Raw genomic sequence first — 72,089 nt, 5'->3', positions numbered from 1 at the left:
TCCATATTCATTAGAAAAAAGAGAGCATATATTATTATAACAGCATAAATACAATTTTAATATACCAAAATAGCCCTAAAATATTAAATGGAAGAATTCATAGGAAAAGGACATAACTGCAGTAACTTTCTTTTTTGGATTACAATACCTTCTATGCTAATTTTTAATAATTAAATTTTAAAATTAATAAAATTTTATCTATTAAATTCTTATAAAAAATATGTAGTAAGGTTTAATAAAATTAATTTCATAAAAAAACTCTGCATTGGCGATACATTACCACTCTACAACAACAACAACAACAACGACCCAGTATAATCCCACAAGTGGGGTCTGGGGAGGGTAATATGTACGCAGACCTTACCCCTACCCCGAAAGGTAGAGAGGTTGTTTCCAGGAGACCCTCGGCTCAATAAAGTATAATACCAAGAAAAAATAAAAGTAGTATTAAATGGACTTCATAAAGAGTTGAAATTGGAAAAAAAATACCTCCATGAAAATATATTTTTATATTATATTTAAACTATTTTTCTACTCAAATAATTTTTTTAGTCAATTTTTCGTGTAATATTAAACAATTATTAAACAACAACTAAGAAAATATTTAAGAATATAAATGTGTAAGAAAGAGAAAAAAATAGTTGATAAGAGTCAATATCACTAATGATTCTACAGACATAAAGATCTAAAAGTGAAATGTCATATCAATCTTTTAATCTTTGAAAATAAAATTTGTAGTGGATAAAATTATAATTAAGATCAAATATTTAAAACAAGAGATGAACTAATATTAAGATCTGAATCAACATAGAATAAAGTATTTTTATGTTAAAATTAAATAATTAAATCTTTTAATTAATTATTTAGCAAGAGAATCCTATTCAATTATTTTTTAAATTCATCATATGAGTAAAAATTTTATTCAAGTTTAAAAAAATCTTAGGGTACATAAATTTATTCCATAAAAAGAGCGTTTGAACACAAAGTAAAAAGGTTAGCATATTATTAAGAATCAAAATACTTGCAAGTGTTTGAGGAAGCACAATCAAAGCTAAATCATAAATAAGAACAAGCTTTCAACATTATATTATAAAGAGTCGATTATGCTATAACGAGATTATTCTTTGTAGATGCCTTCGGCGGAATCGAAATAATATTTCTATGTCATGCATTGCTTACAAATATCATATCAAGAGGAATGACACTATTAGCAATAAGAGCAAGTGGTATACCAATAACGATTTTATTGTGAGGCCACTCACTTTAGATTTGATATACATCTTTAAACAACTTAAAGAACCATCACAAATATATCAAAGTAGAGCAATGGTGCAAAATTTATAAGGAAAGCAAAATTGATAATATGATATGAAGCACTTATGGCTAAGTGTAAACAATCGAAATAATTGCTCGGAGTTCTAGAGATATATTAAATATTAATGAACTGTTTGGTGGAAAATTAATGGTTTGGGAGGTAATTTATGTCACGTACTACCAGTAGTTCCAAAATCGACAAAAGCATAGACTATAAAAGCTAGCTTGCCAAAGTTATACTCCCGGCCTCAAATAAAAAAGATTCAATTAACAAGAAATATAAAGTAAGAGCAGATCCAGTATACAATATTTTCTTGCTTTGCAACGAAGAAGAACATCCAATAAAAGATGATTTGTTTCTTCTTGAACACTTGGTTATCAATCCCAATGGTAATAGCAGTGCATTTAATAAGGAAAATTTTTCTATCATTAGATTAATACGTAATTTTTGTAAATCGCATGATAGAATTAAAAAAAATATCTTAGCTAGCAGAAATGAATATGTTGATCAACTAATAAAATGTTGATTACAAAATTTTATAGTCAAAACAAAATGTTTTTTTGTTTTTGACTCAGAAGAAAACGGTACCAATAATTATTACCAAGAAGAATGCTTAAATACTTTAATACCAAATGGCCTTCTACCATACATGTTTGTTGTCAAATATATTATTTCTTACGTATAGTGTCACCGAATATATAATAGACTAAGTTAAAAGTGATATTCCATTGTATATAGGTTGATTTTGAAGAAAATATGCCCGTCCTGTTACTAAAAAACTTAGACACGCCGAATAACTTATGTAATAGCACACAGATGGTATATAGAAGTTTTGACAATAACACCATACATGCAAAAATTATGATACTGGTCAATGTGCTTTTAAGTATTCTCACGACCCAATTTTTTCCCTCCGTTGGGTTTCGTGATGGCACCTAGTCTTAGGGACTAGGTAAGCTTAACAATTTCTGAATATCAACAATAAGGAGAATCCAATAGTCTCAATATAGAATCTTTACAGTTTTTCAAAACCGGTAGTACAAGTCATAAGTCTTTCTAGGAGTAGTTATACAAAATAAATATATCACTGTTCCGAAACAAAAGAAACATATGGAAATAAGTACAATTGAAGGTGACTCTGAGGCCTGCAAACGCTGCAACAGGTTTATCTTGAGTCTCCACCGCAACGATCCGTACAACCACTAACGATCAATTACCTGGATCTGTACAAAAAATGTACAGAAGAGTAGTATGAGCACACCACGGCGGTGCCCAGTAAGTATCAAGACTAACCTCGGTAGAGTAGTGACGAGGTACAATCAAGACACTTACTAGTCTAACAACCTATGCAACATGGCATACAAAAATAATAAGAAGCAGATAACAATGATGACAACAATAATCAACCAGTGATATAAACAGCAGGCAACAAGAACACCATAATATTTCTCGACGAATAATGAATACAAGTGCAATCAATTAATCAAGCCCTTCAAATATAAATCTTTCAACTAAGCATCTTTTGAATATAATTCTTTCAAGTAAAGATCACCTTGTGATACGTCATTTCATAATCATAAATAATGTAGGTCTCATCCCACTTTCATATTTTCACGGCATCTCGTGCCCATATTTCTATCATAGCCGCACGGACAACTCACGTGCCATTAAATAAAATCATAATATTTTTTCCAGCACCTTGTGCCCACATATTTTTGTCTCACATTTCGCAACAACATTCTCATATTACTCAGTTAAAAGAGCCTCATTTACCTAATATAAAGTAGAGTACAACTTCCAACCCAATTTGAAAATCAACAAGAAACGATGAAGTTATTTTTAGAAATTATTTGAATAAAGAAAATACCCTTTTCATTTAAAATACAATTGTTGAAAATTTAAGTATTGAAAGCTTTATATAAATGCGGCGAGGTTTTGAAACAATACGGATTACAACACAAGGGATCACAACAGTAAAGGGATCTAAACAGTTAATACACTTGAATTGTTAATAACAAATAAACACAGCAAACAGAAAGTGCACGGCATCACCCTTCGTGCTTTTGCTCTCGTTCTCACCATGCACGACATCATCCTTCGTGCTTTACACTCTTCCTCACCATGCACGACATCACCCTTCGTGCTTTACACTCTTTCTCACCCAAACAACATTCACAAAGCAATTCAGGCAAGGGATTCCAAAATATCAGGTATTAATATGAAACCACTAAAGGAATACAAAGAAAATCATAATTCAATTATCAATGAGAGTTAAGAATTCAATAACACGTGCACGGCACCACCCTTCGTGATTTTACTCTCATCCTCACCATAAAAATCAATAGAATTGGCACAGAATGGTACATCATGCGACACGGCATCACCCTTCGTGCTTTATCACTCTTTCCTCACCATATGAATAATATAAATGTGCACGGCATCAACCTTCGTGCTTTATCACTCTTTCCTCACCACATGAATAATATAAATGTGCACGGCATCACCCTTCATGCTTTATCACTTTCCCTCACCCAAGCAACAATCACAAAGCAATTTGGGCAAGGGAAGATCAATAATATCACAATTAAACTCCGGCAAGGGAAACAATATCAGGGACAAATAATGTCCCGACAAGGGAGAGAATATCAAAGCAACAACATCCCGGCAAGGGAGATAATATCATCAACCTATTCTCTTTTTCACATTTACTTCACAACTCAATTCTCAACTTGAGCCAATGCTCCACAATATTCAATAACCCAATTCTCAACTTGAGCCAATGCTCTACAATGTTTAGTTACCATTAACGCATTCACAAGCCTTGTTCAACAATAGAAATCATCATATAAAACATGAACAATATGAAACAGAGTCACATTAATCACAATATAAGACTCACGGAGAAACCAAGAAGTGCAATAACCTTAACAAAATAACAAGACATAAGCACATGATAACCACACCGACAATCACAACATTTTGGACACATAGCATATATACACAGGGTCATAGAGAAATTTCTAATTAAGAGATAACAAAACAATAAGGAGAACATTTACTTCAACTAAGGAAAATAAGGCCAAGTAACAGGAAAGAATTAGAGGAAGGCTAACAACATTATATGGAGAATATAGAGGTAAATTATGTAATTAGGTAACTCAATCATAACTGCATACTTCTCACATAATGAACATAAGGACCTAATAATCTTAAAGGGCAATTCTCCCACAAATAAAACCGAGCACATTCTCGTCACCTCGCGTGCACAGACTACAATTAGCATAGATGACTCAAATTCTAAGGGGTAGTCCCCCACACAAGGTTAGGCAAGATACTTACCTTTTTTTGAAGTTAGGACGACATTCCAAAATAGCCTTCTTGCTTGAATTGACCTTCGAACAATTCAAATCTAGCCAAATCATACAATGTAAATAACACTTCAAGAAACTGATTCCACAAATAAATTCTAACATAATATGTGAAATGAGGTAAAATGACCAAAATACCCTCCGGGCCCACATCTCGAAATCGGGTCAAAATTTACATTTTTCAGAATCCTCATACTCTCACGAGTCTAACCATACCAAAATTATCCAATTACAATACCATTTGGTCTTTCAAATCATCATTTTACATTTTTGAAAGATTTCACAATTTTCTTCCCAAATTCCATCCCAAATTATGAATTCAATGATAGATTCATGTATTCTAGACAAATCCGAGTTAGAATCACTTACCCCGATGAATTTCTTGAAAGACCTTCGAAAAATCGCCAAAATCCGAGCTCTCTAGGCTAAAATATGAAATAAAACCCTAAGCCTCATATTTATAGATCACCTCCCGGATTCCACCAATACTGATCGCACAAAATCGAGTGCGGTCTGCACTGGAGTAGTGCTATCCGCACAAAATCCATTGCCCTCGCGGTGGATTTTGACTGCAATGACATGCTTTGGTATTTTGGCCATAACTTTCGCTACAGATGTCCAAATGCCTATTATAAAGTTTCTGAAAACTAGATTCAAAGATCTACAACTTTCGTTTTTGAATCATCCCCAAATTCCTTGTAGATCAAAAGATATGAGCTTTCAAAGTCGGACCAACGATCCTACAGACCATTTTTGGTGTGCGGTACGCACTCCCCTTTTGTGCGGTCCTCACTGAGGTCCGCACAAAATGGTGTGCGGTACGCACTCCCCTCTGTGATATGCAAAATTTTAGTGCGGTCCGCACTCCCAAAAGTGCCAGAACCATCACAGAGTTCCGAAACGCCCGGACTCGCTCAAAATTCACTCTGACACTCATCCGAGGCCTCCGAGACCTCAACCAAATGTATCAACACATCCCATAACATCATAAAAATTTAGTGGAGTCTTCGAATTACTCAAAACAACACCAAAACACCAAATCTACCTCGAGTTCAAGCCTAAGAGCTTAGGAACTTTCAAATTCCACAAACAACGCCGAAACCAATCAAATCAAGTCCGATTGACCCCAAATTTTGCACACAAGTCATAAATGACATAATGGAGCTATTACAACTTCTTGAGTCGGATTTTGATCTCGATATCAAAAAGTCAACCTCTCGGTCAAACTTCCAAATTGTGACTTCTCGTTTTCGCCATTTCAAGCCTAATTAAACTACAAACTTCCAAATAATTTTCTAGACATGCTCCTAAATCCAAAATCGCCATACGGAGCTATTGGAATCATCAAAAATCCATTCCGTATTTGTTTACTTATATTTCACCTTCCGGTCAATTTAGTTCAACTTAAGCTCTCTTCTTGGAGACTAAGTGTCTCAATTCCTTTCAAAAACCTTTCCGAACCCGAACCAATTTTTCGGCAAGTTACATAAGAATTGTGAAGCATGAATTTAGCAATATATGGGGAAACGAGGTTGTACTTATTCAAAACGACCGGTCGGGTCGTTACAAGTATATTCTTATCCCTGAATTCAACTTTCATCTTCCGAAACTAAGGAATATCTTTTTAAATTTGTGTGAAAATAATTTTTAGTATTTTATATTTTACAAATATAATAAATAAAGCACAAGGACAAACATCCTAAATATTAGACTATATTTATCACAATATATTTTCTTGCACGAAAAACCGTATGTTGCACTTTCAAGAGGGATATTAAGATCGACAACAAGAGTTCTGGTTAAGGCAGAGCAACCAAAGCATTAGGAGAAAATATACACAAAAAAATATTGTCCACAAAGAAGTATTTGTTAAGATACCATCACATTAAATACTTTTAAACTAAAATACATAATTATTTAACTAACAAAACAAAATTGATAATTTGTGTAAGCTTTGATGATGTCTTTTGATTTTAAATTTATGTATTATGCTAATGTAATAATATTTTTCGGCAATTAGATGATTGTTGTATTATTATACATAAAATTTCTCTCACTAATTAAATTTTATTGTTCCTTCATATAAATAAATATTTAATCATCAGGTATCATTATTAACGTGCAACGCACGTTCATAGATACTAGTATATATATATATATATATATATATATTTGGAGATAGGAATTCTACAAATTTATTTATATAGAGGGAATTAAATCACCTGGCAATTTTTTTTATCCTCATGACTAATTCTTAACATTGATAAGCTTGTGATTCCTAATTTCTGATTCTCATAGAAATAAGCTTTCAATGTAAGCTGAGAGCCTGAGACTTCATCTTGCCCTATGTGGACTTATCTAGTTATTTGGAGTCAATAATTTAGCACAGATAGGGTCCATAGATTTTACAACTAAAGTTTATAATCTAGTGATATCAATGAAGTCTTCCCCATAGTAGGTGTGAATTCGATTTCATCACTTCGTTTCCTTTTTACCTAGGGGTGTACATGAGCTAGCTTGATTTGGTTTTTATCAAAATCAAACCAAACCAACTATAATTAAATCTTTTATAACAACCTCATTTGTTCTGATATTTTTTAGCTGCTATAGTGATGTATTGTTATAAAGGACATATATTATAACATAACATAAAAATCGGTTCCGAAAAAATTTGGCTTTTATAGTGAATGATTGTTATATAGAGATGCAGTTATAGAGAGGTCTGACTGTATATCGATTTTGGATTGGTTCGATTTTCTCGTTTTTTCGGAGTTTTTGAATTCTTTGGGTACATGAATATTATTTCAATCATACTTTGTTAAAATTATAAATAAAATTTTGATAAGTGAACATATATTTGGCAAAAATTGGAAAAAATTCCGACATATGATCTATTAAAATATTCTTATGGGAGAACTATTTTAGTAACACATGATTATTTTCTTAGTCGTCTAATAATAATTTTTCATTGATATACACTTTTAAGGTTAACCGAATTTAATAATTAAACATAAATTAATACTAAACCTAAATAATGATATGTTCTATTTAATTTTAAAATGAAATGCCATATCCTAGTCGAAAAAGATATAAGAGTTTAATAGATCAGAACAAAGAGATTAACACATTTCAATAACACTCGAAAAAATGTGATAATACAAATTAGGGCTGCTAATAAGTACATTTTACCAGATATTAACCACATAATTTCTGTCATAAAAATATATAAATTATCATGTTTCTTCCATATTCTTAACTTTATTTTGCAGAAATAATTATAGCAGAATTATTGTGCGCAACATGAAAAAAGAAAAATAAATATTCCAAAAAAATACAACAAAGAAGTGTAAGATTGAGCTATGATTCATTACTGTCGTGACAATGTACCAAGTCTTGATTTGCCATGATGATATCTAAACTTAGAATTGTAGAATTCTCATCTCTCCAATTTCAAAATCTAGATTTGCCATGATGAAATCGACGAAATTTAAACTTAGAATGACAAATTCTCATATCTGCAAATAGAAAATCTAGATTTGCCATGGAAATCTAGCACCAAATCGAGAAGTCATCATGAAAATTTCTTATATAAAGAGATGTTGCCCGATCAGAGGAGGAGGGGAGTAGAGAGAAAGCTTAGAGCTAGAAGTCTGATAAGTAGGATTTTAACATGTTTTATACCGATACTTGCTTGCGCTTTGAGTGTAATTTGCTACAAAATAGTCCCAAAATGCTTACAGATTGCGCTTGATTTCAGGTTTTGAGCTATAAAGTGACAAATCGTCAAAGATTGGCTCAAATCGGAGTGAAACCTGCTCAAGTGCCAAAGATCATTAAAGTAAGGACATTCAGAACTTGGTGCGGACCGCACCATCATGTCATGCGGCCGCACCATAGGAGTTCAGAGACTGTGAAACTACAAGTCAAACATCATGCGGCCGCATCCCACTTCATGCTGCCCGCGTCTCACTCATGCGGCCACACAATCTTGCTATGCGGTCGCGTCCAAGAAGTTCAGAGAGTGTCATATTCCAGAAGCAAACCACGCGGCCGCGTCCCACTTCATGCGGCCCGCGTCCCTCTCCATGCAGCCGCACTCTATGGTCACGCGGCCTGCGTCCAAGAAGTTTAGAGAAGCTGCCAAAACTATTCATGCGGCCGCACAACAACTTTATGCGGTCCGCGCCAGTCTTCATGCGGCCGCATTCCAACTTTGTGCGGTCCGCATCACCATCTTCAGAGAGCAAGATTCAGAGGTCAAGCAACCCAGTGCGGCCGCGTGCCAACTTTGTGCGGTCCGCACTAACCCCGCAGAGGCATTTTTGTTCAGTTTTTTCAGCCCACTATAAATAGAACATTTTACCATTTTTAGGTAAGTTTGGTACATCTGATAGCTGCTGCACTCGCGAGACTTATGTTTTGGCCTATTTTGGGCATTTATAGCTTGGTTTCATCATAGATTATTGTAGTTTGACATTAGTAATTAATTAATATGGTTGTTTCATCTTCTATTTCTTCAATTTCTTCTTTAATTATGTCTAGCTAAACCCATTAGGTAGGGTTGTGGATCAACCCTAATGTGGGTAATTAATGGGTTTATGGTTTAATTAAGGATTGATGGTTGCAAACATTGATTCTAGCTTAGTGGGTCTTGACTCTTCTTGAGAAAGAGAGTCTATGACCCCAAAATTGACCCAACAAGGAATTGGGGTGGACCCATGAGAAATGGTAGTCCCAATTAACGGGTTAAACCTCGAGAGAGTAATCACCCTACTTGAACCCATGTTGCTTGGTCTAATTGGCCTACCCAATTGGTCTCGAGAGAGCCAATTGGGAAAATTCCCTCTCCCTACCGAGAGGTGTGAGAGTGGGTATAATTGTGCAACGGTTATAACATTGATCCCAAATATGTCAATCTATTATTAGTAGTTTCTACCCGTTAGTTAACCACCTAGGTGATGCCACGACCCTAGTGCCTTTCTCTATATTAATCACAACTTAGAATATATCCCTTCAGCATAAATTAGCTTAAATTTGTAGTTGATAATAGTAGTTATTAAACAAAAACTCCAAAAACTTTTAGAAGTACAATTAGGAGCAAGCACGCATTTCTAGTCTGAACAAATACGCAACTCCATTCCAAGCTCCCTGTGGAAATTGACCCTGATACCACTATTCGGGTAAAAGTCTTAGCGCCCGCTCTTCCTACCGTTGTGTGAGGTTGAGTTTGCTGCGATCAAAGTCTGAATCCAAATTCTTAATAAGCTTCTCTATTTTATTTCTTTCACTAGTATCGAGTTATCTTTTCTTTTAAATCACAATAGTGGTTTAGTTGTTGTTACTAAATAAATTTCACTGTAGGAAATTACTCTAGTTCATGCTTTTAATTAAATAGGGGGAATTATTATTCTTGAATAATTCTTTCTATTTTCTTATTTAGTGGACAAGAATATTTCCATTGTAGTACTAATTCCAGTATGGAGTAACTTTTCTTGTGTTGGGAGAAAGACGGATCTTAATATTTCTATATAATAGTAGATATCATTCCTCAAATTCACCTGCTTGAGCTAGAATTTATTTAACTTTTATCTGCTTTTACAGTTAGACGTTATTTAATTTATTAACATCTATCTATCTTGTACTACATATTAACTGTTTATTAATTTTGTAATCGAGAGAGGCAGAAGAAATAATATAGTTAAGTGTAGTATTGATAAATGTTAATATTTATTCAGTAACATCTATCTCTTTTATGTTATAATTAATTTTACACTTATTTGTAATCGAGAGAGGCGAATAGTATAATAATCAGTTATAACAAGTAGGGTAACCGAAAGGGACTTACTAACAAGAGCGTGTTTTAGTTCAATCATATATTTCTGGTTCTTTAATATTACTAGTTTGAAGATTAATTTGTATAATCGAGAGGAGTGTAATTAATTATTCAACTTAAGTAATAATATATAATTGTAATCGTGAGAGGCATTTATACATTTTTGAGAAATAGAAATTGAAGAATAATAATTCTACTATATAATAGAAATATTAAGTGAAGTCAAGATCCCAACACCTTTTATTATATTTATGAAAAACAAAATATTTTCTACTGCTCTATTTATGCATTTTTAGTTAGTTAATTTACAACTCAACTCTTTCTGATTTTCTCAAATAGTAATTAAAACAAGAAACGTATGTAGAATAGATAAACCAATCTCTGTGGGTTCGACATCTTTCTATACTATAATTTGATAGAGTACGAGTTTAATTTATACACATGCTAGACACTCGTCAAATTTTTGGCGCCGTTACCGGGGATTGGCTAAAGTCTACTATAGATTAATTATTTTACTACTAATTTGAGAACTTTTTATTTAATTATTTTAACTTTTCTGCAGAAATTTCAAAAAGTGTATGACCCGTTCCTCTTCTAGAGAACTAGTCAAATACGATCCTGAAATTGAAAAATCCTTGCGATTGTTGCGAAAAGAACAAACCTCACAATCTCAAATTTTCACATCAGAGGAAATAGAGAACGAAGAACTCAATAAGCAACTTCCACCACATCAAGTAGAAGAACAATTTGATGAGGTGGCACCACGACGTGATAGAATACTCTGTGATTATGCAAGGCCAGATCATTTTGAAGGAGAATTAAGTGTGAGGAGACCACCAATTGCAGCAAACAACTTTGAAATCCACACAGGCTTGATTCAAACCATTCAACAGTCATGTCAGTTTACTGGTGATGCGAGTGAAGATCCTCATACCCATTTAATTAATTTTCTTGAATTAGTTGAAACTTGTAGGTATACTGGAGTCACAACAGATGCTATTAGGTTGTGGTTTTTTCCTTTTTCATTAAAAGGTGAAGCCAAAACATGGTTGTGAAGTCTACCAAGAGGTTCCATTACAACATGGGACCAAATGACCCAAAAATTTCTTAATAAATATTTTTCACCTGCAAAAACATTTAAAATGAAGCAAGAAATCAATAATTTTATGCAGACGGATTCTAAATCTGTATACCAAACATGGGAAAGATTAGTAGCAATGTTACGAAAATGCCCACATCATGATATCCAAGACCCTGATATTTTATATATTTTCTATCACGGTAAACCCTCTGCTAGAAATGTAATTGATGCAGCATCAGGAGGATCAATAATTGGAAAAACTACTGTAGAAGCAATGCAATTGCTTAATGAGATTTTGAAAAATGCTGTTCAATGGCCCTCAGATAGAATTATTATCAAGAAAACAGCAGGAGTAAATCAAGGTGAAGCTTTGAATTCATTGACACAACAAATTGCGACCTTAACACAAAAAGTTGAGGCTTTTCAGGTAGGTGCTCACTCATCATCCCAACTTGAGAATTGTGATGTTTGTCAAGGTAATCATCCAAATCATGAACGTCAAACTTCAACACAAATGAGGAACATGTAAATGTGATTAGTTATAGAAATAATTACTCATTCGGTAGTCCCATGGCACAAAAACATACAGGATTTCAATGGAGTAATCCTAATGGTGCTGAAAATCCTCAAAGATTTTTTAATCAAAAGCAGCAGGTACAAGGACCACCTGGTTTTCAAAATCAAAATAGAGGGCAACAAAATTTTCAACAATATCAGCAGCAGCCTCAAAGAGCTCATCAACAAAGTCTTGAAGACCTGATGTACAAATTCATTAAGGCTACTGACAAGAAGGTTGAAAGTCAACATTCACCTATCAAAAATTTGGAAATTCAGGTAAGCCAATTAGCAACCCTCATGTCTGGACAAATTCAAGGTGCTCTACCAAGCAACACTGAGAAAAATCCAAAAGAACACCTCAAAGTCATCTCTCTACGATCATGTAAATCTCTTGATGATCCATATGCATATAGAGTAGGAAAGCCACAAGAAGTGGAAAAGGTAAATGAAGGTGAGAATAAAATAGAATCTAAGTTTCCAAAAAAACAAAAGAATAAAGGAAAAAATGTACAAGAAAATAAATTGATAACAAATCCTCACTTTGTACCTCTCCCTTTTCCCCAAAAGATGAAAAGAGAAAAGCTTGACAAACAGTTTTCAAAGTTTTTAGATATTTTGAAGCAACTTTACATTAACATACCTTTCACAGATGCTTTGACACAAATGCCTTCATATGCTAAATTTCTCAAAGAAATTTTGTCAAGTAAAAGAAAATTGGAAGAAGTTTCAGTGGTTAAACTTACAGAAAAAGGTAGTGCTATACTTCAAAATAAACTTCCACAGAAACTTGGTGATCCGGAAAGTTTTACAATTCCTTGTACCGTGGGAGGTACTCACTTTGAAAAGGCATTATGTGATTCGGGTGCTTTAATAAATCTAATGCCTTTTTCAATTTTCAGGAAATTAGAACTTGGTGAAATGAAAGATACCGGTGTGTCTCTTCAATTAGATGATCAAAGTACTAAGAGACCAAAAGGAATTATTGAAAATATCCTTGTTAGAGTTGGTAAATTTGTATTTCCAGTAGATTTTATAGTGCTTGAAATGGAAGAAAATACTGAGGTACCATTAATTTTAGGTAGACCATTTCTCGCAACAGGGAGAGCAATTATTGATGTTCATCAAGGACAATTAATATTGCGAGTTGATGAGGAAAGAGTGATTTTTGACAAGCAAAAAATAATAAAATTTCCTGGGGATGAGTCATCATCATCTTGTTTTCAAATTGACTTACTAGATGACCTTGTAGACGAATACAAAGATAATCAGTTAATTACCGATTCATTGGAGAGATGTTTGGCTAGGTCAGGTACCATAAGTGATGATAGCCCCGTAATTAGAGAAGAAGTTGAAATTCTAGAAAAAGAGTCAGAAAATGAGAAAGTCTCACAAGAAGGAGTTCAATTAAAAATTGAACTCAAAGAACTTTCTTCTCATTTAAAATATGTGTTTCTTAAACCTGAATTATTTCCAGTAATCATTTCATCTTCTTTGACTATAGAACAGGAAAGCAAACTCATTGGAGTCCTGAGAAAATACAAAACTGCCTTAAGGTGGACTATAGCTGATAAAGGAATCAGTCCAGCTATTTGTATGCATAGGATTCTTATGGAGAATGATTATACGCCAATAGTCCAACCCCAAAGGAGACTAAACCCAGCAATGTAAGAAGTCGTCAAGAAGAAGTGGAGAAACTTCTAGCAGCAGGTATCATTTATCCAATATCTGACAGTCCATGGGTAAGTCCTGTACAAGTAGTTGTAACGATCCGACTGGTCATTTTGAGCTTTTGTACTTTGATCGCTAGTTCTCGGGCATGACTTGCCTCGTATGATGTATTATGACTGATGTAGATCGATGGTTTTGGTTTTCAGGAAAATCGGAAGGAATTTGAAAGAACAGTCTTAGATGAAAGCTTTCAATTTGAAAGGTTTGACCAAGAGTTGACTTATTTGTATATGATCTCGGATTAGAATTTTTATGATTTGGTTAGCTCTATTAGGTGATTTATGACTTAGGAGCGCGATCGGAATGCATTTTGGAAGTCCGTGGAAGGATTTGGCTCGAATTGGCAAAGTTAGTATTTTGGCGAATTCCGGTTGATAGGTGAGATTTTGATCCGAGGGTCGGAATGGAATTCCGAGAGTTGCTATAGCTTTGTTATGTCATTTTTGATGTGTGTGCAAAATTTCAGGTTATTCGGACATCGTTTGGTCGGGGTTTTGATCAAAAGTGTAGTTCGGAAGTTTTTGGAAACTTAGGCTTGAATTCTATGAGTTTTGGGTATTTTGATTTTGTTTGAGGTGTTTTGATGATTGGAACAGGTTTTAATGATGTTATAAATTATATTGGCAAGTTTGGTCGGGGTCCCATGAGGCTAGGATAAGTTTAGGAAGAGGTTTTGGAAGATTTTTGCCGTTTTGAGGATAAACATGTATGATTCAAAGGTCCATTTTTAGTTCTAGATATAGAAATTTGATTTTGAGACTTCCAAAATTTCAATAATGAATTATATGAGTGATCTGGAAAGTTTGGTCTAATTTCATCAAGTCGCGATTGAGTTTTTGACGCGAATCAAGAGTTAATTGTTTAACGAGCGAAATGGATATCGCACTGAGAAAACGAGCTCTAAATTGAGTTTCGATTGAAGGACTATGTTCGTATCATTATTTGTGACTCATAGGAACAAGAATCATCAAATTCTGAGTTCGTATGATGGAGTTAGAGCCTTTTTAGTGAAATTAAACATTGCTGGTGCAGTAGGATCTGGTGCGCATCTTTAGCGACCAGATTTGTTACTTTTAGCGATGGGAATGGCTCTTTTAGCGACCAAAATAGGTTTATTAAAGCTGTTGCATTTTTCTGCTCATTTTGACCTTTTTTTGGTGAAAGAACACGACTTGGGGCAATTTTTGAGCAAGAAATCATGGGAAATCTTGAGGTAAGTCACTTGTGATTATTTCTATTCTATAATATTGAATTATCATCGAATAATCCGACTAGAGTACATGTTTTTAAGGTGTAAATTAGGGATTTGGACCTAGAGATTTGAAAATAAGATTTGAAGATTTGAAGATTTGGAGGCCGAATTGTTAGCGGAATTTAGTAATTTTGGTATGGTTGGACTCGTGGTTGAATGAGTTGTCGGATTTTGTGAGTTAAATTGGATATTTTCGAGTGGGCTTAGCTCCCTTAGCATATTTTAATGATTATGTACTGATTGTGGTTAGATTTAGAGCATCCGGACGTTGATTCATGCGGGCGAGGCATTGCGGGCTAGATTTTGGACCGGATCGAGGTAAGTAATGATTGTAAATACTGTCCTGAGGATTTGAAACCCCGGATTATACATCGTTGTGTTACTTTGAGGTGACTTGCATGCTGGATGACGAGCGCGGGGTAGAGCACCGCTGGGGATTGTGACCTAGTCCATCCCAAACGAATATTTTAATGCGTATTTGATAGTTAATTGTTTGACATTATTATATTTTTGGGTTATATGCCATGTTTGGGGCTTTGTGCCGACTTGTTGAGACCATTAGGGTCATTTTTACTATCTTTCCTCACTCTATTTGTTTGAAAGCATATTCTCAGTCATGTTTTACCTGTTTACTGCTCAAATCTGGCTTTATCACTATATTCTTAAAATGTGGAAACTGTTTTGGGCTGAGTTCCCTGTTTTACTGAGATAGACCGAGCGTCTGATTGTGAGATTGATGACTGAGATAGACTGAGAGTCTGATGGTGAGGTTAATGACTGAGAGAGGCCGATGGCCTAGTTGTGAGGATTATATATCTATGAATCGGGCTGCACGCCACAACAATGTATATATATATGTATATGGATCGGGCTACACACCGCAGCGATACTTATATAGATCGGGCTGCGCGTCGCAACAATATAGCGCTTGGGCTGTAGAAGCCCTTCCAGAGTCTGCACACCCCAGTGAGCGCAGTCGACTATTTATATGGATCAGGCTGTGCACCACAGCGATGCATGGATCGGGCTGCACGCCGCATCAGTTACTTTGATTTTAGTTATTGTGAGAGATATACGGATCAGGCTGCACGCCGTAGCGGTTACTATATGGTACCAATTGTGCGTAAATGCTGAGTGCTAGTATTGATTGGTAAGAGTTGAGTCACGAGTGACAGAGAGGCTATCCCGAGGGGCGATAGATATATACATGCATATGAGTGGTGTTTTGCCTGAGAGGCCTGTTTATGGACTTATTGATTTCACTCCTCTTAAAATGAGTTTCTATCGAATATGTTGATTTATTGACTGTTTTCACTCATCTTTTTATTGAGCCTCTGTCGGAAAGTTGCACAAATGTTTTAAAACAACTTTTATTTAAACTGGGGTTTATGAGATGTTCAGAAATTAATCATTGATTTGACATTGGTTATTTCCACTGAGATTTTCAATTTATGAAGTGTTTGTTATTACTGTTTTGCCCGAGGGGCTGTTTTACGAACTATGCTTTGCCCGAGGGGCCGATTATGACTTTAATCTCTATTATTATTTTAAATGGTATTGAACCCCTACTGAAACTGTTGGAAGGTATTTCAAAGATGATTTTTACTAAAAGCTGGATTTTAAAAGGGAAGATTGACTCATATTATGATTTGAAAGCCTGTTGTGTTTATTGAACCCAGCGTAAATGTGGATTCATCGTTTCCTACTGCTCAGCCTTTATTTACTCTTATTACTTATTGGGTTGGAGTACTCACATTACTCCCTGCACCTTGTGTGCAGATTCAGGTATATCGGAACCCGGTAGCGGGTGTTGATAGCTCAACCGCGGAGTCATCAGAGTTAGCAAGGTGGCTGCATGACGTTCGCAGCACCACTTCCTTCCCCTCATTGTTGTTACTGTATTTAGTACATTTTTAGACTTTTGTTGTATTCAGACCTTGATAGTTGCTCATGACTAGTGACACACCGATGTCGGGCTGGTATTTTATTCCGCACTGTTATTCCAGGATTTTATTATGAAACATTATTTAATTTAAAGACTTAAAAATGACTCTTAATGCTTAAAGGGTTAAGGTGAGTGTTGTGTCGGCTGGCCTTATCTTCACGAGAGGCGCCATCACGACCGGGTCGGTTTGGGGTCGTGACAAGTACCAAAGAAATGATGTATGACAATAATAAAAAATAAAAATAATGAACTCATACCTACTAGAACAGTCACAGGATGGAGAGTCTGTATTGATTACAGACGACTTAATGATGCCACAAGGAAAGACCATTTTCCTTTGCCCTTTATTGATCAAATGCTTGAAAGAGTTGCAGGCCATGATTTTTACTGTTTTCTTGATGGATATTCTGGGTATAATTAGATACCAATTGCTCCAGAAGATCAAGAGAAAACCACATTCACATGCCCCCAAGGTACGTATGCTTACCGAAGAATGCCATTTGGACTATGCAATGCTCCTGCTACATTTCAGCGTTGCATGTCGGCAATTTTCTCAGATATGACAGAAAAGTTTCTTGAAATATTTATGGATGATTTCACACTTTTTGGTAAGACATTTGAAGATTGTCTCTATCATTTAACTTTGGTGCTTAAAAGATGTGAAGAGACAAATTTAGTTCTTAATTGGGAAAAATGTCATTTCATGGTAATAGAGGGAATTGTTTTAGGACATAAAAATTCTGCTAAAGGGATAGAAGTTGATAAGGCTAAAATTGATCTTATAGCAGGATTACCCCATCCTACCACTGTTAAAGGCATTAGAAGTTTCTTAGGGCATGCAGGTTTTTATAGAAGGTTTATAAAAGATTTTTCAAAAATCTCAAAACCTTTAACTAACCTACTGATGAAAGATATGAAGTTTGAATTTTCAGATAATTACTGGAAAAAATTTGAGATTCTCAAGAAACAATTGACTAATGCTCCAATTGTTGTTTTTCCTGACTGGAGCGAACCATTTGAAATAATGTGTGATGCAAGTGATATAACAGTTGGAGCGATATTGTGACGACCCCGGTTCGCTCTCCATGAACCATCGTGACGACACCTAATATCTACGATTAAGTAAGCCTAACATTGTGGAAGATAACCAAACTTGCGGAAGTAAAACAAATTAAAAACAGAAATAAAGCAATAACAGTGTGTAAATGTACCGCTCAACATACACCATGCTTAACTCTCAACACCAAACATTAATCCAAGACCTGGAAACCCATGAATCACAAGCTAATAAAGAAATACTACATAGCTCTAACTCCGGAATTTCTAATAAAGAACAGAAAAGTACAGAAGGGCTATATACTAAAGGCAAGAATAGAAAGGGACTCCTTGGTTTGCGGACGCGGCAGATGTACCTCAGAGTCTCTACGCAGTCGCCTCTCTCAACGATAGTAGGCCTGATCAGCGGTACCTGGGTATGCACATGAAAAACATGCACAGAAGAGGCATGACTACACCACAACGGTACTCAGTAAGTGCCAAGCCTAACCTCGGTTGGGTAGTGACGAGGAAGCTCAGGGCCATACTGAGATTAAATAAAATGTAAAGGTTAACAGTATAGAACAAAACAGTATAATGAGTACATCAGTAAAATAACACAGGGTGAACAGAACATCAACAACTATACAGAACCAGGTAAGCATGGAAAGGAAATACAACTCAGCACCGATAGTAACAATCGGGGACCTACCAGGATACCGTCATGTACTCCTGTCTTTACATATCCAATGGATCTCCCGGGATACCGTCCCGTAGTCTATCATATATAAATATATATATACGAAGGATCTCTCGGGATACCGTCCCGTATCCAACTCATAGTGCGTGGGAATCTATCGGAATCTCGTTCCGTAGTCCCAAATGTAAATACCCAGTACTGGGGAAATCTACCGGGTGCATTCCCGTAGTTCCATATAACTGTGCAGGGGGATCTACCGGGAATCTAACCCGTAGTAGCAAAGTAAATATGCAGGGGGATCTACCGGGAATCTAACCCATAGTCCCAAAGTAAATATGCAGGGGGATCTACCGGGAATCTAACTCGTAGTCCCAAAATAAATACACAACAACAACAGGAAGATATACGTAAATGACAAGATTTCATATTAAGACAACAAGTGATTCTAGCCTAGCATGCTGCACAGAATCCAAGTAAGGCAGGTTAAATCAAATAAAGTAAATTAAGTCACTTAGACATGCTTTCCTAAGCTAACAACAGGCTTAATAGTGCAAGAAATAGAAACAGGAACAAAAACATACTAGTAATTACTTAAGAAAAAAACCGGATTTCCAACAATTAGCTCAAGTATGCACTCGTCACCTCACGTACAAGGCATTTCAATTACCAAGTATACCAATCCTAAGGGGAAGGTCCCCCACAAAAGGTTAGACAAGCCACTTACCCCGAACCGGCTCAAAATCAACTTGAAACCACACTTTTGCCACGAGTATATGACTCCAAATGGCCCAAATCTATTCAATTCAATTGCATATTGTAAATAACACTTCAAGTAACTGATTCTACAATTAAATTCTAAGCTAATACGTGAAATAATGTAAAATGATCAAAACGCCCCTCAGTCCAACATATCAGAATCGGATGAAATTTATATTTTTAGAAACCTCATACTCTCACGAGTCTATACATAACAAGAACACCGAAATCGGAGTCCAAATGACCCCTCAAATCCTCAATTAAAGGTCTCTTAAACTCAAGCCCTAATTAACCATCTTTCCCAATTTCTCACCATTAATTAGGTCTTTAATCACATAGAAACGAGTTATGAAGTCGAGGACATTACCTCCAAGTGATTTCCTCAAAAACCCCTCTTAGAAGCTTCAAACCCGGACAAAAATGGTGGAAGAATAGCCAATTTTTGAAAAGGCAACTATTTATATGTTCTGCCCAGGCATTCCCGCATTTGCGGCTATGGGACCGCATCTGCGAACCCGCTTCTGCGGATCACTTGTCACATCTGTGACTTTCATTAAACAGCCCAGGAGCCGCATCTGCGATACTTCTTTCGTATATGCGAAACCGCATCTGCGGTGAACCTTCTGCATCTGCGGAACCTGAAGGAGAATCGAGAATCCGCTTCTGCGGCTCATACGCCCCTTCTGCGGCTCCGCACCTGCAGAACCCAAACCGCAGGTGCGATTATGATAGACACCAACAATTTTTTTCTGAAATCTCTAACTTCAAAATCTTTCCGTCAACCATCCAAAATCATCTTGAGGCCCTCGGGACCTCAACCAAAAACACCAACGTCACCTAACCTTATTCAAACTTGTACCAATACTTAAAACACCTAAAACAACATCGGAAACTCGAACTAATCAAGGATTTAAGCCTAAGAACTCCAAATTTCCTCAAATATACGCTTTCGATAAAAAATCCAACCAAACCACCTCTGAATGACCTGAAAGTTTGCATACACATCTAAAATGACTTAACGGAACTACTGCAACTCTCAGAATTCCATTCCGACCCTCGGATCAAAATCTCACTATCGAACCGGAAACTTCCAAAATTCAACTTTCGGCATTTCAAGCCTAATTTAGCTACGGACCTCCAAAATACAATTCGAACACGCTCCTAACCCCAAAATCACCCAACGGAGCTAACAGAACCATCAGATTTCCATTCCGAGGCCGTCTTCACATTGTTCTGGCTACGGTCAATTTTCTAACACTTAAGCTCTCATTCAGGGGCTAAGTGTTCCAAAACTCTCCGAAACTCACAACCGAACATCCCGACGAATCAAATTAACAGAATTAAACTTAGGGAAAGCAGTTAATAGGGGATCATGGCATTATTTCTTAAGACGACCGGCCGGGTCGTCACATCCTCATATACTTAAACATTCGTTCGTCCTCGAATGAGCATAGAGACATACCTGAAGTAGTGAAAAGGTGGGGGTAACGGCTGCGCATATCCTGCTCGGTCTCCCAGGTCGCCCCCTCGACCGATTGGCCCCCCCACTGAACCTTTACTGGCACAATGTTCTTTGACCTCAGCTTTCCGACCTGCCTGTCCAATATCGCCACTGGCTCCTCATCATAAGATAGATCCTTGTCCAACTAGACTGAACTGAAATCCAACACGTGCGATGGGTCGCCATGATACCTCTGGAGCATCGAAACATGAAATACCGGATGAACTCCTGCCAAGCTGGGAGGTAAGGCCATCTCATAAGCAACCTCCCCAACACGTCTCAATATCTCAAAAGGGCTAATAAACCTTGGACTCAACTTTCCTTTCTTCCCGAATCTCATAACGCCCTTTATAGGCGAAACCCTTAGCAGAACCCGCTCTCCAACCATATAGTAAACATCACGAACCTTCCGGTCCGCGTAACTCTCTGTCTGGACTGGGCTGTGCGGAGTCTATCCTGAATCACCTTAACCTTCTCCAAAGCATCCTAAACTAATTTTGTGCGCAAGAGTCTGGCCTCACCCGGCTCAAACCAACCCACCATAGATCTGCACCGCCTACTATATAAAGCCTCATACGGTGCCATCTGAATGCTGGACTGATAGCTGTTGTTGTAAGCAAACTCCGCCAATTGCAAAAACTGACCCCAAGACCCTCCAAACTCAATCTCACACGCACAGAGCATATCCTCAAGAATATGAATAGTGCGCTCGGACTGTCCGTTCGTCTGAGGGTGAAATGCCATGCTCAACTCCACCCGAGTGCCTAACTCCTGCTTAACGGCCCTTCAGAACTGTGATGTGAACTGGGTACCTCTATCTGAAATAATGGAAACTGGAATACCATGCAGACGAACAATCTCCACCAACCGCTCCGAAGAATAAGTAGTACACACTGGAATGAAATGAGCGGACTTGGTCAGCCGATCCACAATCACGTAAATAACACCAAACTTCTTCAAAGTCCGTGGGAGCCCAACTACAAAGTCCATGGTGATCCTCTCCCACTTTCACTCTGGAATCTCTATCTGCTGAAGCAACCCACCCGGTCTCTGGTGCTCATACTTCACCTACTGCCAGTTGAGACACCGCGCTACGAATCCAACTTTGTCTTTCTTCATCCGCCTCCACCAGTAGTGCTGCCTCAAATCCTGATACATCTTTGACGCACTCGGATGAATGGAATACCGCGAGCTATGTGCCTTCTCTAGAATCAACTCTCGTAGCCCATCAATATTGGGTACACAAATCTGACCCTGAATCCTCAATACCCCATCATCTCCAATAGTCACATCTCTAGCATCACCGTGCTGAACCTTGTCCTTGAGGACAAGCAAATGGGGGTCATCATACTGCCGCTCCTTGATACGATCAAATAAGGAAGACCAAGAAACCACGCAAGCTAGAACCCGACTGGGCTCCGAAAGATCCAATCTCACAAACTAACTGGCTAAGGCCTGAACATCCATTGCCATAGGCCTCTCTGATGTTGGTAAATATGCCAAACTCCCTAAACTCTCCGCCCGATGACTCAAGGCATCAACCACTATATTGGCCTTGCCCAGGTGATACAAAATAGTGATGTCATAGTCCTTCAGCAACTCTAACCACCTCCTCTGGTGCAAATTTAGGTCCTTTTATTTGAACAAATGCTGCAAGCTCTGATGATCAGTATAAATCTCACAAGGAACCCCTTATAAATAATGGCGCCAAATCTTTAGGGCGTGAACAATGGCAGCTAACTCATGGTCGTGAACAAGGTAGTTCTTCTCATGTATCTTCAATTATCTGGACGCGTAGGCAATCACCCTACCATCCTGTATCAACACTACTCCGAGGCCAACCCTCGAGGCATCACAATAGACTGTATAAGACCTCGAACCAGTAGGCAATATCAAAACTGGGGCTGTAGTCAAAGCTGTCTTGAGCTTCTGAAAGCTCGCCTCACACGCCCCTATCCACTAAAATGGAGCACCCTTCTGGGTTAATCTATTCATAGGGGCTGCAATTTATGAAAACCCCTCCATAAAACGATGGTAGTAGCCAGCCAAACCAAGAAAACTGCAGATCTCAGTAGCTGAGGATGGTCTGGGCCAACTCTACACGACCTCTATCTTCTTCGGATCCACCTGAATACCCTCACTCGATACCACATAGCCTAAGAATGCCACTGAATCCAACCAAAACTCACATTTCGAGAATTTAGCATATAACTTCTTCTCTCTCAAAGTCTGAAGCACAGTCCTCAGGTGTTGCTCATGATCTTCCCGACTCCGGGAATACACCAGAACATCATCAATAAAGACAATGACGAACGAATCAAGATACAGTCAAAACACACTATGCATCAAATGCATAAAGGCTGCTAGGGCATTGGTCAGCCCAAATGACATAACAAGGAACTCATAATGACCATACCGAGTCCTGAAAGTAGTCTTCGGGATATCTGGCTCCCGAATCTTCAACTGATGGTAACTTGAGCGCAAATCAATCTTAGAAAACACCTGTGCGCGCTGAAGCTGGTCAAACATATCATCAATACGAGGCAAAAGATAATGGTTCTTCATTGTAACCTTGTTCAACTGGAGATAATCAATACACATACGCATAGAATCATCCTTCTTCTTCACAAACAAGACAGGAGCACCCCAAGGTGATACACTGGGACAAATAAAACCCTTATCAAGCAATTCCTGTAACTGATCCTTCAACTCCTTCAACTCAGGAGGAGCCTACGATACAGAAAAATAGAAATGGGCTGGGTGCCCAACAATAGATCAATGCCAAAATCAATATCTCTATCAGGTGGCATGCCTGGAAGGTCAGCTGGAAACACATCGGGATAAATCCCGTACTACAGGGACTGAATCAACAGAAGGGGAATCAACTCTGACATCTCTCACATAAGCTAATACGTCACACTCCTTCTCAACCATACGCTGAGCTTTAAGAAAAGAAATAACTCTACTGGGGGTGTAATCTAAGGTACCCCTCCACTCAACACGCGGTACACCTGGCATAGTTAATGTCACGGTTTTGGCATGACAATCAAGAATAGCATAATGGGGTGACAACTAGTCCATGCCCAAGATAATATCAAAATCAACCCAACTAAGTAACAATAAATCGGCTCTGGTCTCAAAACCACTAAGAGCAACCAAACACGACCGATAAACGCGGTCCACAATGAGAGAATCTCCCACATGAGTAGAAACATAAACAGGGGAACTCAAAGAATCCCGAGGTACACCCAAATGCAGAGCAAAATAAGAAGACACATAAGAGTAGGTAGAGCATAGATTGAATAGAACCGATTCATCTTTGTGACAAACCAATATAATACCCGTGATGACAGAATCGGAGGAAATAGCCTCGGTACGGGCAGGAAGGGCATAGTATCTGGCCTGGACTCTTCCTCTAGGGCGACCTCTACCTCCCCGACCTCCACCTCTAGCTGGCTGAGCAGGTGGGGTAGCAACTGGAGCTGTAACCATATCCTGAGAACTTTACGGGGCACGTTGTGGCTGAGAAGTCTGTGGAGGTGCACCCCTACCAAGTCTGGGGCAATCCCTCACCATATGGCATGTGTCACCACACTCAAAACAAGCTCTGGGAGGACGTGGTGGCTTTGACTAGCTCGGTCCAGGTCGGTTGGACTGACTTCTAAAAGCACCCCGCGCAGGAGGCGCGCTAAACTCCGGTGGTGCATAATAAGGCTCCTGAGGTCTAGGAGGAACTGGAATACCACTGGCTGCTGGAAGATCTGAATGAACAGGGCAACTCATATAACCTCTACCATAACGACCTGCATCTGGGGTACGGGCACCAAAGTAATGGCCCGACTCTCGATACCTCTTGGATTCTCTCTCCTCTCTCTCCCTAACATGCATACCCTCAATCCTCCTAGCGATGTTCACCACCTTCTAATAAGAAATATCCATATCCAACTCACGAGCCATGCTAGATCTGATGGGAGGAATAAGCCCCTCAATAAACTGGCGAACCCTCTCGCGAACAATAACAACCAAGGCTGGTGCATGCCTAGCCAAATTGGTGTAACGGACAACATACTCTGAAACAATCATAGCGCCTTGGCAAATGCTCAAACTCTGCGCGCCATGCATCCCTGAGGCTCTGAGGAACATACTCCGTAGGGAACAGATCTGAAAACTGAATCCAAGTCAGTGAAGCAGCCTCATCTTGACTATCTAGCTCATAGGTGCACCACCACTCAGAAGCGGCTCCTCGAAGCTGGAAGGTAATGAAAGAAACCCCGCTCGATCCTGAGACACCCAAGGTGCGGAGAATGCAGTAACACTCATCAAGGAACCCGAGAGCATCCTCCGATGCTAAACCGCTAAATACAGGAGGCTTGTACTTCTTGAACCTATGAAGCCTCAACTGCTCATCCTCGGAAGCAGCTGCCCTGTCCTCAGGCTGAGCTGACACTGCAGGTGGTACAGGAATAATCTCAGGGACCTGCTCGACATGCACTCGCTGCTTAGGAGTGCGGGTGGTGGGAGTCTGTGCTCCTCCCCCAGCCTGGGATGTAGCTATAGTAAGGGGAAGCAACCCTGCCTGAGCCAGAGTGGTGTACATGCTCATAAACTATGCCAGAGTCTCCTGAAATGCTGGCGTGGTAGTAGTAGTAGGGTAGTAGTAGGTGTGTCAGGTTTTTGGACTCCGGCTGGATCCGCTGGTGGTACCTCGACGATAGCTCGCACAGGTGCTCTGGCTGCACCACGTGCGCGTCCTCGGCCTCTACCCCGGCCCCAGCCTCTAACGGTTGTAACAAGGGGTGCAGGTGATTGATCATCTCAGGTAGCACGTGTCCTCACCATCTGTGAGAGAATAGAAGACAAAAGTTTAGAATGGTGATCTCAAAATATCGCACGACAAGAAAATCAAATGAAGTAGAATTTTCCTAACAGTTACATAGCCTTTCGTAGATAAGTACAGACGTCTCCATACCGATCAGCGAAACTCTAATAAAATAGCTTGTAATCCATGACTCCTATGAACCTAGAGCTCTGATACCAACTTGTCACGACCCCGGTTCGCCCTCCGTGAACCATCGTGACGACACCTATTCTCTACGACTGTGTAAGCCTAACTTTGCGGAAGATAACCAAACTTGCGATAGTAAAACAATTTAGAAACATAAATAAAGCAATAATAGTGTGTAAATGTGCCGCTCTGCATACACCATGTTTAACTCTCAACATCAAACATAAATCCAAGACCCGAAAACCCATGAATCACAAGCTAAGAAAGAAATACTACATAGCTCTAACTCCGGAATTTCTAATAAAGAACAGAAAAGTACAGAAGGGATATATACTAAAGGCAAGAATAGAAAGGAATTCCTTGGTCTGCGGACACGACAGATGTACCTCGGAGTCTCTACGCAGTCGCCTCCCTTAACGATAGTAGGCCTGATCAGCGGTACCTGGGTCTGCACATGAAAAACATGCGCAGAAGAGGCATGAGTACACCACAACGGTACTCAGTAAGTGCCAAGCCTAACCTCGGTTGGGTAGTGACGAGGAAGCTCAGGGCCCTACTGAGATTAAATAAAATGTAAAGGTTAACAGTATAGAATGAAACACTATAATGAGTACATCAGTAAAATAACACAAGGTGAACAGAACAACAACAACTATACAGAATCAGGTAAGTATGGAAAGGAAATACAACTCAGCACTGATAGTAACAATCGTGGACCTACTAGGATACCGTCATGTAGTCCCATCTTTACATATCATAGGATCTCCCGGGATACCGTCCTGTAGTCCATCATATATATATCTGAAGGATCTCCTGGGATACCGTCCTGTAGTCCAACTCATAGTACGCGAGGATCTACCGGAATCCCGTTTCGTAGTCCTAAATGTAAATACCCAGTACTGGGGGAATCTATCGGGTGATTCCCGTAGTTCTATATAATTGTGCAGGGGGATCTACTGGGAATCTAACCCATAGTCCCAAAGTAAATATTCAGGGGGATCTATCGGAAATCTAACCCGTAGTCCCAAAATAAATACACAGCAACACTAGGAAGATATACAGAAATGGCAAGATTTCATATTAAGACAACAAGTGATTCTAGCCTAGCATGCTGCACAGAATCCAAGTAAGGCAGGTTAAATCAAATAAAGTAAATTAAGTCACTTAGACATGCTTTCCTAAGCTTACAACAAGCTCAATAGTGCAAGAAATAGAAACAGGAACAGAAATATACTAGTAATTACTTAAGAAAAATTGGGTTTCCAACATTTAGCTCAAGTACGCACTCGTCACCTCACGTACAAGGCATTTCAATTACCAAGTATACCAATCCTAAGGGGAAGGTCCCTCACACAAGGTTAGACAAGCCACTTACCTCGGACCGGCTCAAAATCAACTTGAAACCACACTTTTGCCACGAGTATCCAACTCCAAATGGCCCAAATCTATTCAATTCAATTGCATATTGTAAATAACACTTCAAGTAATTGATTCTACAATTAAATTCTAAGCTAATACGCGAAATTATGTAAAATGACAAAAACGCCCCTCAGTCCAACATCTCGGAATCGGGTGAAATTTATATTTTCAGAAACCTCGTACTCTCACGAGTCTATACATAACAAGAACACCGAAATCGGAGTCCAAATGTCTCCTCAAATCCTCAATTAAAGGTCTCTTAAACTCAAGCCCTAATTAACCATCTTTCCCAAATTTCTCTCCATTAATTAGGTCTTTAATCACATAGAAACGAGTTATGAAGTCAAGGACATTACCTCCAAGTGATTTCCTCAAAAACCCCTCTTAGAAGCTTCAAACCCGGACAAAAATGGTGGAAGAATAGCCAATTTTCGCAAAGGCAACTATTTATATGTTCTGCCCAGGCATTCCCGCATTTGCGGCTATGAAACCGCATCTGCGGTCCCACTTCTGCGGATCAGTTGTCGCATCTGCAACTTTCATTAAACAACCCAGGAGCCGCATCTGCGATACTTCTTTCGCATATGCAAAACCACATCTGCGGAACCTGAAGAAGAATCGAGAATCCGCTTCTGCGGCTAATACGCCGCTTCTGCAGCTCCGCACGTGCGGAACCCGAACCGCAGGTGCGTTATGACAGACACCAACAATTTTTTCCTGAAATCTCTAACTTCAAAATCTTTCCATCAACCATCCAAAATCATCCCGAGGCCCCCGGGACCTCAACCAAAAACACCACTGTCACCTAATACCTTATTCAAACTTGTACCAATCCTTAAAACACCTAAAACAACATCGGAAACTCGAATTAATCAAGGATTTAAGCCTATGAACTCCAAATTTCCTCAAATATACGCTTTCGATCAAAAATCCAACCAAACCACCTCCGAATGACCTGATATTTTGCACACACATCCAAAATGACTTAACGGAACTACTGCAACTCTCGGAATTCCATTCCGGCCCTCGGATCAAAATCTCACTATCAAACCGGAAACTTCCAAAATTCAACTTTCGGCATTTCAAGCCTAATTTAGCTACGGACCTCCAAAATACAATCCGAACACTCTCCTAACCCCAAAATCACCCAACAGAGCTAATAAAACCATCAGATTTCCATTCTGAGGCTGTCTTCACACTGTTCTGGCTACGGTCAATTTTCCAACACTTAAGCTCTCATTCAGGGGCTAAGTGTCCCAAAACTCTCCGAAACTCACAACCGAACATCCCGGTGAATCAAATTAGCAGAATTAAACTTGGGGAAAGCAGTTAATAGGGGATCGAGGCGTTACTTCTTAAGACGAGCGGTCGGGTTGTCACAGATATTGGGACAAAAGAGAGACAAGAGTTTCACTGGGGGTGTGCAGACTCCGGAGGGGCTCCTTCAGCCCAAGCGCTATATAATTGTTGCGGCGTGCAGCTCGATCCATATAAGTAATTGCTGCGGCGTGCAACCTGATCCATAATGTGTATAATATATATATATATATATATGCTGGGCGCGCAGCCCGATCTATATCATATAAAATATCCTCACTATTGGGTCCTCGACCCCTCTCAGTCATTTAAAAATCACAGCCTCTCGGGCATAATGTACGGTCGGGATCTCAGCCCTCATATCTCTTCCTATTTATGATTAACATTTCAAAAATTTGGTTCATATCATTCTTAAACAATTGGAAACATGACTGAGGATATAAATTCTTTAACAAAATAAGTGAGGAAAACCAGTCAAAAATCCCCTAAGGGTTCTACAGGTCGGCACAAGGCCCCAAGCATGGCAACAAGCCCAATTCACAACAATAAAGTATATGTCTCAATCAAAAATGTAGTAAAATATCATTCGGGATGGACCAAGTCCCAATCCCCATAGCATTGAACCTCACGCTCGTCACACAGCATGTATCTCAACTTAGTATAGCACTACGTTGTGCAAATCCGGGGTTTCAAACCCTCAGGACATCATTTAAAATCATTACTCACCTCAAACTGGCCAAAACTCCAACTCGCTATGCCCTTGCCTATCAAATTGGCCTCTACGCGCGTCGAATCTATCCAAAATCAGAACGAATAGGTCATAATATGCTAAGGGAACATAGCCCAAGCGAAAACAATTGAAAAAATATCAAAAATCTCGAAATTAGCAAAAACCTGAGCCCCGGGCCCACGTCTCGGAATTGGGTAAAATTTACATTTTCAGAATCCTCATACCCTCACGAGTCTAACCATACCAAAATTATCCAATTCCGATACCATTTGGTCCTTCAAATCATCATTTTACATTTTTGAAAGGTTTCTCAATTTTCTTCCCAAATTCCATTACAAATCACGAATCAAATGATGAATTCAATGATAGATTCAAGTACCCTAGCCAAATATGAGTTAAAATCACTTACCCCGATGAATTTCTTGAAAAACTCTCGAACAATCGCCAAAATCTGAGCTCTCTAGGTCAAAATATCAAATAAAATCCAAAACCTCATATTTATATAGAGTACCTTTCAGGTCTTCTCACCGCGGCCGCGCCCGTTTTTGTGCGGTCCGCGCGAGTTCAGAGACGGGGAAACGACAAGTCAAACTCATGCAGCTTCGTCCCACTTCATGCGGTCCGCGACCTTCTCCATGCGGCCACACTCCATGGTCACGCGGTCCGCGTCAGTGACGTTCAGAGAGCTGCCAAACCCATTCATGCGGTCGCACAACAACTTTGTGCGGTCCGCGCCAGTCTTCATGCGGCCGCATTCCAACTTTGTGCGGTACTCATCACCGCGCGGTCCGCACGACGCCTACCGCGGCCGCGCCCCTGCAGTCCTCTTGAACTTGCTACAGCTGCTGCATTTTTCTGTTATATTTTCCAACTCCAAACTTCCCGTTAGCCATCCGAAATCACCCCGAGGCCCCCAGGACCTCAACCAAAAGCACCAATGCATCCTAAAACATCCTCCAAACTCGTTCCAATCCTCAAAACACCTCATACAACATCAGAACCATCAAATTACATCGAATTCAAGCCTAAGAACTCCAAGAACTCTTGAATTATGCTTTCGATCAAAAAGTCTACCAAATTTCGTCCGGATGACCTAAAATTTTGCACACACATCCCAAATGACACAACGAAACTACTACAACTCTCGGAATTCCATTCTGACCCCTATATCAAAATCGCGTCTATCAGCCGGAAATTGCCAAATATCAATTTCGCCAATTCAAGCCTAAATCTTCTCTACAACTCCAAAACCCATTCCGATCGCGCTCCTAAGTCACAAATCACCTCCCGAAGCTAACTGAACCATCGGAACTCACATCCGAGCCCTCTAACACATAAGTCAACATCCGGTTAACTTTTTCCAACTTAAGCCTTCTTAGAAGAGACTAAGTGTCTCATTTCTTACCAAAACCACACCAACCGCAAACCAATCAACCCGATCACATAAAGCACGGATAACGAAGCATAAATAAGCTGAAATGGGAGAAGACGGAGAAGTAACTCATGAGACGACTGGCCGGGTCGTCACAATGAGTTGGAAGAGTTCAGGCTTACAACATATGAAAATGCTAAATTGTACAAGGAAAAGACAAAAAAATGGCATGACAAGCTCATCCGCCATAAAGATTTCAAAGTTGGAGATCATATTCTGTTGTACAATAGCCGATTGAGATTATTTCTAGGAAAGTTTAAGTCACGCTGGATAGGACCATATATGGTAACATGAGTGACCCCCTATGGTGCCATTGAAGTACAACATGCAGATGGGGGAGACAAATTCAAAGTAAATGGTCATCGTTTGAAGCCTTATATCAACAGATTCTTCGACAAACAGGCTTCAACAATCCTTTTTGCCTAATTTTTAAAATAAGTCGAGCTGGCGACGTTAAACTCGGAACTATTTTCTTCCCCTCTCTTTAATCGTTTAAGTAATTATTAGTAGTAACATATAATATTTCCTTTCAGTAAATATATATATAATATAAAATTAGTTTTTTTTTCTTACAAAAAAAATAAGTAAAGAAAAATAATAATTGCATGTTTGTATTATATTATATATATGTGTGTGTGTGTGTCTGTGTCTGTGTGCGTGCGCGCGCACGTATGTAGTATGTATTAATATATTTTGCCATGATAAAGAAGCTCTCCCATGATTTCAACAATGAAAGTTTTCTCATATCATGAAAAAAAAACATTTTCTTTGCCATAATCTTGTCTTTGTTATATGAGAGAAACCTTGAGAAGCCAAGAAAAAGGAAATGAGGCCAGAATCGAAAAGAAATCAGGGAAGCTCCTTTATCTCCTTTTACTTTTAATTTATTTGTCATGAGGACATGACATTGTTTAAGCTAGGGGGTAGAGGAATATGCTAGTTATATATGTATTTCTTTTAAGTTTTTTTTTCCGGTTAAATATTAAAAAAAAGAAGAAAAAAAAACATATATTTTAAAACTGAAAAATTTATTTCTAGTAAAATTATAAAAAAAATTTAAAGTAGATAAACTGAAAAAAATTGAGTTGCCTTATTCTTAAGGCAACTTATTTCATGTACTTCCATGGATTTCTTGTTCAGTTCTTTGCCATGGTCGTAATATTTTGAACTGAACATTTTTTAGGACTTTTAGTTGTTTTAACTAGTTTTGGTAAATAAGTTGGTTAAACTTGATTTGACTTGAAAAGCATGAGACTTATAAAAGATGAATTTGATTAAGTACCATTCATGTGTTTTATGATTACTTTTCTAAGCTCATACTTACTTCTTGGTGATTGAAATCATAGTTTTTGTTGGTTCCAAGTGCAATGTGCGGTTAACTTATATTATCTAGTTCTCCTGCTTATTTGGAAATCTAGAACTTGCCTTGAATGTGGTTTGAAGCGAAATTCTAGGTAGATCTTTGAGTTGTAAAATGAAAGTAGGCTTTCTTTGTTGAGCCATAGCCTAATTAACCTACCTTGATGATCTTTATCCCTAGTTAGCTCAGTTGAACCTGAATAAATTATCTCTTCTTTTGTTGGTCCACAAGCTTTAACCCTTAGCCTATTTGTTGTTACGATTTACTATTTGTTCATCCAATTCCCTTTGGGCACTTTAAGAGTTGATCTGAATGTAAAAATCTAGGCGTGAGGTGTAATTGTGGAAAGAACTGATGAAAGAACAATTATTTGAGCTTGATGATCTCTTGAGATATTTTTTATGAGAATTAAAAAAAGGTTGCTTATGAAATTCTGACAAAAAAAAAAGGATACAAAAGAAAAGGGAACAACGAAGAGATATTGTCAGTTCCATTCAAACAAAAATATATATATGCAAGTTGTGAATTGGTTTTTAAAAAGGGAGGTCGATTGCTTAAAAGAATATGGAAGACAATCGTGCTTGAGTGATAAAAGTAAAAGTGTAGTGCCTACAAGGAATTTGAGTCACTATTATCTATATGTATCATTTCATTTCCTAAGCCTACATTACAACCTTGTAAAGTCCTATATGATCTCAACTTAGAGACTCCTATATTAGTAGAGAACCACATAATAGTCAAGCTTTTGGCAATTTCCAGTAGCTTGAGGTACTTCTTTATTGAGAGTGAACGAATTTTTCTATTCATGTCCTTCTCTGTTCTTTATCTATACATTGTGTGATATATGAGCATCTCTCTTCATCTAGTGAGACACACTTGAGATTATAAAATATTGTGATTTCGATCCTCAAAAAGTGAATTTGAGTATGGTTAAAGGTTGTTTAAACTAGTGAATTGGTCTTAGTCAATTCTTGTTTGTCAAAACCACTCATGATTTCACTTAAGTGTTTAGTTACTATGTTCATTTATTTTCTTTTCTCGAGGACGAGTAAAAGTTTAAGTATGGGAGAATTTGATAAGTGCATTTTACCAGATATTAACCAAATAATTTCTCTCATAAAAATATATAAATTATCATGTTTCCTCCATATTCTTAACTTTATTTTGAAGGAATAATTATAGCAGAATTATTGTGCGCAACATGAAAAAAGAAAAATAAATATTCAAGAAAAATACAACAAAGAAGTGTAAGATCGAGCTATGATTCATTACTGCCGTGATAATGCACCAAGTCTCGATTTGCCATGATGACATCTAAACTTAGAATTGCAGAATTCTCATCTCTCCAATTTCAAAATCTAGATTTGCCATGATGAAATCGACGAAATCTAAACTTAGAATGACAAATTCTCATATCTGCAAATGCAAAATCTAGATTTGCCATGGAAATCTAGCACCAAATCGAGAAGTCATCATGAAACTTTCTTATATAAAGAGATGTTGCCCGATCAGAGGAGGAGGGGAGCAGAGAGAAAGCTTAGAGCTAGAAGTCTGAACCCAAATTCTTAATAAGCTTCTCTATTTTATTTCTTTCACTAGTATCGAGTTATCTTTTCTTTTAAATTACAGTAATGGTTTAATTGTTGTTACTAAATAAATTTCAATGTAGGAAATTACTCTAGTTCCTGTTTTTAATTAAATAGGGGGAATTATTCTTCTTGAATATTTCTTTCTATTTTCTTATTTAATGGACAAGAATATTTTCATTGTTAGTACTAATTCCAGTATGGAGTAACTTTTCTTGTGTTGGGAGAAAGACGGATCTTAATATTTTTATATAATAGTAGATATTATTCCTCAAATTCACATGCTTGAGCTAGAATTTATTTAACTTTTATCCGCTTTTACAGTTAGACGTTATTTAATTTATTAACATCTATCTATCTTGTACTACATATTAACTGTTTATTAATTTTGTAATCGAGAGAGGCAGAAGAAATAATATAGTTAAGTGTAGTATTGATAAATGTTAATATTTATTCAGTAACATCTATCTCTTTTATGTTATAATTAATTTTACACTTATTTGTAATCGAGATAGGCGAATAGTGTAATAATCAGTTATAACAAGTAGGGTAACCGAAAGGGACTTACTAGCAAGAGCGTACTTTAGTTCAATCATATATTTCTGGTTCTTTAATATTACTAGTTTGAAGATTAATTTGTATAATCGAGAGGAGTGCAATTAATTATTCAACTTAAGTAATAATATATATTTGTAATCGCGAGAGGCATTTATACATTTTTGAGAAATAGAAATTGAAGAATAATAATTCTACTATATAATAGAAATATTAAGTGAAGTCAAGATCCCAACACCTTTTATTATATTTGTGAAAAACAAAATATTTTCTACTGCTCTATTTATGCATTTTTAGTTAGTTAATTTACAACTCAACTCTTTCTGATTTTCTCAAATAGTAATTAAAACAAGAAACGTATGTAGAATAGATAAACCAATCTCTGTGGGTTCGACATCTTTATATACTATAATTTGATAGAGTACGAGTTTAATTTATACACACGTCAGACACTCGTCAGCTGCTTATCGGGCGGATTGTTACGCTTATCGGTTATCGGCTTGTAAATGTACTAATCCGCTAGCCAAACCAATAAGATATCGGGCGGCTTGGTATCGGTTTCGTCATTATCGGGCGGCTTATCGGTTAAATCAAATAGCAATGAGCGCATATATGACTTGACATTAAATCACCAAATTAAAATCTTGAATTCAACCCGTTTATATAACACTGTCATGCCCGCATTTCCAGAAGTCACTAACTGGAAATTTATGTTTCCTCCGTAAAAGATCTGGCCAGAATACATATAGCCATATACTAAATTAGTGTTGTGTAGGGCTCTTTACATTCTGCTATTGCATCAAGCCATATAGGCATATGCAAGTGCATTTTCACAACCAGCAGAAGTCACTATAATTTGAAAGTGAATTTTCAATAGTCTAATACCGCTAAGTTAGTATCCGTGATAAAACAATAACAGGTAGTGTCTTAGTGAACCTTTTGAACGTCAATAATAACTGCTACTTTGTCAAATAGTGGAAGAGATATTTAAATAAATATAAAAATTCTTAACGGGTTAACGGTTTAACCGTTAAGAAAATTGAATAATTCGTTCCCAAACCGATAAACCATTAATTATAAAATTTCAATTCGTTCACCATCCATTAATCCGATAACCCAATACCAATAAGCCAATTTTGCGGTACGGTTCGGTTTTGAACAGCCCCAATACAAACAATTATTTAAAGTAAATGAAAATAGAAGCACTTTATAGTTCTATTAAATATTTCATCTAATGAGACGAGCATAAATATTTATAGTTTTTTTAAAGAAAATTCTATATAAAGTCTTAAAAATATATATAAAAAATATATTATTGGTTTGTTTCGGATTTTTTTTACTCAATATCAAACTAAATCAAATCTAATTGAGTATTTTAATTAGATTGATTTGAATTTTCGATTTAATGCAATTTCCCCGTTCGATTTTAATACCCTTCCCGATCCCTACAACTACAAGGTAATGGAAAATTTTGTAGAGAATAAAACAAGATCCGTGGTTTTTAGGTGCCCTCAATAACTAAGAAGAAGAAAAAAGTGCGTAGGCTCCAACAATCTTCATATTCACTTTAGTTAGAGACGGAGCCAGGATTTTAAGCTTATGGGTTCGGGATTCTAATTATTTTAAGTTATTGAGTTCTAAATTAATAATTTATATATATATTCAATGAATTTTTTAAGACAAATACAGAGTTTGAACCAAAGCTACTGGGTTCGGCCGAACCCGCTAGCGACACTCTAGCTCCGCCCCTAACTTTAGTTCTTGTAACAAATCAAAGTATGGAATTTCTGTGTAACAGTAGGGACAAGAAAGGGAAAACAACTTAATATTAGTTACTCGGCGTTAGGGGTGTTAATGGTTTAGTTTCGGTCGGTAATTTTATAAAATTTGAACTAACTAATTTTTCGGTTATTCTGTTATACATAATCAAAATTAGATTTTTAGAAATTGTACCAATTATGTCGGTTTCTATTCGATATCGGTACGGTCGGTTAATTTTCGATATTTTTCTTAAATGTCATTTAGAAGTCACTTCTGCGTACATATTACCCTCCCCTGATCGGTTTGGTGCGGTACGACTCGGTCGATTTAGTCAGTTTTAAATAGTATCCATTAACACCCCTACTCAGCGTGATTGATTGGTAAACCAACATGAATAAAATCTTATGCAGGTTTCCTATAGTAATTATTTTAGGGTTTTAGCAGCAAAAACATGATATACGTATATACTTACTATAAATTGTATATTGAAAGATCTAAATTACTAATTTAAGAACCCATTCAGAAATTGGAGCTCAAATGTGATTTTTAAAGGCATTCGACGACGTAATAACTTTTATATTTGAGAAGTCCAAAAGCCATTTTTCATGTTGCTAATTGGAACTTAACATAACTTTTTTTCTTTTAAAAAAAAGTAATACTTCTTATCCTACAATTTAGTTATTCTATTGTAAGTGTAGCAATAATGACTATACCTAGTCCCAGCTAGTTAATATATGGATACTTTGCTTTTATTGTCTCATGTTCTTCACTATATCTGGATTTAAAAGATTATAGGTTTCATTATATAGCTTTGGAGAAATTTTATTTTGTGCTTCACATAGTTAATTGAAGTTGAGTGAGAGTTACCTATGTTTGAAAAGCGAAATTTAGTGAACCCAAAATCTGACATTTTTTCAGATTTCTTTAAAAATTTCATTCGTCAAACATAGACAAACCCTAACACAACTTGTGTATACACAAAGTAAATTTTTAACAACTTTTCTGTATGTGATTTTAAATATAGGTTTAACTCGTCATTTTTATTACAGTTAATCATGTGTGTCACCTACAAACCGGTGTATTTGAGGGTCTACAACTCTAAACTAGGAAATTCTTTTTGAAATTTCTCCTTTAAGCACTATTCTAATTGTTGATAATAATGCAATCTTTGTGCATGATTTTTGTCCTTTTCAACTATTCTATCTCATATATCGAAGGTATTACAGCATGTAGCATGCTTTGGAAATTGTTAAAATGGTCTAGGGATTTAATATATTGCTACTTGGTAAACCTTATTGATTGACAACATGAAACATTCTTGATCAATTGAAACTTGGATCTTTAAATTTAAAATAATCCCCAAAAAGTCAATTTAGTGTTTTTCTCTTTTTGTTTCCGAGGTCACTTTAACAAAGTTATATACTTCCTTTATTTTATTTTATATGATACTATTTCCTTATTAATTTATTTAAAAAAGAATGATATATTTTTATATTTGAAAATAATTTAAATTTAAATTTCTCATTTTATTTTAATGACATGCTTTTATAACCATGTAAATTTCTTGGATGTTTAATACAAGTTTCATATCTCCAATATCTCTATAATCGTATATAATCAATAAATAATTTATATACACCGATCAGGAAAAGTAAACAGTGAATCCAGCCGGCTATTTGTGTAAAGATCCATCCAAGGAACAACTCCAATTGGGCTTGGGCTAATAATCCAGCCCAACTCCACCGCTACAAAACGACGCCGTTTGTGAACTTCATCAGTTTATCGCCAACGACCCATTATGGCACGTGGCATCTGCAAAATCTGAAAGCCTAATCAGTTGTTCTAGTCCAAAAAAAAAAAGAAAAAAAGAGGTGTGTTTGAACTGAACTTCTGTGTTTGCAGAAGAATCTCAAATTATTTTTAGATGACTTCATAAATAGAAAACATTCTTTTTTAGTAGAATTTGAAGAAGAAAAAATGCAAGGCTTGGCTCTTCAGACATCCAATTCTATAGCATTAAGTTATGGGAAGAGAAAGCTTTCATTTTTGAATGTGGTGGATTCTTTGCCTAGTAGACCATTCATTCCCAGAAGGAATATTTTTCCTTCTTTATGTAAGTTTCTGAATTTCCTTTTCAATTTTGTATAATGAATATGAATGATTTCCCATTAGGTTGTGAGAGATAATTTTTGTTTTAAGTTAAGAACTATAGTTATTTGAGGAGTTAAATGGTAGTATATGCTTAACTGGTTGAGAGGGGTTTCTTTATTTTCTATTTATTGAGAGTTAGCTTCTTTGGATTAGTGATTTAGTATCAGATAGCAGTGTAAGGCAGCCCGGTGCACAAAGCATCCCGCACTCATGCAAGGACCGGGAAAGGGTGTGATGTATACAACCTATCCTAATGCAAGCACTAGTGATTACTTCCACGACTCGAACCCCTAACCTATATCAGAGTGTCAGTGTCACTGGATGAATTGATGAGCTCAACTACAAGAGTTCATTGGAAAATAAAAAGAATAAAAAGGCAAAGGGCAGCCCGGTGCACTAAGCTCCCGCTAGGTGCGGTGCACAAAAAGCATTTTATGAAATTGTTTAAGATTGAAGCTTTATGTCGTTTTTGTGTTCCTTTGGACTCTTTTGATTAGGGTATGGTGGACAACTTTGAGTTTTTTTTCCAATTTTCTGCTCGTTGGGCGCGTCCAGTTTAGCTTGTCTGTGAAGTTGTAGAGTGTTAGAAAAATATGTAGTTGGATTTGTAGCTTGATCAACTATTTCATTAGAATTTTCTTTCGCGCAAATCAGGTCAGAGACAATGTAGCTTGGTGATCTAATTCAAAGAAAAAGGAGTGCTGGTGTAGTACCTATGGCTTAGATGATTTTTGACATTGTGACACATACCTATAGCTAGTGAATGCTACTTATATGATTGCTTTTAAACTCTAAATTACTTCAATCCTTCAAGTAATGCTGATCAAAAGAAAGAAAGACGCCTTAACATAGTAAACAAAACAAATACATGTGTTGGTGGAGGTAGCAGGTACCGGTGGAATATTCAAGGTGTGTGCAAGCTGACGCGAACACCACTCTCTTTAGAGAAAAGAAAAAAAAAAGAAACAAAAGTGGGCAAATTCACTTAATATTAAGGCCAGATGCCACTCCTTGTTGATATTCCCACATTGGATGAGAATGGGGTTATTGATCTTCATCTCCTTATATGGTCTTGGACAATCCTCACCTCTTGAGCTAGCTTTTGGAGTTAAGTTAGGCTCAAGGTCTATTTTTTTATCATGGTATCAGAGCGAGGCCCATCCAATTCATTGGTTAACAATGGTGGGTCCTCACTTCTTTTAAAGAATGTTGGGTCCTCTCTAATATTGTTGACACTCTAGATGTCTAGTCTTAGGCATGTGGGAGGTGTTGATATTCCCATATCGGATGGGGATGGGACCATTGGTCTCCTTATACGATCTTGGGCAATCCTCACCTCTTGAGCTAGCTTTTGGGGTTGAGTTAGGCTCAATGTTCATTTCTTTATTATGGTATCGGTCTATCAGAGCAAGCACATCCCCATTCATTGGTTACCAATGTTGGGCCCACACTTATATTGTTAACGCTCTAGATATCCGGTCCTGGGCGTGCGGGCGGTGTTTATATGCCGATATCGGATGGGGATCGGGCCATAGGTCTCCTTATATGGTCTTGGGCAATCCTCACCATTGAGCTAGCTTTTGGGATTGAGTTAGACTCAAGGTTCATTTGTTTATATCAGGTAACATTCTTAATCCCCACCAAGATAATTTGTTAATCCTCTGAGATTTTGATCCGTCACCTTTTAATATTCCTAGTAGAACAAGATTCTTTCTTTTTCCTCTCTGATTACTGCACCTTGTTGCTGTATTTCATTACTGACTCTTGGCACTGCTTCTTGTAGTAAGATGTACAGGGCTGCCTAAGTTGCATCAAAGACATAGCAGAATTGTACCATATGCATCTAATGTTGGTGTTGGATCTGGAAATTTCGAAGAAAGTCAAGGAAATGAAAGCCAAAAATTTTCAATTGATCAGCCATCTGCAGATGGCTCATCAAAAATGTAAGTTTTATAACTTAGCAATTAAATAACGAGAATTTCCACCCACGAATAAATTATGCAAGGTATGCTGGATGCTTAAAATATCTTTTCTGCATAAATAGTGTGTTTATCAGATAACGAGTATATGTGGAGAGGAAGATAGACGGGTAAATGTTTCGTAAAGAGTGCCAAGAATAAGAATGTGTTTGGTTTGTGCGACACATTTTCTCCTGTCAAGGGCTGGATTTAACAGGATTGCATATGAAACTATTTTATCCCGTTAAACCACACATCTCAGAGATAAACAGATGATAAAGTTTAATGTCTTGTTAAAGTGTTTTGTGGGGGATAGACTAATAGGATATTAACACACCTGTCATGGAACTGTAGGCTGTTCAAAATAACGCATTACATATCTAGTATTTAGACTACTTAGTAATACAAACACCATAGTCCATGATTTTGAATCTGATAGCATCCGCTTAAACAATAACCAACATACTCATGCAATGCTAGCAATTCAATGTCAAGAGAAAAGCACAGAGTACCAGTGTTTTCTGATTAGGCAAAGAACATAAAATTGCGCATTAAGTTGCTCAATATGACATTTAAGTATATCACCTTAATGCATCTTGATTGAAAATCTTTGTCAACATCCAACAAATACCTCTATTTCCTGGAAAGTGGCCTATGTTTAGTTAGTTTTTTTTTGGTTACATATTAAAACTCTAAGAGAAAATAAAAAAAGAAGCATTCACAATGATTACAACCCTCAGTGTAATAACAATTACAATTTGCAATTTGATTACTTATCCTTTCACTTCAAGAATGAAAGGAAAAGGTCCTCACTGCAGTCGTTTTTATCTTTTCAAGAAGCACCAGGGGTTGGGGGTGCATTGAAGGTTTTCTGCACTGAAAGATTGAGGAACGGGAAGCTGATCCCGTAGGGAGGTGGAATTCAATGAGTAGTTTTAAATAGGCGCCCAGCTAAAAAGTGAAATGATTCTGTTCCTAGCTTTAGCGATGTTTATAGGATGTTACATCATGTATTAAGTTATAGAATCCTAGTCTTTGATTTGTTGAACATAACCTCAACTTTCTTGCTATCTTCATGCATTTCTTAATATGTGGAAACAGGTTTTTATTTTGACATCAATTAACTAAATGGAACTTTCGCAATATCTGAAACTTATGTATGTTGAACTTTCATTAATGGCAGCGAGGCACTTCCTAGTCAAATTCCTTATCCTCTCTCTATAGCTCTTGTGCTTTGTGGATGTTCATTAGTATTTTCGTTGATTGCCTTCACGAAAGGAGGACCCTCATCACTCATTGCAGCATTCGCCAAGTCAGGGTTCACTGCTGCATTCTCGTTGATATTTGTTTCTGAGATTGGAGACAAGGTAAATGGAGAGATAGACACAATATGCTATATTTATTACCTTTTCCTGAACTCATGATCTTTTTTGCCCTTTCATTTTCTTTGTTTTTTTTCCTTTCCATCTTTTTCTTTTCCTTATTTTTTTTGTATGAGGATAGTGCGAGTGGTCTTAGATTTTGCTGACATTGATACCTTGTAGGTGTAAAAAGTGGTTTATCACGTACCAACCGAAAGAAATGGTAGTAAAACATAAATGGCTAAGTATTTATGCATTAACAATTTTTTTTTGCTCCACTGGACCTTCGCATCTTAGGTGTCTTTTAATGCAAAACTTGATGCTTTCAGAATGAGCCTTGTGACCCCATACATGGTTCTACTTTTATGAATATATCTTTGCTAATTGGTTGAGTTATTTAATCTGGGCTCTGATATGGGTCCTGTGCTAGTATTGAGATAACTTGTCTTATTCATTAAATCTAACTAATTCTTTCTTTAATATGCAATGCAACAGACATTTTTCATTGCTGCCCTCTTGGCCATGCAATATAAGAGAGTACTGGTATGAACTTTTGCCTTCCATGTCCCTTGCTTCCCATTTTTATCTGTTTTTCATTTATGGAATTGCAACTTTCTTGCTTTGGGACTGCCTCACTTAATAGGGTTCGGCACGTCCAAATTGGGCGTGCTAATATTTTCTTCTTTCTACAATGGTACCCTTTGCCTTCTATGGGCAATTTTATTTATGGCAGTGTTCTCTATGCTTTGCCCTTGTGTCACTAACTGTCCCCAACTTTACCAAGGAATGAAGTAGGAGAAAACCATAGTACTGGAGAATCTTAGACATAATTGCTCTTTCCATTTCCGTTTTATATTCTTTTTGCTGGCATTTTTAGACTAATAATATGAGGGATACGCTCAAGGAACAGTAGAGGCCAAACGAATTTCTAACGGGCATCTTCTTCCATCATGTTGGAACATGCTCAGGGAAAACAGAGGCTCCTTCCTCTGGATTAATCATTTTAAGATGTGCCAGTAATGGCAGAGCTAGAGAAACTTGATAGTTATTCTTCTAGGATGCTCATGACATTGTCCATTCATCTTTGTCCTGTTGATGAGGGAGAACTCATGCGGAAAAATTGACGTGGTCTCTGGAACAACTTGACGTTTCTGCCTGAAAGTAAATGTCAGACGAATTGATCGAATTAGTTAAAAGATCTCAGAATTGATTGAATTATCAATTGCAGTCTCATCCTATGGAGATAAATGAAAACCAACGTAATCCATTTCCATTCTCTTTTGTTCTTTTATAAATCAAACTTCTTCCATGAAGGATAGCCCCACCATTCAGTTAAAATAATCATTCTTGCTTTCCAAATAATTTAATCATTGTCACTGTATGCAATTGATCTCAAAATAATTCAGTCATTTTATCTTTATTATGCAATTTGATCTGTTTTACATTGTCCACATTGACTTGGGACTTAAAGCAGACACTTGTTGTATGGAGAACATATGGTTAATTTTAAGTGGGTTCTTATGCTTCATTTTCCGTTACCGGTCGTGGAAGACCTGGTGAACCACAACCGTCAAGATGGAATTTGTCAAAATATAAAATAAAATGGAGGTTTATGAAATGGCAAACAAAAAATTAGCTCAAGATTGATATGAGAAACACTAAATGAGTACACTGTACTTTTGATCAGGTAAACTGTTCTCAATGCTTATGGATTCGAGAGCTGGCAACGAGATAATCACAACATCTAGTGTTGATCCTCAGGGGTATTAAATTTTAAGCGAATAAAAGTGAATAATTGTGACTGAACTTAGTTATATCTTGGAAGCACTCCACTTGAAGGTTTCATACATGATCTTGTTTTTCTATCTTCTTTTCATTGTAGTCATAGGTTACTCTTACTGTCAAAATTTTCAGGATGAGATCCTAGATAGGATTATTTGGTGGTTGCAGTATCTGCTTTTAGATTTTTTTTTGATGAATTCTGCTTTGGAATTTTTTGATCCTACTGAAAAGAATGCGATCTATTTTTCCTCAACTAATAAGTACTTAGGAGTTATAATTAATCCTAATTATGTGAAATAAACTTGAAATATAAGAACTTAGAGAAACTTATTGAAATATAAAAAATTTAATATAAACAGTGCAAACACAAGTTCGTGTATTGAAATTCAATATGATGTAAATACAGTTTAGCGTTGGTATTTCTTGCAAACTGCATTAGGTAAAAGTAGTAGTCACATTTGTAATGTTCAATGCTTGATCTTACTTTATTACGTCAATGATCAGGTTCTTTTGGGATCAATGGGTGCTCTTTCACTTATGACAGTTCTCTCTGTCATAATAGGGCGAATCTTTCATTCAGTACCTGCTCAGTTTCAAACAAGTAAGTTAGACCTTGGGACTGTTATTTCTTTTTGCTTTTCATTTTCTGATTGGCTCCTTTGAATCTCTATTTATTGACACATCTTGCTTAGCATTTTTTGCTGAAAGAACTTATCCTAGACTCGAATCATGTTCTTAGTTAGTAAAAGTAAGCTATTGATTTCATTGGCAGAAAGTGTACTGATAAGCTGTAAGCTTTTTAGGTACATTATGACTAGCTGGTCAAGTGTGTCGATCCACCGGATAAAATAACCTAATATTCTCACTGAAAGTTGGGATTATATAATGCTTCTTACTCTAAACACATGATAATGTCTCTTCCTGCAAAATGTAGACTGATGTGTTAGTGTTATGATACTCTTCTAACGTACATGCAAACTATTACCTATTTCCTTTTGGACACCAGAATCACTAATATTTATGTTAGAAATCATTCTAGAACTAAAAAAAAGGGTAGCCCGGTGCACGAAGCATCCCAGTGCTAGAAGAAGTTATCAGTAAGGGATTGAATATATTGAACACACTTCCAGTGCTTTATGTTACTTTCAAAAGAACAAATTATTGTAAACTTTTCATACTGTCTTGAAAAATATCTATTATGAAAGTCTTGCCTGTGACATGCATAAATAATGAAAAACTAAATGCAAAACTTTATAATACAATAAAACAGTTCCTGCTTTACTTCATTTGTTTGATAATAGCATCAGAACAATAGACGTCAGGTTCAATATTTAAAGTACTTCCATTTAAAAATAAATAAATTTAAACTGTTAGTATCATCTTTCTTTTTGATAGGTAAGGTACTGTTATTAATCTGCATTGATAAGGTGCTAACATATTTAGAGCAAAAAGGATTTTTCTCCCGTAACATTCCATGGAGTCCAAAAGCTAATAAAAGTATTTGTGTCCTTTACGTATCTCAAGTTACACAAAGAATCCAGAGTTTGCAGTGTCCTATATTTCATGCACAAAGTGTGTCATTGCATTTCCTTCAAAAAGTCTGAAGTTTCTCTCCTTCCAAACCATCCACAAGATGCACACTGGTTCCCCAAACTGTCTGGAGGCTTCTTCTTCATTTTCTTTCCTTGCCAACTGCCATCAGCGTCCTTCCCTATTAGGGCATAACCCATTGCGGACCAACTAAATTGTCGCGTACCATCTTTTTTTTGTTGTATTTCTTCTCTTTTGATATTTGCAAGATATTCATGTAAGTTTCCTGATTGTTTTGCATAACAGCCTTGCCTATTGGAGAATATGCTGCTGTTGCGCTCTTGTTCTTTTTTGGTCTCAAATCAATTAAAGATGCGTGGGAACTTCCAAGTAAAGAGGTAGAGGCTGGTGAAAAGAGTAATCAGGAACTTGATGAATTTGCGGAAGCTGAGGAGCTTGTGAAGGAAAAGGTGAACAAGCTGCTGAATGCCACTCTAAAATACTGTATAATTCTCTGATAATTCTGCACTTCCAAAAGTTTTAAATGTCACAACATGTATTTGTGGGAATGACTTCTTTCTTTGCACCACTTGCATTTTTGGAAACCTGGTTCTAACCATTTTATAGATGGCTATTTCAGGCATCGAAAAAGCTCACAAATCCACTTGAAATTTTGTGGAAGTCCTTTAGCCTTGTATTTTTTGCTGTAAGTATCTTCTTCTGGTTGCAACATTGTTTCTTTGCTGCTTTATTTTTTCAAATCCAAAGCCAATGCAAAACTTGCGATATTCTAGATACCAAGATACCGATTCCTTTTCTTTGAATCAAGTAAGGAATGTATTCATTAATAATGGGGGAAAAAATATCCCGTATACAAGAGTTATACCAAAAAAAGAGAACCTACAAAAGACATGGTTCAAGCTTGGATGACTGTCAACATTTATTAATTCAAAAATCCAGTTATATGAATAATTATTTATCTGCTGGATATCTTAATAATCTTCATGTAAGAAGTTCTTTGAATGTGACATGGAACACAACAACTAGTTGTTTCCTTAGGTCGCATTTTTAACATTGAAAGTATAGAAAATTTTATGTAACTATGTCCAGCTTTTAAAGAACAGTAAGACCTGTTATAATATTCAATTAGGAATGTAATGCATCCTATGCTTCTCAGGAATGGGGAGATCGATCCATGCTTGCTACAATAGCGCTTGGTGCAGCTCAGGTACAGTTCTTAGGACATTCAACACTAACAATATGCTTTTTAGCTTTTGACAAAATTCAGTTTCAAAACATCTCCAACTTCCACTTCCTCACTTCCATTTTTGCAGTCTCCGTGGGGCGTGGCAAGTGGTGCCATTGCAGGACACCTGGTTGCGACATCTATTGCAATACTAGGAGGCGGGTTTCTTGCCAATTACATTTCTGAGAAACTGGTAAGACAGTTCTAAAAGTTCCTTTTTTCCGCTCAAAACAAGTGTATTTTGTATTCTAAGCATCTTCATCTTGGTTCGATACAGGTTGGCTACTTGGGCGGAGTCCTATTTTTAATATTTGCTGTTGCTACTTTGTTTGGAGTGTTTTAACCAAGTGTTACATATGAGAAGACGAAAAGACCAGATAGATAGTCGAGAACATTGGTAGTGGTAGAGGGCAGGAAACTACCATCAGATCAGTAATATGTTCATGGCGTAAAGCAATACATTCTTGTACTGTAGCATTAGTAGAGCCAGCTATATTAGTGGTCTTTAGGCAACACATGAGAGTTGTATTTACAATGCTGATAGGACCGTTGAGAAGAGGCTTTTCCCTAATTGTTGTACAAGTTTTGTATGAATATGTGAAAGAATCAGGATTTGTGTTTCTTCTGTTGTAATAAATTCTACAATTATTTATGATTTAAAAGTTGTAATATTTGTGTCCTTCAAGTTTCAAGTTGGCATTGTTCAAGTGGTAGGAGTGCCACACCAGCAAGTGTTTGATGCTTTTCAACATTCCATCTGCTATTTGTCACTAAATTTCCATCCAAGTTCAAACAAATACTTATGTACTGATTTTCAATGGTTGAAAGGTGTGGCGAGAGGGAAAGTTGTAAGCCACAACTCTCAGAGTTTGGAACAGTTATGGTAGTTCAAAAATTATGCAAGAACAGACGTACTTGTTATATATCAAGAAAAGATGCAACAGTTGTGAAATCTGTTGAGAGTATTCCACATTGGTTGAGGGAATATTTGTTATCTCCTTATATGACATTGAACAATTCTCACTTTGTAAACTAGCTTTTGGGTTGAATTCGACTCAAAATACATTTTCTTAACATAGTATTAGAGCCAGATCTATCCCAATGTCAACCCCTCATATTATGTTGTCTACTTTCCAGATGTCCAACCCTACACATGAAAGGTGTCCTATATTGGTTGAGGGGATGGCCATTGCCTCCTCGTATGGTATTGGACAATGCTCACTTCATAGTTAACTTTGGAGTTTGAGTTATGCTCCCATTTTCTTAACAAAATCTTGATGCTTGTGGTTGAATGAAACTGATCTAATAATATCTGATATCCAAGCTTACAGACCGTGAATGCATTCTAAAGCATGGTCATGCAACAAAACTTTAAATTACCATCTGAAAAGAGAGGAGAATAGATAACATAGATGCTCTATCACAATGCAAAAGGACTTAGTTCTAAGACATGAAAGAAATTTGTGGGAATTGATTTCTATTGCCTCAACAGTACTAGCCAATCCAATATACAACCTCCCTTTTGAAAAAACTGAATATACAACAATCAGCTTTCTGTCAAAATTGCTGACATAAAACTACATGATGCACTTGGTGGCTCGTGTGAATCTTTTCGAGTCTCGGGCAAAAAGAAACTATCTTTGAGTCTTCTTCTCTTTTGTATGTTGCTCATCTTGAGGGAGCTCTATTCGTAGACACATCGGCTAGACTGAAATGTACCATTGCTGAAGAGCTCAATAAAATGTTTTTCCAGCCTCTTTGCTCCTGGACCTGGTCTTAGAACTTCAGCATCTCCCCAAAGAGTACATTTGTCAGTTTCATTATCACCTAAACACCATCCGCCAGGCACTGGTTCATCGTACTTGTGGTGGAGAAGTTCACGGTCTATCTGGTCAAGAATCGGATCATTTGCCTTAATTAGTGTGGCAAATGCTGCTCCACTCATCACCAGGTCATCAAAGTCACTGGAATTGAGTTCACGAGCCTCTTGTCTTGAGTTAAATGAAGCATACTGCATGTTGTGGTTGATTGTAGTTTTATTGAACTTTCGTGAATTGCACAAAATGGTAGGGAAGTAAACAGATGCCGAGGATGGTGAATTTGACAAGTACATTAGCAGAGTTCTTGGTAGGTTATCTGTGCCTAAGATGCAGAACTCGATAAACTTCCGACTCAAAATAGCAGATGAAGACCCTGGAGCCAGGAGGAAAAGTTTGTTAGTATTGGGATTAACATATTAAGCCAGTAACACTAAGATTTTACATGGCATGCCTTTACAAAGTTTCTAAAAATCAATGCTACCAAAAATTCAAAACAATACATATAACTAGGAAAGAGTACTACCCTTTGATGTTTGCAAAATAGGCTCACCTTTAGAAATGTTTTTAGGAATTAAGATGTTTTCTCAGGGAAAGACACTGATCGTGCTCACACATTGTTAAAACACTACAAGTGGAGCTAATGCTACAAGAGACAAATTTTTGCCCGTAACCAAATCAAAGAAAATATTGCCACTAAAAACTCAAGAAGTCCTAACACCTTCCTTCCACCTCCTCTAGAACAGGTGAATCTCCACCATCCAAGACTTTGAATACCATTACCAATGATATCACAACGAGCTGAGGAGATCAGTTTTGTATCAGCCACATTTGCCGGACACTAAGAAAATCCATTAGCTCTACAGAAGATTAAAGGAAAATCTCGTCTCACCTCTCTCAGGGAGGAAATATCAGCAACCAAACGAAATTTTGACCAAGGGAAACCAGAGAGATCGAGATGGAAGAAGAAGTTGAGGTTGAGGAATCAAGTTTTTTTTGTTGCTGAAGTAAGAGTAAACTCAAGCTGACTTTCAGCTAATAGTGAAGGATAATGTTAGGCTAGAAGAAGTTATCAGTACAGATGGCTGCGATTGTGTCAGTAACCTTCGCCATTTAGTAACAATGAAGGGCGAAATGGACTTTGCAGAGGAGGATGAAGGGCCGGTATCAGATGACAAGTGATGGAGGAAAGTGCAATAGAGAAATTACCTTGAGAACTGTTTCCAAGAAAGAAAGGGTTAGAAAAGTAAAGAAAAGAGGTATATTTCGGGATTACTTTCTCTGTGCATCTTTTTATTCTTCAACTTCCGAACTAATAAATGCAGTCATAATTTGATAAAGTCAAGCTTCTTTTCCTTTTGAACGCAAAAACTTGATATACTTTTGATATTTTGAAGACTAAACTGTGCCAACACATTGTGTGCATGTTTATCTTATAAAATATCTTTTCGCAGTTTCCTCAAGCCTTATGTCAACCATTCAAGCAAGTTTCTATTAATTCCCAACTGCAGCAATCATTTCATTTTCACACGTCCGTGCCTAGTTCGTTATTAAAAATCTGTTCGGTTTTTAAAGTATCCAAAAACACTCCAACATTTTCACACCTCCTTGCCCTTATAACTTATCCAAAAAGGTTAGTTCCCAAAAAAAAAGGGGGGGAGGGTGGGGGGTGCTTCTCAAGGTCAAGGCTAAAATAATAGACTCTTGGGATATGTTGTAGATTCAGAGACTGAAAGATTTTGATTCCAAACTAAAGTCATTTTGCTAAGTGAATAGTGTAGCTAAAATGGCAATAGTTATGGCCACCTAATTTAGCAACTTCTACATAAAGGCTTGGAGAAGGATGGACACTTAGGGGCACTCAGATGCTTATGCTTTCTAACCAAACACTTGAAACAAAGTTATGCCCTCTTAAGTACTTTAAATTTTTTAGTCATCTGCTTTAGTCGATACCTTTTGGTGATATTGTTCTAGAGAGAAATGCAAAATTGCGCAGTAACTGATACATTATGGAAGAGTGAAGACCTTGTTGAAACAAGTGGTTTTGCTTGCTGCTGCTAACTACTAAGACACTAAGACGAGTAGACGACTGTTTGATCAACAAATGGACCTAAGAACATTACTGCTACCTAGTTGCATCTCAAAGTTACTTTTTTAATCTTTATTTTCTACTTCACTTATTTATCTTTCTTTTTAACAGGAGTAAAGATTGTGACTCAGTGTTATAGTTGTCTACTTCATATCAAGACTGTTTTTCTTCAATCAATCATTCAAGGGAATTAAATAACACAAGCATATTCATTCTTCATCAATCATAATGCAGAAAATATGACCACAATCTGACCTGAGAATAATTGATAAGCATCGGGCAGTTCCCTCTTTTGAGTTGCAAAAAATACTTCATCTTCTTCTGCAAGATAGAGCCCAGGATCAACAACTATTGGTTTCAACTTCCGTGACCTGGAACATCCAACATAGTCATATATTAAGATCTAAAGCAATACATTACTTGCTTCTATCTATACTCATATATGCTTAAACAGAAGAGATAGAAACTTATAATACGAAAAGGAAATGGCCATACTCTCTCCACCCTATGTAGCTTGTGTGGTTGACAAAATTAAGATCCTTGGGAAGATATGACAGAATGTGTAGAAGATCTGAAAATCAACAGTAAATAGCATCAGATAACTCATCAGTCATTACCAAAGTGAAAGCGAGCTGTAGTGAGAAATGATTCCAATTAGATAAACATTGATTAGATCTAATTGTAATGCCTGTAAGTAAATAAAAACTAGCGGAAAAGGAAATCCATCTGTCCATGTTCAACAGCAAAATATAACATCTGTTAACACCAGAGTCAAGAAAAAGAACCAGCTTACATCCTACAAATAGGCAATCCAAATGCCAATGAACTCTCTCAAGTAATCATATCTCACTGGAGGGGGGGGGGGCTCAAACTAATTGTCGTTGAATTACTCCTGGAAACAGTTTGACAAAAAATATTGGGGTGGGTTGGTGGTGGCAGGGAGTAGGCAAACACCAACTTCACTTGATACAAATTTTCCTCCAGTTTGTGGAACTGGAACAAGTTCGCGATTAACTATTCACTAGCGTTGAGCTTCTTTAGGTCATACATCTATATTATTTAATTAACCTTTGACCAAAGGATAGTATTATCTCTTTCTTTCCGATGCCTTTCTCGGTTTTTGGCTAAGATCAAGTGTACCATTTGTTCTTATCAGGTTAGTATCTTTTTTTTTGTTTTTGACAAGTCATAAGGAGAACAGTTTCTTGAGTTAAAGATTACTTGAAAGCTTAAAGTAACAATCTAAATATCCTAATCACTTTCTTTGTTTGGCATTTGTCGAAGAAGAGAGCCAAGACAAGCTCAAGTCACCAGGATAAGTCTTTGTTTGTTTAACATTGAGTTGAATGCAGACACAAAGTTGCTACTTTTAAAAAAAAAAGGATAACAATTTGGATCCATAAGGTCCAAAGTCACACTATATCAGTTCCACAGTGACCTATTTCTGCTAAGGGCGGTAACTACATAAATGAACTTCTCCTACAACTGCAGTACATGGAAATACTTGCATGATGACTGGATAACTCCTTACCACAGAAAAGTGTACTCACTACCAAATAAATGAACATTCTACTAATAAATATTCCAAGTTTAGCAAAATGTAATTAGGATCCTAACTCCACGAGAAAAAATCCGTCTATTCATACATACACACTACAGTTATTCAACAAACACTAAAAAAAGAACACATCTTTAAACATTATCCAATATGCAAATAGTCTTGAATAACAATTGGCAATCAGCGGACACTAAATCTAGTAATGAACAGTTAACAGAGATCATCAAATTAGTAAAGATGAAGGGAAGGCTTGGAGCAACGGTAAAGTTGTCTCGTCTCTGTATAGGTCACGGGTTCAAGCCGTGGAAGCAACCACTAATGCTTGCATTAGGGTAGGCTGTCTACATCACATCGCTTGGGGTGCGGCCCTTCAGCGGACCCTGCTTGAATGCGAGGTTGTGTACCGGGCTGACCTTTATCAATTAGTAAAGATACTAACTGCAAAAAGATTAACACACTACAATTACTCAACAAACACTAAAAAAGAACACATCTTTAACCATTATCCAATATGCATAGAGTCTTGAGTAACAAAGGGTTTGCAGAGATCAACAATTAGTAAAGATACCAAACGCCAAAAAGATTAAATCTTTCACACACTTCACAAAAAAGACTAAATCTTCACACATATTTCACAAAAAAGATTAAATCTTTAGACATAAATTTCATACCATCTTGAGTAACAAGTGGATAATCAGCAGCAGAGAGATTAATAAACCAATCCCAATGAGTAGAGACACGGAGAAGAATGGAAGCTCCATGAAGTGTAGCAGACAAAGCAGAAGAGCCAATTGGGTATACAAAATCAGCTTTACCAATAAAATTCACATTCTGTGCAGCTTTAAAAAGTGGTACAGATTGAATATACAGTGCAAGATTGTCACGTTCAGATTGAGAAGCTTTTTTATTAAGATGAAGTAAATACTGGTTTCTTGGATGGTAAATGGAAAAGAGCAAACGGATGATTCTAGAAGAGTCTTGAGTGGATCCAGAAATGAGGTAAGCAATGGAAGGGGGGGTGGGGAGAAGGGCATTTTGGTCATTTGGGTTGGTGGGGTTGTGATGAAAGAGGAGACGATGAGGTTGGTGATTGGGGAAAAGGGAAGGGTGGGGTTGAGGAGGGTGGGGTGGTGGGGTGGGGGAAGAAGTGAAGGTAAAGGAAAGAATAAGGAGAAGTGAGAAGAGAGTGGTGGCAATGAGGATAAAGGGTGTTGAGATTTTAGTGGTGGTTCTGGTGGTGGTTGGTGGTGGTGGAAGGTGGTTGTGCATTTTTTGTGATTTTACAGATTCTTGAAGTAGGAATCTGGTTATTGTTTGAGAATGTTGTGTTTTGGTTTTTGGTTGTTTGCTTTGGTTTTGTCAGTCACAGGTGACACTGATCTATGTCTATGATTTGATGATTGTGATTTGGCTCATTGGTTATTCAAATTTGGGGAATGAAAGGGCGGCATCCAGAACAATGCTCTAAGGAAAGTTGCAGCTTGTTTGGATGGTTGCTACTCCTTGTATAGTATCATATCATATTGTTATTTCAAAATAATAGTATTTGTTTTTATTATTTCATTAAAATTTATTATTCCGAAACAATAAAAAGTCTCATTTCTTGAAACAACCGGTGTGATGAGATTGTTTCCTATTTTTTTTTTCAATTATGCATTGCTCCATAGTTCTCTTTTAACCTTTACCTTTAAAAAAAAAAAAAAACTCCAATCTCCCACATATAACCTGTTTTATCTTCATCCTTTTTTCCCATAACTTCTTCTGCTTCTAGCTCCAACATAAAATTGCTAAGTTTGTTCCCCTAATTTTATTAGAATTTACATGAATTTAATTGATTAATCTATTTATAAGACATATTTGGTGATAACTTAGTAGAAAAGGGTTTTCTTAAATTATTTTTATGCATAATTCTTGATAAATTTAATATTTAAATAACTGAGGATATTTTAGTAAACTTATCAGTTACAGTACAATATGATACAGTCAAACCAAACAGCAAAATGTTATTTAACAACAGCAAATAATACAATCTATTCAAACATTATATTTATAAAACGATACAATACAACACAATACAATACATTATAAAACGATGGGTAATAACCCTCTAAACAAGCTGTTAACAAAAGATGGAGTGTGTTTTTCGTGAGAGAAAGAAAAACAAATAAGGTCTCTTGCATATAACTTAAAATATGAAAAAAAAATTATATTAATCGATCAGAAAAGATGATTACTTATGTAGTTACGTTTAGAGTAGGTTTAATCCTTTAGAGTAGTTATGTTTAGATAATCCTTTAAATATATTTTAAAGTAGTTTTCTTATATTTGTCAAAAATAAACCTTTTTAGTCTTCGTTATATAATTGACAAACTTAAAAAAGGGCGATGGCCGAATTCGAGGACTTTTAATAAGTGAAACTCTCATGTTGAAGTCTTTTAATCTATGATTTCTGTTTTGTTTTGTTCTATAATTATCGAAAGCTTTGTACACCGAGCTGTCATTTTTTTCCCTAGATAAAGGATCAAAATCAGATGCAAATTTAGGATTTTTAGAATTTGGATGCATCATTGAAAAAGTAAAAAATAAAGAGTACTATGTGAGAATTGATCCATGTTACTTTGGATAAATAACTAAACATTCAATCAGGGGCACCATTCAACCTTTTTGAAGCATTGAGGTCAGCATATAATATTAGATTAATTTTACGAAATATATGCATAAAATACTTAATTTGACGGAAAGACTATGGGTTCACGTGCACCATAAAAATGGCCTAAATCCCTGATCACAGTAATATTTGAAGTTCTTAAATCCATGTATGCAGTTAGATCTTTTTTTTTTTTTGGGTGTGTGTGTGAATATGAGGGCTTAAAAAAATATAACAAATGAAACTAAGCTTATAACTTCCAAACCAGGTGTAGACAATAAATTTGCATCGAGAAAATAAAATCAAGACCGAAAAATATTGCAACAATCGTAGTATTTTATTTTGAATATTTAAGTGTTACAATCTCTATGGATCCTCTGATTCTTCTTTCCAATAAATTCAAGGGCCTTTGAGCTTGATGTTGAATCTATGTTTGTTGCCACGAACGACGATCTTGAATTCAACTACCACGAACTTTGATTTGAACTCACACTCCTTGAACCTTAATTTGTTCTTCGTTCTTGAGCTTGAACTTGATTTGTTCTTCGTTCTTGAGCTTGAACTTGATTTGTTGAACTTGAACTTGATTGCTTGAAGCTTGAAACTTGTGGAGGAATTTGTGGTGTTTGATCCACGAGCTCTCTCTTGCTTCTTGTTATAACTTCTGGTGTTTTTTCTGAGTTATGAAGACCCTTATTTATAGTTGTGGAAGGGAGAAGTTGTGATAAGAACAAATTCTTTTCGACAAATCAAATTGAAGTGTGACATATCCGCATTTGATTGGCTAGAACATGTCACTTGCACATGTGGCACGATTTTATTGGCCTTTTAATGTGACTTGGCATGCATTGTCATTTTGATACGTGGCATGATCCTATTGGCTCTTCCGCTTGACCTGGCGTGCCACGTCATATGACACGTGACACCAAACTGGGCCTCTAGGAAGATGACATCTTGAGCTTAATGAAGTGAGCTCATCACTTTAGCCCGATTAAATGAGCTAGCCCAACGGATTAAGACTCATTTATTTAATCCATATATATTGGACCTATATAATTAATTCATTTATATATTAGCCTATAAAATTTATCTGTACCAAATTTAAAATATAGTCCAAATTATTTTACGGATTTAATTTTAATAAATTTGTATGCCTACACCAGGATTTGAAAAACAATAGTTTTATATTTTTCTTTCAGTTAGTTCACCTGGAAAGAATCTTTTGATTATTCGAATTGCTGATTTAAAAGTGAAACTCTAGCCCATCTTCATAGGATTTTATCGAACACATGAATATGTTCAAAATACATATTCTAAACCTCTAAACATTAACGAGTTTATGTGGCATTGAATGACTAAGTTGGACAAAATGTATGGTAAGCACGAATATAATTAAGGGGGCAAGTATTCATTTAAAAAACAATGAAATCAGAAAAGATAAATAAAAAGCAAAAAGAAAAAGAAAAAGAAAAAGAAAAGCACCAAAAAGTGGTTAGAGGGAATCAAAAATGCCACTTGTATAAAATTTAGACGGTCCCAATGTAGTATACCAAGTACGGGTGTACGAGTTTAATTGAATCCATAACTTTCAATGCAGCGTAATAATTTATAAATAAAAATTCGTTAAAATTGCAGAAATACTTAGATATGACCCTATAACATTAAAAATATAATGTTTTCAATGCTAAAAACCTTAAAAGTTGAACACATATAGTTTAAATCCTAGATCCGATGTCGCACAACATTTGTAGTTGTGTGAGACATGCAAAATTTCTCAGAGTTGACCATTGGAACATTGAAATAGAAAACATTGTTGGCAGCTTGTCACTTTGATCATTTGTGAGTCAATTGAGAGAGCATTCTTCAAATCCTAAAGCCATTTATGGCTACAAGCAATGATATCAAAACCTCAATAACCAAAGATCAAATGCAGATTCCAAATTTTCCAATAGAAATCATCATAGAGATACTCTCAAGATTACCAGTCAAATCACTCTTGAAGTTCAAGGGTGTTTCAAAATCATGGCTTTCTTTAATTTCAAGCTCTCAATTTGTTAAATCCCATTTAAAAATATCAGAAACAAAGAACAACTTCTCACACAAAAAACTCCTTTTACTCTCCATGTATCTTCCTCATACTTTATATTCCTGTCCCCTTTATTCTGTATTGCATGAAAAATTCATATCTAGTGTTGATGAGCTCTATATCCCTTGGAATCGATCGAATATAATAGCAGGTGTTGGTTCTTGTAATGGATTGTTTTTCATGTGCATTGGCATGTACACATTTAACTTGTTTTTGTGGAATCCATCTACTAGAAAAACCAAGAAACTGCCTTTTTCTGGTCATGAGTATTCGCGATGTGATGTTACGTATGGATTTGGTTATGACGAGTCTACTGATGATTACAAAGTGGTTGAAATTTATGGAGTTTATGGTGTTCAGTATGTATATGGTGCCAATATCAAGATTTATAGTTTGAAGGCTAATTCTTGGAAAATGATGAATAAATATTGTGATGCACTTTTTTCCTCTGATTCTGGTGTATTTTTGAATGGATCACTTCATTGGGCAGTGGCACATAGTAATGGATATTGGGATATAGTTTCACTTAGTTTGAAAAATGAGAAATATGGAAATTTAGCATTGCCTAAATATGATCCTGGAAACTGTAATAGTTCCATCTCAAAGCCATTGGGAGATTCAACTGATTTTGAACCTGGTATTCTGAATTGGGCATTAGGGAAATTAAAGGGATGTCTTTCTTTATTTTGTGATTATTACAAAGTTAAGTTGGATGTATGGGTAATGAAGGAGTATAATGTGAAAGAGTCTTGGACTAAACTGGTTTCCCTTCCTTATACAGTGGCGGGGATAGGGTCTCGGATTTCACCTTTGTGTATATCAGAAAAAGGCGAAGTGATGTTGCACGATGGATCACGTGTTATGGTGTATAATGCAGGAGATAATGTATACAAAAGTGTGGAGATTCATAGCATGGATACTGGTGTTGGAGCAGCAACTGTCTATGCCGAGAGCCTCATTTCACCAAATCTTGACAGTACTGAAAATACACTATAGCAGAAATGTAAACTGCTGATTTTCTAATCTTGTCGCGTACATTTGAATTATACTATTGATGTTTTAACATGTTTCATTTCTATGTTATTGTATCATGACTTGTCTTGGAGGTCCAATTTATTGTATGACAATAGGTATTAACTCTATTGTGCATCTAAATTGGAGGTTGCAGGTGACTGAAGAAGCAACTATAGAACTGCAAACTGCTGTGACTAGTGGCGAACCCAGGAATGTCCGTCCCAAAGGGTGTTCAAACCTGAAAGAAGTGAAAAAGTTTTCCCGATAAAAGGTGTTCAATATATGTTATATACCTCTAAAACTTAATACACAGTGCACTTTTTCGACGAAGACCCTTAGGACAATGTAGATTCACCCCTGGCTCCTCATGCAAGAAGCAAGCAAATAGCAGCAGCTTTTGAATTACTTTGATGATGTCTGAAAATCAGATATTTCATGTCCTATATGTCATTTGACATGTATTTGTTATAGAATTCTTTTTGTATTTAAAACTTGTAACATTTGTGTTTCTGCTGTTATGTTCATAAAGTTTTGCTATCTGCATTGCATTTGAGAACATATTAATTGAAACATACAAAAGAATTCATCTTATGGAAATATCTGTTTAGCTTCTTTCACCTTTGGTAATCTTTGAACCTACACTTCTTTTGTTTTCATTAGTTCAATTTTTTTTCTTTATATCTGCAATAAATTTATATTACATTTCAATTGGCTGTTGTTACGATGTTTGGTCTTTATATCCTTTAAAACTAAAGGGAAAATATATGCAGTATTTTCCTAGTTTCACAATCTTACATTGTGCCATTAGGACACCTAGGCTAAGTATGATTCAGAAAAGGTAAAAGAAAAAGAGGGAACTGATTGATAACTCAGATAGGTAGAACTGTTCCTTGAGAAAATAACTTTCTTTGCACTATCAATATATATATTAGCGATATTTTTGGGTTAACCATCCGCTATACGAAGTCAACCAACTAATCTGGATTCACGCCATCGCTATATATTAGTTAAATTTTGATCACTCATAGTGAAATACTTCAAAGTGAACCTTGACGTAACTGGTAAAATTGCTGCCATGTGACCAAGAGGTCACGGGTTCGAGCCGTGGAAATAACCTCTAGCAGAAATGCAAAGTTGGAAAGAAGGATTTTACCTTATTTCAGGTGGATTAGTGCGTATCTGTTCGGGTGGAGGCGGACAATGAAAAGACAGAAAGGAGTGAATGATGCCAACCAACTCGACAAAGACATTCCGATATGAAAAAGATAAAGAAAGACGTGTTAAGCTTGTGTTTTCCCAGCCAACTCGCACACGACCGACTTTTCTTCGTGGAAACAACCTCTTGCAGAAAGGCAAGGCAAGTGTCACACCTCCTTTTTCCGTACCCGCGAGGGTACAAGGGAGTTTTTTCCAATTAAAAGACAATCGAAACGGGATTGGTTTATTTATTTCAGAGTCGCCACTTGGGATATTTAGGGTGTCCCAAGTCACCAATTTTAACCCCGAATCGAGGAAAAGAATGACTCCATATTACAGTCTGCGTACCAGAAATCCGGATAAGGAATTCTGTTAACCCGGGAGAAGGTGTTAGGCATTCCCGAGTTCCGTGGTTCTAGCACGGTCGCTCAACTGTTATATTCGGCTTGATTATCTGATTTTATACAAATATGAACTTATGTGCAAATTTTAACTTTTTACCGCTTTTATTATATTTTTTAAAGGAATGTGAACATCGTTTAAAACATATCTTTGGATTGCGTCACATGAAATGCACCCGCGATCCAGAACATATTTTTATTCAATGTTTTAGGATTTGGATTTGGGTCGCATGAAATGCACACCCAAGTTTGAGAAGGTAAGATTATTAAAATACGCGCCTAAAGCGATTAGCGTATTATTATTTCTGGGTAAGGCCGTGGAACTTTGCTAAACTGCCGATCCCGAGTTCTAAGTAATTAAAGCATACATTTTTGTGAGGGCCCGCCAATCTGTGCATTTTATTTGGCGAGGCTCGTCTCATTTTATTTAAAAGGATAAACCTAAAGTGACTACATTTCTTCTACTAAGTTTGTCTCTAAAAATAAAAGAAAATTTCTTAATTAATTACATGCTGAAAACGTAACTTATCAGTTATTAAGTTACGACTAATGTGAACGGAAAATTGCGATCGCATTTGTACAAGGAAAAACTGCTTTCATTCTACATTCTATTATTTACTAATGCTAGAACATGAGATAGATACACAATAATATCAAAACAGATTACTTATTCTCTGATTAATTTAAACTAACATTATTAGATGAAGAAATTATACATATGCAACCTCATTACTCATTAATCATTCAACTACATCTTTATACAAAGAAAGAAAATTATATTCAACCACAAATCTAAACAGGAGGAATTCAACAGGAACAAAGCCTGATTAATATTTCATTTTTTGCTTCAAGCCGAGATTGTACAAATGTGTACCTGGAAATGGCAATACAAGAAGAAATGAAGTAGGAGTCAGTAGCAATAATACCACAGCAACAGCAGATTCAGTAACACCGCAAAACCAGCAACAACCAGTAGAATAACCCAGTAACAGATTGAAAACCCAGCAATGCCAAAGTACAATCGCAGTCAAAGCAGAAAAGAGAAAAGATACAAGATGCAGTAGTTTCTGATTTTTGAATAACATTCGAGAAAAGCAAACGGAAATTATTCGAGTGAAGTTCAAGTTGTCTTTTTCTTTTACTCTCTAACACTCTTGAAATTTTCCAGAATGTATTACTCTCAAAAATATTCTCCCAATAATAATCTCTAAATCCTCTCAATAATGTTCAAGTGTGTTCGCTCTCAAGTGTAAAAATCTCTCAATAATCTCCACCCTTTTTCCTCTCAATGTTCAAGTCCTCCAAAATGTGTCAAATGACCATATATATATAGCAAGACCTTGTCTTGAATTCCCAACCCCAAATTATTCCCCTAATGGCATGCTTTGTCCCCACTATTAAATGTCTTCTTTATTTTAAACCTTGTCCCCCATGCCTACATTAAATAAATACAAGATTTCTCCCCATTATGTTTTGTCTTGTCCCCCATTATATTAAACAAGTACATCAAAAATCCCACCCCATTATATTTGTCCCCCATGCTTAACATAAAGAATCAAAATAATGTTCAATTACCAAACTACCCCTCCGACCTTATTGCAATTACAAATCTACCCCCGAATGCAATGCCATTTACCAAATTACCCCCACCAGCTCTAAACACTCAATTAATCATAACTTGACCAAAATATGATCAAGATGACCAATTTCTCAACAATCTTCAACAACAATTATATGAACACGATGAACAACACAACTCAAAATTAATGGAATGAATTAACCATATCGGGAACCAATCCTGGTTAATTTAGACCATGAATGTATGAGCAAGAACACAACAATACGAACAACAAAACACATGATTCAAACTAAATTAACAAATCAAAGACAAACATAAACTCACATTAAATCACTGGATTTAAACATGAACTTCAAACAAAGATGAACATGAATTAAATCTATTTTTAGCAACAAACATGACGGATTTTAACGATTCAAACAACATTAACATTTTCTGGAAAATACATAACACATGAAACAAATTGAAGAAACAATTAATTAAATTTCAATTTGAATCTAACAAACATTAAACTAACAAATATTCACTTAAACAACAATACAAACATGAAATAAACATGAAAAATAACTAATTAATCTTTCATTTGAAATCTGAAAAATTAATTTAACAAACAACACATGAACATGAACTAAAAATTAATTCAAACGATAAACAAAACAAACATTTGCCGATTTTAGATTCGAAAATATCAAAGCAAAATACGGACAAAATAAAACTCAAAAACTACTAACCGGATCGAAATGAAATATGTACGGACTGTTTTGACGAACCTCGAATGGGAATGAATCTGTCCGGATTCGACGACGAACTCAACGACGAACTCACCTTCCTTGTAAACTTTGACGAACTCAAAACGACGCTCGACGACCTCGACTAAAACTCAAACGAGCAGCTCGTCTGAAGATACAGCAGCTGGAACGAAGGAGATGTGATGAACGGAAGCAGCTGGAACGAAAGAGAAGTGATGAACGGAAGCAGCTGGTTCGTTTGCGAAGAAAATGAAGGCAGAAGAAGCAACGATGGAGACTGGCCATGGTTGTTCGATGAGGCAGCAGCTGGACGGCGAGGTTGAAACAGAAGTAGCAGCAGCCGGAAGTGAAGAAGAAGGTGGAACGGGAAGCAGCAGCAGCACGTTTGGACGCCATGGACGTGAAGCAGAAGCAGCAGCTCGGAGACAGCTTCCATAGCGATGCTCAAGCTGAAGAAGACGAAGAAGAACAGCAGCAGCTGAGGCTCAAGCTGAAGAAGACGAAGAAGAACAGAAGCAGCTGGTCGACGCTCATCCATGGCGGAATGGGCTAGACGACGAGGGCAGTGACGGGGGGTCCGGCGGTTCAGGCGTCCATGGTCGTTTGTTTAGGGTGGTGTTGACGACGGACAACGACGACGAGGGAAGGGACTGTTTGGTCGAAGGACTGGACGACGCCATGGGAGGCAGCCATGGTTATCTTGGGTTGAAGGTTTTGGAGAAGAAGGAGATGGAGGGGGGAGGCGGATGTTAGTGTTAGGGTTTTTTTGTTTTGTTATTTTTGTTTTGTTTTTGTGTTTAGACCAAAAAATGAAGAAAGGGGTTGGGTATTGGGTTAATGGGGCGGACCGGGTCGACCCGGTCTGAAGTGGACTGGGTCATGGAGAAGATTGGGCAATTTTTTGGGCCTTTGGCTTACAATTGAAGTAGTGACCCAATCCGATTTTCTTTTGTATTTTTGTTCTCTTTTCTTCTTTTATTTTCTAAAACTAAATTATAAAAGTATTTAAATTATTATTAAGAACTAAATTAAGTTATAAAAGCGTGAATTAACTCCCAATAACAATTAACGCACAATTAAGTAGTAATTAAGCATAAAATTGTTCATTTGGACATTAAATGCTAAAAATGCAAAAGATGCCTATTTTTTGTAATTTTTTAATTTTTTGTAAAACTAATTTAGTTACTAACACTTGTAGAATGAAATCCTACATGCAAAATGCGACATATTTTTATATTTTTTATTAATTTAACAAATAAGCAAGCACATACAAATACAAATAATTATCCAAAAATATCACAAAATCTCACAAAATTGCACACCAAGGAAAATCATTTTATTTTGCAGTTTTTGGGAGTATTTCTCATATAGGGCAAAAATCACGTGCTTACAGCTGCCCCTCCTTGCCCGAAGACACGAAGGGTTTTCGCGCAAAGATAAAGCGAGCGATTTTTGCCCATCCGAGTACTCCGTGTGAAGCATTTTTTGAAAAAGATTTAATCGAACCTTTGCTTCAAAGGTTTCCTACATATCCCTGGCTAAAGGGGAATCAGGTTAATGTAGTTCGGGAAATTTTGGTAGCTGGGACTACCATGGGACTGCAATGTTACTGTTGTTGCATACTGTTATTACTGCTTACCGATCTCATTGTTACACCGTGCTTAAAAAGAAAACAAGAAGCTAGGCTAGACTAAAATTTGTTCTTGTTGCCTTGCTTTCTTGTCGGCTTGTGTTTCCTCCGGTGCTTTTCTTCCGATGCTTTTCTTCCTTTTGACCCATGCACTTGAGTTTGTGCTGGGACCTCTTGTTGCAACCTTTTGCTTCCCGGTGCTGGGGATTTTTACTGTTTCCTGTTGGGGATTCCTGCTGTAACACTCTGTTTTATTGTCCTCTGACTTGATCTTGAAACGTATGCCTCTGTTGTATGGGCGGGCTCCCAACTTCAATACTTGAAAATTAATGCTGAATGTATTCCTCTGTTATCTGGGCGGGCTCCCAACTTCAATACTCGAAATATAAAGACTGAAATGTATGCCTCTGTTATCTGGGCGGGCTCCCAACTTCAATGCTTGAAATATAAAGACTGAAATGTATGCCTCTGTTATCTGGGCGGGCTCCCAATTTCAATACTTGAAATGAAAAGACTGAATGTATGCCTCTGTTATTATGGGCGGGCTCCCGATTTCAACACTTGAAATGAAAAGACTGAATGTATGCCTCTGTTATCTGGGCGGGCTCCCAACTTCAACTCTGGAAATATAAAGACTGAAATGTATGCCTCTGTTATCTGGGCGGGCTCCCAACTTCAACACTTGAAATGAAAAGACTGAATGTATGCCTCTGTTATCTGGGCGGGCTCCCAACTTCAACGCTTGAAAGTAAAGACTGAAATGTATGCCTCTGTTATCTGGGCGGGCTCCCAATTTCAACACTTGAAATGAAAAGACTGAATGTATTCCTCTGTTATTATGGGCGGGCTCCCAACTTCAATGCTCGAAAATAAAGACTGAATGTATTCCTCTGTTATTACGGGCGGGCTCCCAACTTCAACTCTGGAAATATAAAGACTGAATGTATTCCTCTGTTATTATGGGCGGGCTCCCAACTTCAATACTTGAAAGTAAAGACTGAATGTATTCCTCTGTTATATGGGCGGGCTCCCAACTTCAACACTGGAAATATAAAGACTGAATGTATTCCTCTGTTATTATGGGCGGGCTCCCAACTTCAACTCTGGAAAGTAAAGACTGAATGTATTCCTCTGTTATTATGGGCGGGCTCCCAACTTCAACGCTTGAAATGAAAAGACTGAATGTATTCCTCTGTTATTATGGGCGGGCTCCCAACTTCAGCACTTGAAATGAAAAAAAACACTGAATGTATGCCTCTGTTATTATGGGCGGGCTCCCAACTTTAACACTTGAAAGTATTACTAAAATGTATTCCTCTGTTATATGGGCGGGCTCCCAACTTCAACATTCCTTAAAGTATAACATTCTGTTGGCATTATTCTTTCCTGCCTCATCAGTCCTTTTTCCTCTTACTTGAATCATCTCCCTTCAGACTTCTTTCCTCAAAATTAGTGTTTCATTCCTCCGAAAATTGCTCGGGATATCACTTTATCCAGACCTGCGTTGCCTTCCATCCTTCCCCAAGTGGGTACTTGATTTTGAGAAAATTTTCGCGATAAGAAAATTTTCTGCCCCGGTTTGATGATCTTCTTTATGGCATGTCCTTCCGCCATCTGTAACATTTCTTTTCCCTGCTTCAAATCAAAGAAAGATTTTGTTAGTTAAAAAACATGGTGGGTGGTCGTGCCACTCCTGCTGGGGATGTTTGTTTGTTCGGTTTTTTTTTTTTTTTTTTTGCTCGGTGTTCCAGTATACTATCAGAACTTGCTGGGGATGGTACTATTTATTGGGGGATGATATTACTGCTGGGGATCACGTCCCTGCTGGTGATCACATTCCCGTTGGGGGTGGTTTTCCCCCTCTTCTTTCCTTGCTCCGCATTGTCCGACCTTTTTGGAATTTGGTCGATGATCGGCCAAGGATGCTCTTGCATCTCGACCCCTTTTTCATTATACCCCCTTGACATTTAGACCAACTCATCATTCGGTCTTGCAACAAATGTCTTTTCCGTTTCATTGCCTTATCTTTGGCATGTCCTGTTCGTCTTTTGCTTCGCAGCATTTTGGCAATTAGTAGTAAGCTCTGAAAAACAAAATCCTTCTAAAAACAAACTACTGGAGAAAAACACTTTAATCCCAAAAAATGAAAAGTGATGACTTTGAAAGGATAAAAGAAAAAGTCTTTCTGAATAAATGTTGGGGAAAGAAAAAGAAAAGAACTTATCTGAATGGTACAATCAATCCCAATGATCATGTCATGCATTTCCGGATTAACCAACTCAGCCTATTTATATCAATCAATTTTTCTGACGGCCTTACTTTGCGGGGGATGCGCAGAAGCCTAACTTTCGCTGGATGTGGATCATTTTTGCCAATCTTGTCTTGCTAGCCCCCTTTATATCCTTGTCGCCTCATAGTGCCCTTCGAGGGGTTGTCACTGATGAGACTCTCTCATTTCTCTCAATTCTCGTCGCCTTCTGGTGCCGATGTGACTCTTTGCTGGGGATTCTTTAGGTTATCAATTCGTTGCCGACTTTCTCTGCTTTTATTTGCCTGACTTGGCTTTCCTCGGATTCTGATCGGGAGGTCTTTTTTGGACATCAACATGGGTTTTTTGTTTATGGCTAAAAGAAAAAGAGGGCATCAAAAAGGGTTCAAAATAATTCTGATGGGTAAAAACCATTACAACTCTTGGAATCGAACTTCTTTCCCAACATTACAAACATAACTTCTGCCCCAGTTTCTCGCTTGGGGATTCTTATTTTTTGGTTACACTATGACCGAGCCGTGAGGCGCCTACGTATCCTTCTTTGAGGAATCAGGTCAAACGTAGTTCACAACTCTTTTTTTTCTTCTTTCTTTTTTTTGTGACTTTTCTTTTGTTTTTATTATCATTATATTTTTCTTCTCTTTTTTCTTATTTTCATTACTGATTCCAAAAGAGGGGTATGAAAGAATAAATAAGGCTCAAAAGGGGAAGCAAAGGTTAAAATGTTTGGATAGAAGAAAAAATTGCCTCCGTCATTTCATTCTCCGATAAATGCCAAGTATAAACAAACAAACAACAATTAATAGCCATGTCGATGCATCTTCCCTCGACATCTGTCTGACATGAAGTGCAACTGGATAACATCTTGGTCACAATAGACGGCCACTGCCAATTCGGGACAAATTTGCCATTTTGTTTTGGCCTGATGTGGGAGGATCCGTTTCAACACTTGTTGTCCCTCTTCAAATTTCCTGATATCGTCTGCATCCCCTAAATTGACGTCTTATGCGTCATTTAAGTTGGGCTTGGATTTCTCTTCCAACTAGCTTAACTCTTTGTTTGCCTCTTTGAAGGCTTTATTATCATCGTATACCGATTCGTCATCGTGATTGACCTTTTGTATAATCAGTTCGGAATCAGATTGATTTTTAGACTAAGTTGAAGATCCGTTATGCATGCCACGTCATTGGAATCAGTATAAAGAGCATTGTTTAGAAAGAGAAAAGGAAGAAAACAGACTTAAAAACAAAATAAGAAGAGAAAAGCTTTCGCTTTATAAAAGTAAAGGATAACAGAGTTTCACACTAAAACAAAACTGGATTACAACTCTGCAATAATCCAAAACAAGAAAGAAAAATCAGAGCCCACTACCAAGACTCCCTTCGGATAGGAAAAAGAGTAGCCATCCAATGGTCGAGCATGCTTTTGGGTCAGAAGCATCGGCCGGAATCATCATTACCGTTTGCGAGGGATGCTTAAACTCCTTGTGCCCTAGTTCGATCATGTGGATCTCATGGTGCACTAGTAGTGGACTCTAATTAACGTTTGGCGGCTCTGGGACCTGAACCTCGATCCTATTTGTGTCAATAAGCTCTTGCACGACATTCTTCAACTTCCAACATCTCTCAGTATCGTGTCCGGGAGCCCCCGAACAATATTCAAAACTTGCTGAAGGGTCAAGATTTTCAGGAAAAGGATTTGGTAATTTGGGCTCAATAGGATTCAATAGGCCTAACTGCCTCAATTTGTGGAACACGGTAGTATAGGATTCTCCTAGCGGAGTATATTTCTGCTTCCTCTCATTCTTAAAAGCTTGATTCCCCCGGAAACCTGACCCTGGAGGATTTCTATAGGCCCTTGGAAGTGGATATATGTTTGGTGGAGGTGGGTATGTATTTTGGGGAGCCGGCGCACGCCATTGTGCGTGTGCTGGAGAGTGGGTATAGGTTTGTGCATGATGAACGGAAAAATGGGGATCTGGCAGTGAGTAATAATGTCGTGGAGGGCTATATGGAGTGCGGGGGTAATTTTGGTGGTAGGGTCGTGGTTGGCTATAGTAGGGTGACGGGCTTCTAGATCCGAACCAGGCTCCAGACTCAACAGTCATGACATCTTCTTTCTTCTCCTTCCCCAGTACACCCTCAGTGCCGCTCTGGATGGCCTGAGTGGTTGCTTTAATTGCCGAATAGCTCAGGATTTTGTTGGACCTGAGTCCCTCTTCGATCATACCGCCCATTTTTACTACTTCATTGAAAGATTTACCAACTGTCGTCACTAGATGACCAAAGTAAGTTGGCTCCAAGGTTTGTAAGAAGTAGTCCACCATCTCTCCCTCTCTCATAGGAGGATCGACTCTGGCTGCTTGCTCTCTCCAGCGGAACCCGAACTCGCGAAAACTTTCCCCGGGCTTCTTCCCGGTCCTCAACAACGTGAGACGGTCAGGGACTATCTCGAGATTGTATTGGAAATGACCTGCGAAAGCCTGCGCCAGATCATCCCAAGTGTACCATCTGCTAGAATCCTGCCTGGTATACCATTCTAATGCCGATCCGCTCAGACTTTGGCCGAAATAAGCTATCAGCAGCTCATCCTTGCCGCCTGCCCCTCTCATTTTGCTACAGAATCCCCGCAAATGCGCCATGGGATCACCGTGCCCTTCATATAGATCAAACTTAGGCATCTTGAACCCAGCCGGGAGTTGGACATCGGGGAAAGGGCATAGATCTTTGTAGGCCATGCTGACCTGGTTGCCCAATCCGTGCAGGTTCCTGAAGGACTGCTCCAGGCTTTTGAATTTCCTCAATACCTCATCTTGTTCTGGGGCTTTAACCGGCTTTTCAATTTCTGACGGTGCCTCCAAATGTGGATTGTAGGCATGTGGTTCGGGGGCATGGAATGTAGGCTCAGGGGGATAGTATTGCGTATCGGGAGCCTGAAGCAATGGCTCGCTGTTTGATCTTTGCAGGGTGGCTGATGTGGGTCCCATAAAAGTGGGAACATTTGGTATTGGGAGAGGTTGATGGGGCGGTGGAGCTTGGGAATCATGGGGGCTTCTCTCCTGAAGACAACAGTGATTCGGGAGGCTAGTTGAGGGGCCAGAGTGAGGGTATTCCGGCATATGCCCTAGTGGCTCAGGGGTCTTTTGTGCTTTGGCTAGAGCTAGCTGCATTGCATTCATCTCTAATCCCATCCTTTCTATTTTTTCCATCGCTTCCTTTAACAACTGGCTCATCGGCCTTTCTTCCTCGGTACTATTCTCTGAAGTAGTCATGCTTGTTGCTATCGGTCCTTTGGATCTAGTTTGGTAAGGGTGTGTTGCCAGAATTCTTTAACAACTAACTGTCTGGATGTCGGAAAACAACAAACTTGTTAGCGTTAGAGTTTAACAGATTTGATAACAACACATTGAGGATGCAATGCTCCTAGGCAGTTAACCATTTCTAACATGCTTTGCTTCGAACAACATGCGACATCCCGGCTTGCTTATTTGCCCCTTCAAAGTACTTTGGGAACCCCTGTATTTTATCCTATTTTGTATTTTCTTTTTCTTTATTAATGGCGGTCGAATCTTATGTGGATTGCCTACGTATCACGTCCCCGCGTGAATCAGACCTTGCGTAGTTCGGACCAAATGAAAGGTAAAAGCAATGGAACATTTTCTTTATCAGTTTTCATAATAAAACAAATTGGGTTTTAAGGGTTTGAAAGATGACCAACAAACTTAAAAATCAAACAACCCATATATTCTAGTCAAAATATCTACAAACTCAAAAACAAACGGCCAGTTCATTTTCCCGTTTGACAAATGTAACCAAATGGTTATTTTTTGCCAATGTGGCCCCTTCCAAATTTCACATGAGTTTGAGGACGGGAGGATTATTTTATGACACCTTACAAACTTGTCCATTCTTTTACGAAAATAGCCTTTTGACAACTAAAAGATACTCTAAGGCTATTTTGGCAAAAACGGTTTAAGACCCTGCCGAAGCTGGTTCGACTTATTTTGATTGAAAACCCAAACGGTATTCACCTGACCGCTGACTCTTTGTTTTTTTTCCTTCAAAATTATAAAAAAACTAGTGTTGCAAACACGGCCCTTCAGCGTCTCGGGGACGAAGATTTTTAAGGCTGTGTGAGTCAACTGGACCAAATCTTAAAAGATGACCCGAAGGTGGCTGTTTATGCAAAGTCAGCCTTCCGGCGTCCCTTTTGGGAACATTCGGCTATTTATGACACAACAGCATCACCCGACCTATTTATGACTCTTTTTATCGTTTTTCAAATTAGAAAAGTCAATATTGCAAACACGGCCTTTCAACGTGTCGGGGACGAAGATTTTTAAGGCTGTGTGGGTCAACTGGACCAAATCTTAAAAATGACCCAAAGGCGGCTGTTTATGCAAAGTCAGCCTTCCGGCGTCCCTTTCGGGAACATTCGGCTATGTCTTGATAAAACAGCGTCGCCCTACTTCTTTATGACAGAATTAAAATTTTGACATTTTTTATTTTTTTTATTATTTATTTGTTTTTGGCTTTTTAGCAAAAGGTGGGGTTGGACCCAATGAGGGTTGCCTACGTATCTCACATCCGGTGAGAATCAAACCCGCGTAATTCGGGCAATCCCGAATAAAGTAAATAAACTAACCCCTTTTTTAATTTTATTTTTGAAGGAAAGACTTATAAAGAAGAAAGAAAATATTTTTGGAATTTTACTTTTAATGAAAGATATGCTTACGAAAATATTTTTTGAATTTTGAATTTTCTTTTCAATAGAAAAGAAAAAGGAAAATATTTTCGGATTTTTTATTATATATACTTTTTATTGTTTTTTTTTTATAATTAAAAAAAAACTTTCTAAAGAAGTCAACAATGGAAAATATTTTTGGATTTTTTTTTTTGAAAATTGGGGGCATAAAGAAACTTTTCTAGCCTTTTGGCAAGACAAATATTTTTTGCAACTAATAAAGATATAGATATATATTTTGGAAATAAAGAAAAAATTTTGGACTTATACATATGTATTTGTGACAAATAATAAATGACTCTTTTTATATTTTTTTTTATTTTTTTGCATTTTCATAAACAAATAAATAACAAAAGAAATATTTTTTAAAAAAAATAAAAATAAGACTCTTTTTCATTTTCATTTTTATGGAAAGACAAACTATATATTTTTTCTATTTTTTTTTTGAAAAACAAAACAGTAACAACGACTCTTTTTATTCGCTTTTAATAAAACAAACTAATAAGACATTTTTTCATTTTCTTAAAATTTCGGCGGAGTTTTGACAGTATTTAGGCATTTGTTTTTTTTTTTCAAAAAATAAACAATCAATTCCCTAACTGCTATTTATTTTTTCCAGTTTCAAAATATTATTCCTGATATTCACAAGTCAGTCAACACACAAGTCCGAATCAAATTAATGCGCAAGTAGTAACAAGTAAGATGCATCAAGATGGCCATTTTCATTTTTCGGTACACCTGTCCTAGACAGACCCAACCCCTGTGTTGAGCCTCCAAAGTCAAATGCACGTGATGCAAACAAACGTTCCTACTAGGGATCCGGCATGAGGCTTTGTTATACTAAGTTTAAAAACCTAAATGTTTGTTCTAGACCTGGCTTACCCGAGCGGACAGCTCGAGCCGAGGAGGAGGCGGCAGTCCGGGAATACAGAAGCTTCACCGGCTTTGCGACTTATCCAAACCTCGTTCTAAATTGGGACTTGACACTATACAGAAAAGAAGTCGTACGAAGTACACCCTTCTTCATGATTCAGAAGACTCAGAGAGAAGATGGGTTTCGACACAGTTTATATACAGTTCACATAATATCAAAGCGGTAAAAGCAACATTTAGCACATTAGGCTCAAAACATGTAAAAATCAGATAAAGCCAAATATAACAATTTATCTAAGCTCGAATTTCTAACCCTGAACCAGTGGTTCTGGGTTATCTTCCCCAGCAGAGTCGCCAGAGCTGTCACACCTCCTTTTTCCGTACCCGTGAGGGTACAAGGGAGTTTTTTCCAATTAAAGGACAATCGAAACGGGATTGGTTTATTTATTTCAGAGTCGCCACTTGGGAGATTTAGGGTGTCCCAAGTCACCAATTTTAATCCCGAATCGAGGAAAAGAATGACTCCATATTACAGTCTGCGTACCAGAAATCCGGATAAGGAATTCTGTTAACCCGGGAGAAGGTGTTAGGCATTCCCGAGTTCCGTGGTTCTAGCACGGTCGCTCAACTGTTATATTCGGCTTGATTATCTGATTTTATACAAATATGAACTTATGTGCAAATTTTAACTTTTTACCGCTTTTATTATATTTTTTAAAGGAATGTGAACATCGTTTAAAACATGTCTTTGGATTGCGTCACATGAAATGCACCCGCGATCCAGAACATATTTTTATTCAATGTTTTAGGATTTGGATTTGGGTCGCATGAAATGCACACCCAAGTTTGAGAAGGTAAGATTATTAAAATACGTGCCTAAAGCGATTAGCGTATTATTATTTCTGGGTAAGGCCGTGGAACTTTGCTAAACTGCCGATCCCGAGTTCTAAGTAATTAAAGCATACATTTTTGTGAGGGCCCGCCAATCTGTGCATTTTATTTGGCGAGGCTCGTCTCATTTTATTTAAAAGGATAAACCTAAAGTGACTACATTTCTTCTACTAAGTTTGTCTCTAAAAATAAAAGAAAATTTCTTAATTAATTACATGCTGAAAACGTAACTTATCAGTTATTAAGTTACGACTAATGTGAACGGAAAATTGCGATCGCAT

General features: G+C 37.2%; 3 protein-coding genes across 3 annotated transcripts; 2 read left to right on the top strand and 1 right to left on the bottom strand.

The window, feature by feature from the left end:
- The first annotated feature begins 38,053 nt into the window (after nucleotides 1-38,053).
- On the top strand, nucleotides 38,054-46,957 carry LOC104221841 (protein PAM71-homolog, chloroplastic). The gene is made up of 10 exons (XM_009772979.2): nucleotides 38,054-38,350; nucleotides 40,172-40,331; nucleotides 41,530-41,713; nucleotides 42,203-42,250; nucleotides 43,994-44,090; nucleotides 45,326-45,489; nucleotides 45,660-45,725; nucleotides 46,197-46,247; nucleotides 46,354-46,458; nucleotides 46,543-46,957. The coding sequence occupies exons 1-10, from the start codon at nucleotides 38,215-38,217 to the stop codon at nucleotides 46,606-46,608; spliced, it is 1,077 nt and encodes a 358-aa protein (XP_009771281.1). The 5' UTR covers nucleotides 38,054-38,214; the 3' UTR covers nucleotides 46,609-46,957.
- A 692-nt stretch (nucleotides 46,958-47,649) lies between these two features.
- LOC104221832 (beta-glucuronosyltransferase GlcAT14A-like) lies at nucleotides 47,650-53,219 on the bottom strand. The gene is made up of 4 exons (XM_009772968.2): nucleotides 52,401-53,219; nucleotides 50,667-50,742; nucleotides 50,427-50,542; nucleotides 47,650-48,458 (listed from the first exon to the last, which is right to left on the bottom strand). Exons 1-4 carry the CDS (start codon nucleotides 52,996-52,998, stop codon nucleotides 47,950-47,952), a joined length of 1,299 nt encoding a protein of 432 aa, XP_009771270.1. The 5' UTR covers nucleotides 52,999-53,219; the 3' UTR covers nucleotides 47,650-47,949.
- Nucleotides 53,220-56,235: 3,016 nt separating this feature from the next.
- On the top strand, nucleotides 56,236-57,966 carry LOC104221825 (F-box/kelch-repeat protein At3g23880-like). The gene is made up of 2 exons (XM_009772960.2): nucleotides 56,236-57,465; nucleotides 57,631-57,966. The coding sequence occupies exon 1, from the start codon at nucleotides 56,259-56,261 to the stop codon at nucleotides 57,456-57,458; it is 1,200 nt and encodes a 399-aa protein (XP_009771262.1). The 5' UTR covers nucleotides 56,236-56,258; the 3' UTR covers nucleotides 57,459-57,465; nucleotides 57,631-57,966.
- Nucleotides 57,967-72,089: the final 14,123 nt, after the last annotated feature.

This window comes from Nicotiana sylvestris, chromosome 1, assembly GCF_000393655.2.
Source record: "Nicotiana sylvestris chromosome 1, ASM39365v2, whole genome shotgun sequence".
NCBI lineage: Eukaryota > Viridiplantae > Streptophyta > Magnoliopsida > Solanales > Solanaceae > Nicotiana > Nicotiana sylvestris.
This window is presented reverse-complemented; position numbering and strand designations above follow the sequence as displayed.

Excerpts from the sequence above, each read along its gene's own strand:
- LOC104221832 (XM_009772968.2), bottom strand. The coding sequence starts at position 52,998 with ATGCACAACCACCTTCCACCACCACCAACCACCACCAGAACCACCACT. Across the intron at positions 50,743-52,400 it reads TCCACTTGTTACTCAAGATG|ATCTTCTACACATTCTGTCA; the intron begins GTATGAAATTTA and ends GTTGATTTTCAG. Across the intron at positions 48,459-50,426 it reads TGCTTATCAATTATTCTCAG|GGTCTTCATCTGCTATTTTG; the intron begins GTCAGATTGTGG and ends TCCTGGCTCCAG.
- LOC104221841 (XM_009772979.2), top strand. The coding sequence starts at position 38,215 with ATGCAAGGCTTGGCTCTTCAGACATCCAATTCTATAGCATTAAGTTAT. Across the intron at positions 44,091-45,325 it reads ACCTGCTCAGTTTCAAACAA|CCTTGCCTATTGGAGAATAT; the intron begins GTAAGTTAGACC and ends TTTGCATAACAG. Across the intron at positions 46,248-46,353 it reads TAGCGCTTGGTGCAGCTCAG|TCTCCGTGGGGCGTGGCAAG; the intron begins GTACAGTTCTTA and ends CCATTTTTGCAG.
- LOC104221825 (XM_009772960.2), top strand. The coding sequence starts at position 56,259 with ATGGCTACAAGCAATGATATCAAAACCTCAATAACCAAAGATCAAATG.